Here is a 61,455-nt window from a genome sequence, read left to right as displayed (position 1 = left end):
AAAGGAAATCATTTTGCAGAGTCTATTCCTTCCCCTATTAGGTGCCAAATCCTATCAGGGATGGACGGTGGAGGCTTCACTGCTTGTATTGTTCGCTGCCTGACCTAAAATGACCAGAAAGGGGGATCTGCACTACAGGGGAACTCTAACAGGACATGGCACCATGGAACGGGAGTCTGTCAGTAGAACCGGGCATGCAGGTAGATAGGTTACCAAACGCCGTCTTACCCTTGTGCATCGTTGGCTATAGGATACAAGTAACACGTCAGTTTGGCTGCACAGTGAATGCCGTACAAACCAAGCCCATAAGACTGTTGCACAAACTCCGTTTTTCCCCATTTCCACCCCATTCAGAATGTTTTTCCAGCTTCCCAGTTCATTGTTGGGGATATTAAATGGTGCAAAGTACAACTCGTCCCACAAACACTAAGCCCTCGTATGGCTCTGTGAACTGAAAAATAAGAAGTTATGACATGTGGGAGGTGGGGAGTCAAAGGAGAAGATCGAAAGAAGCCTGTGACAGTAAGGGGTTAATAAGGCTGGGGGCACGCAAGATAAGAGGACAGATACTCCCACTGGGGTCACCTAAAGTGAGTGCCAATCCATAGTCTACCCAGAAAGTACAGATATGGACACTCTGTGACGTAAAAATTTGTATTTGAGTGTGTTCGGTGTCCTCAGCTTTATGAGGTTTATGGCACTTTCCCCGCTTTATGCTGAGTCTAAGGATTGATCAGACATATCTGTGTTGTTCTTGCTATGCTTTTTGCGCAAAGGGAGGGGGCATTGCACTGCATGGAGGACTTTTTTCTCCACCGCTTTCAGTTTTGACAAGGTGGACGCCCGGCAGACCCCGGGGAGATTTTCGTTCCCTAGTATGACAGTAAAGTGTCCTGCCGCAGCACACTAAGCATGAAAAGTGCTGCCTATGACACAGCCAGCCTTTGCATCTTTAGGGTGCATTCAGACTACGTAACGCCGGGCGTGTATGAGAGCCGTACACGCCGGCATTACGGCAGACTGCCGAACACTTCCCATTCACTTCAATGGGAGCGCTCGTAAACGCCGCTGTTACGAGCGCTCCCATTGAAGTGAATGGGAAGTGTTCGGCAGTCTGCCGTAATGCCGGCGTGTACGGCTCTCATACACGCCCGGCGTTACGTAGTCTGAATGCACCCTTAGAGAATCAATATTCTGCCTCCTGTCCAGAAAATGTTAACAAAGGCAGGTTATCCCCTTTCCATATTCGTCCCCTCTTCTAAATGGAGTGATGGTTGAGCAGTGCAGAGATACCACTACATACATAACAAATAGAGTGTCAGAGATAGGCAAATGCTGTACTTCAGCTATCTCTGGGACTATCATTGAAATGAATAGACCACCACTCCATTGCCTGACCACCGCTCCATTGCCTGACCACCACTCCATTGTCCGACCACCACTCCATTGCCTGGCCACCACTCCATTGCCTGACCACCGCTACATTGCCTGACCACCACTCCATTGCCCGACCACAACTCCTATGCCTGACCACCCCTCCATTGTCCGACCACCACTCCATTGCCTGGCCACCACTCCATTGCCTGACCACCGCTACATTGCCTGACCACCACTCCATTGCCCGACCACCGCTCCATTGCCTGACCACCACTCCATTGTCCGACCACCACTCCATTTCCTGGCCACCACTCCATTGCCCGACCACCGCTCCATTGCCTGACCACCACTCCATTGCCCGACCACTGTTTCATTGCCTGACCACCGCTCCATTGCCCGACCACCGCTCCAGTGCCCGACCACCGCTCCATTGCCTGACCACCGCTCCAGTGCCTGACCACTGCTCCTTTGCCTGACCACCGCTCCATTGCCTGACCACCGTTCCATTGCCCGACCACTGTTCCTTTGCCTGACCACCGCTCCAGTGCCCGACCACTGCTCCATTGCCTGACCACTGCTCCATTGCCTGACCACTGCTCCTATGCCTGACCACCACTCCAGTGCCCGACCACCGCTCCTTTGCCCGACCGCCACTCCATTGCCTGACCACCGCTCCAGTGCCCGACCACTGCTCCATTCCCATCACCGTATGAAGGTGGACAGGGATAACCTGCTACTCACTTTGTAGAATGGGGTCGGTTCCACCAGCTTACAATTCTCATCATTCCACGGACACTATTGGAGAGCACTGTAAGGATGCCCGATTTCACGTAATACAACGCATATGGGAGTCTTCTCCGGATTTCTGCTGATCTATGAGATTCTCAGTTATGGGATCGAGCCCTACAGGAAGCCCCGTGCAGATGGCTGCGGTTTATGCTTTTGGCAAGAATATTGTCTCTATGGCTGCAGATGATTCTGGGCTTCAGCGCTGTTTTCCTGTATGACGCACCATGGTCTGAGACTGCGGCACCGCCACAATGGGACAGGCTCATTTCCTTTGAAGTCATTGAGACGTTTCATTTTTTTTGTAAACTAAATCTAGATCTCTCCAGATGAGGGAAACGTTGGCATAGTATGGGGTGCAGTGCTTCGGGGGTAAATGATAATGATTACACAGCACAGACTCTTATATAGTATATAAGTGACACAGGATATATACAGTATAAGTATCGCCCCCTGCAGTCCTGTCAGATAATCCTCGCTGTCCCCCAGATAATGATTACACAGCACAGACTCTTATATAGTATATAAGTGACACAGGGTATATACAGTATAAGTATCGCCCCCTGCAGTCCTGTCAGATAATCCTCGCTGTCCGCAGATAATGATTACACAGCACAGACTCTTATATAGTATATAAGTGACACAGGGTATATACAGTATAAGTATCGCCCCCTGCAGTCCTGTCAGATAATCCTCGCTGTCCCCAGATAATGATTACACAGCACAGACTCTTATATAGTATATAAGTGACACAGAGTATATACAGTATAAGTATCGCCCCCTGCAGTCCTGTCAGATAATCCTCGCTGTCCCCAGATAATGATTACACAGCACAAACTCTTATATAGTATATAAGTGACACAGGGTATATACAGTATAAGTATCGCCCCCTGCAGTCCTGTCAGATAATCCTCGCTGCCCCCCAGATAATGATTACAAGCACAGACTCTTATATAGTATATAAGTGACACAGGGTATATACAGTATAAGTATCGCCCCCTGCAGTCCTGTCAGATAATCCTCGCTGTCCCCCAGATAATGACTACACAGCACAGACTCTTATATAGTATATAAGTGACACAGGGTATATACAGTATAAGTATCGCCCCCTGCAGTCCTGTCAGATAATCCTCGCTGTCCCCAGATAATGATTACACAGCACAGACTCTTATATAGTATATAAGTGACACAGGGTATATACAGTATAAGTATCGCCCCCTGCAGTCCTGTCAGATAATCCTCGCTGTCCCCCAGATAATGATTACAAGCACAGACTCTTCGGTAATATCTTCAGTTATTTTGTTTGCAATGAAAAAACACAAAAGAGAATGAAAAAAAAAGTCACATCATTGATCATTTTACACAAAACTCCAGAACTGGTGCGGACAGAAGTATTGGCGCCCTCAGCCTAATACTTGGTAGCACAACCTTTAGACACAATAACTGCGCACAACCGCTTCCGCTAACCAGCAATGAGTTTCTTACAAGGCTCTGCTGGAATCTTAGACCCTTCTTCTTTGGCAAACTGCTCGCGGTCCCCCTGAGATGTGAAGGGGGCCTTCTCCAAACTGCCACCAAGAGATCTCTCCCCCTCCCCCACAGGTGTTCTATGGGATTCAGGGCTGGACTCATTGCTGCCACTTTACAAGTCTCCAGGGCTTTCTCTCACCACCATTTTCTAGTGCTGACCTGAAGTGTGTTTTGGGTCATTGTCCTGCTGGAAGAGCCCTGACCTCTGAGGGGGGAGACCCGGCTTTCTCACACTGGGCCCTACATGATGCTGCACAATGTGTTGGTCGTCTTCAGACTTCATAATGCCATGCACACGGTCAAGCAGTCCAGTGCCAGAGGCAGCAAAGCAACCCCAAACCATCAGGGAACCTCCGCCATGTCTGACTGTAGGGGGCGTCTTCTTCTCTTTTTTCCTGTAATCTCTATGTTGAGGCCTTCTCCTACTTTTGTCTCCTCTGACCAGAGAACATTCTTCCAGAACGGTTTTGGCTTTCTCAGGTAAGTTTTGGCAAACTCCAGCCTGGCTTATGTCTGTGGGTAAGAAGTGGGGTCTTCCTGGGTCTCCTACCATACAGTCCCTTCTCATTCAGACGCTGACGCTGGATAGTACGGGGTGACACTGTTGTACCCTCGGACTGCAGGGCAGCTTGGACTTGTTTGGATGTTAGTCGAGGTTCTTTATCCGCCATCCGCACAATCTTGCGGTGAAATCTCTGGTCAATGTTTCTTTTGCGTCCACATCTAGGGAGGTTAGCCACAGGGCCATGGGCTTTACACTTCTTGATGACACTGCGCACGGTAGACACAGGAACATTCAGGTCTTTGGAGATGGACTTGTAGCCTTGAGATGGCTCAGGCTTCCTCACAATTTTGCTTCTCAAGTCCTCAGACAGTTCTTTGGTCTTCTTTCTTTTCTCCATGCTCAATGTGGTCACACAAGGACACAGGACAGAGGTGGAGTCAACTTTAATCCATTTCAACTGGCTGCAAGTGTGATTTAGTTATTGCCACCACCTGTTAGGTGCCTCAGGTAAGTAACAGGTGCTGTTAATTACACAAATTAGAGAAGCATCACATGATTTTTCGAACAGTGCCAATACTTTTGTCCACCCCCTTTTTATGTTTGCTGTGGAATTATATCCAATTTGGCTTTTGACAATTCTTTTTGGGGTTTTCCATTGAAGACAAATTAAATGAAGATAATACCAAAGAATTTGTGACTGCAATCATTATCTGGGAGAAACGGAGTATTATCTGACAGAATTGCAGGGGTGCCAATACTTTTGGCCAACACTGTAATTGTACAGTTCTTAATTTTTGATCTCTGTTGCCCATGAATTCCTTCTCAGCAGTCACTGACTTCTCTGCCAAGGCTCCCGGGATGAGCTTTCTTCTATCTTCCATCTTCTTATCTGTCTTCTGTTTTCTCTGTGTCTGTGGAGAGTCTTATCTGATGAGACTCCCACCATCCTTATCACTATCACTACATCATCCCCAATATGGTTCATGTCCCCGGACCCTGAGAATCGGGATTATTCCTGAACACAACCATTATCTATCTTGGCACCAGGAAACGAATTGTTTTGTGGTTAACTCCAGAGAACGAGGGGTTAACGCGCTATTGTCCATTAGCCGACTTATAGTTCCTTCCTCATCACTTTTCCTGTAGGAGGACGGCTGCGTTCCCTGGGAAAACATGTAAGTCATAACTTTTTGTCAGGTTTCCCCTCCCCAAGTTCATTCGCTTTCCTCTCCTTCTCTACATCATGCACAACCTTCAGTCTGACCACAGTGAAGTTGTGTAAATGCCGGAGACTTCACACCTAGTCCAATGTAAGAAGACAAAGAAGACCTTGAGGTCCTCCTGCTGAACCTCACGACTATCTTGAAGCCTTTTGTATCTGTTGACCTGCGGTGGACAACCATGGAAGGGATTCTCAAGGTCTTCAGCCTCATCCTTATTCTTCTTATTATTATTTGTTCCTACCACAAAGCTCATTGCAAGAACTCCTCTTCATTGATGGTGAGGTTTCGTGTGAAGGAAGAAGTCGCCATTGGCACAGTGATTGGACACATATCGGATATACCTGGCTGGATAAAAGACGTGGATGAGGAATACCAGATCATGCAGGAGACAAACTCATTCCCGGTACAAGTGGGCTTGAAAAGTGGATCATTAACCACCACGGGACGTCTGGATAGAGAAGAACTTTGTCATATTCACGGACATTGCATCTTATCTTTTAACGTACTGGCCACCAAGGTCTTGTCCTTAGTCCATGTGGAAATTGAGGTTTTGGATATCAATGACAATGAACCAAAATTCCCCAAACCGGAACTGGATCTGGAGATTTCAGAGAGCGCTTCTCTGCGCACAAGGATTCCTCTGGATAGAGCTTGGGACCCCGATAGTGGCACCAACGCAGTGAAGCTATACACCCTGTCACCCAATGACCACTTCACTTTAAATATGACTTCTGGTTCTGATGGTAATAAGCACCCAGAATTGGTAGTGGTCAAGGAACTGGATAGAGAACAGCAGTCGTCTTTCCACCTAGTCCTAACTGCATTGGATGGAGGACACCCACAAAAATCTGGGACTGTCCAAGTCAGGATTAATGTCTTGGATTCTAACGACAACAGCCCAACTTTTGGAGAAAGTTCTGTCATTCTAGAAGTTTCAGAAGACACATCCCCAGGGACAGTGCTTATAAATCTTACTGCCACCGACCCAGACCAAGGCCAAAATGGTGAGATCGAGTTCTCCTTTAGTAAACACAATTCTCACCATGTCCTCAATATGTTCACCATTGACCCCAAATCTGGTGGAATCGTTCTGACAAAGCCACTTGACCATGAAGAAAGACGTTCTTATGAATTAGACGTCCAGGCCAAGGATTTAGGACCTAACCCTATCCCTACCCATTGCAAAGTAGTCATCAAGGTTGTAGACATCAATGATAATGCTCCGGATATCAGGGTCACTTGGGCTTCCAAAGATTCTTCCGAGATTGTGGTGTCGGAGGCCGTTCCTCTAGGCAGTTTTGTAGCCCTGATCATGCTCAATGACCCAGATTCGGGAGAGAATGGACTGGTCTACTGCCATTTAGTACAAGACCATGAACATTTTAGTCTTCAGAAATCCAATGGCAATAGTTATATCTTAATAACCAACGCGGTCCTGGACAGAGAGAAGTGGGATGAGTACGAGTTGACCATCCAAGCCAAAGACCAAGGTGAGCCTTCATTTTCTGCTACCAAATCCTTAAAGATCCGTGTTAGTGATGCAAATGATAACCCTCCTATGTTTGAGAGACCAAGCTATGATGTCTTCCTAGAAGAGAACAGTGGTCCTCTCCAACCTCTCCTTACCTTGACCGCTCATGATATTGATCTAGGAGATAATGCCGCGGTCACCTATAGTCTTATCGACTCCGTCATTGATGGAATACCAATATCTACGTTAGTTTCTATACACTCCAGGACGGGGGAGATTGCCCTACTCAAGTCCATAGACTATGAAGAAATTCAGGAAATTCAGTTCTTGGTCAGAGCAGAAGACAATGGTCACCCGAGGCTCAGCAGCAATGCCTCAGTCAAAGTATTTGTAAAGGATAAAAATGATAATAGTCCCATCATCGTGCAACCCAAGCTTCGGCGAGGTCAGGCCAGCATCACCGTCCTGGTCAATGCCGAGACGGGGTATTTTCTTTCGGCCATGGAAGTTGCCAACTCCGAAGCGTTTGGATTTACCTCGGATGAGCTGTTATCAGAGACTGCAAAACTCAACACGCACCCGCTATACCAAGTGGTGGCCACTGATGCAGACTCAGAGGAGAACGCCAGACTCATCTACCACCTGGACGGCGACCATCAAGGCTTGTTTGTTATGGAAGCCCATCTAGGACATATATACCTAAATTCAAGCAATGCTAGCCACCTTATTGGACATACATTGGACTTGGGAGTCACCGTTACGGATTGTGGGACCCCCCATCGGGAGGCAAAAGCTCTTCTTCATGTTATGTTCAGTAGCCACTTGGACCATCTTAAAAATTCGGCTAGTGAATCCAATGGAAAGCTCAGCCTATCCATGGTGATTGTTATTTGCCTGGCTGTCCTTCTGGCCGTGTGTCTTCTCATTTTAGCCCTTGTCATGTCCTTCTGTCGAGTAGATAGGAAGGACAACAGAGCTTACAACTGTAGGGAAGAAGAATCGGCTTATAGAAAGCAACCGAAGAGACCCCAAAGGCAAATCCAAAAGACAGATATCCATGTGGTTCCTGTCCTCAGAGGTCGCCAAACACAACAACCGGTCACTCCAATAGAAGAGGCCAAGCCATTTCCGGCCTCCGATGAAGGGGACAACGTTGCAGAAGATGAGGCCCTCCATACTCCGTTTCATCTAACACCCACTCTTTACCGTACATTAAGACACCAACACACCCAAGACACTCTCATAGAGGACACCACTGACTTAGAGCAGTCCTTCTCTTTGCCCCCTTCCGTGTGCCGGACATTACAGTACCAAAGACAGAGAAGCTGCTCCAGAGAAAACCTCCAAGACACGTACGGCACCCTCCCCGCCAGCAATAAGATACTAAAAAACCCAGGAAGTCCCAAAATAAGAGCAAGCGATGACATGGTCTCCTCTGAACCCATAATATTCAATGGAGGGGAGTTTTCTCCGGCCACATCTCCAACTCTGAGACGTCAGAAGAACGTGGAGCAATCTTCTAAGGAGCAGATCATCAGAAGTCTGGTGCGCTTGTCTATGGTGGCCCTGGCGGAGAAGGAAGCGGTGGAGCTCACCATGCAGTCCCCCCATGTGCAGGTAAGTCCTTATTGTGATAATGTCTTTAGGTTATATGGCTTATTTCCCCATCATGTCTTGTCTACCAGTGATGGGTTGGGTATGACTCAACGGCGCCCCCCACTGGGTAATAGAGTGAGGACCTCTCTAGACTGTCCACATGGCCTACAATGGAGGTCTTATTGAGAAAGTGTTTTTGTGACCCCAACTATCTGTGAAGGTCTGACACCCGGACCCTGCGCAGATCAGCTGTTCTGGCAGCCTCCAGGTCCCCCCAGTCTGTTCTTAATTCCATAGAACCCCCGCTATACAGTAGACGGGGCTGAAGTTGCTCCCCATCCACCTGGAGGCATGACAGCTGATCAGTGCAGGGTCCGGATGTCAGACCGCAGAGATCAGATACTAATGGTCTATGTGGTGGACAGGTCCATTGGGGACACTGACTTGACCAACAGCTATTCCTGCCCCGTCATACAATCCACATGCACACTTGGTTCAGCTGAGTGTGCATGTGTTGTCAATAGGGAGAGTGGAAACCCCTTTAAGGTTCCATTTCACATTTTCGCTATATCACTTACTATTTCACTTTCGCAGTCCCGTATGACAAAGCCTTACCCAAAAATAACCGAGGAAGGAAACGCGATAACCAAAAGTGACGTAACTGTGGGCGACTATTGTGAAACGCGCCGGTGCTTTCTGAGGGCGACTCTTTCTATGTTATATGACGGAGTTTTAGGGCGAAACCTCAAGATCATCATTTTACCAAAAGTCCATCTGTTGTGTAGTGATAAGGGATGGCACGGCCTGTGACGTCATCGAGGGGGCGACAATTCTGACATAATCAGGGGTGACATAAAAACATGGCTGCCTTCTTCCTGCAACAGCGAGACTCCAGTCCATAGACTGCGTCGGGTATACCCTCCGTAGTCGCTGTTTCAGAAGTAACCAGACGTGATTTTATATTACGATGAAAATTTTGTCAAAATTTGCATTCGGATTGGAAATCCTACAAATATCATCCACGTGTCAAATCAAAGCAAAGTAATGAAACAAGGGGTTAAAGGCCGGTACGCATGGCCAGGGTCAAGTGGACCCAGTGAAAGGAAACCCGAACGCAGGTGGGAACCTCTCGTAAGTCGTCAAAGTAGGATTGGTGGGGACCAGATGGAAGAGACCAAAGTGTCCCAACGTGCTGTGGCCTCTTCATTGCTTACCAAGCACATCACCGACAAGTCTAGTGGTTGCACTTGGTATTGCAGCTCAGTCCCATCCATTTGAATGGGAAGAGGAGTAGATAATCTGTGACATCATCTACTGGATGCAATGGCGGCTCAGTGGTGTTATCTATAGAGGTTTTAGAAAATAGGACTAGTCATTTCCTAGACCCCGATGGACCCGTCAGACAAGTGCCCTCCGCAGCGTTACGTGTTCCGTCACCGTGTCCGGAGCCAAATGTACTGACAGGACGACAGATGGCCGCGAGCAATATGTCCGCTGTCACTAAACGCTTTCCATTCTGCTTTATCTTTACAGCAAATTTCTCAGCTCCTGTCGCTTCTCCACCAAGGACAAGTTCACCCCAAGACGCTTCACAGAGGGAACAAGTACTCGGCTAAAAGTGGCAGGTAACACGGCACAATGAGCGGCCGCCGGGACGAAGCGACTTGTTCCCAATTAGCAGATAGTGACAGACGCGGCCATTCCTGTCTTCAGATAATAGCCGCAGACACGTCAGGCTGTAGAAATATTTGAAGGCGCCTTGGAAGGCGCTGCGAACGGGGAACATTTATCGTAGACCTGACACTCCATACAAAGTAAAAGCAGCAACTTCAGATTGTAAGAACTGGCAGCAGAGGAAGGTTCCTTAGGGGTGCGGATGGGGCAATTCTTGGGGGATTGGATATTGAATGCAGAAGACGTCGACCTGGTGTAGAATCAATGGGGCACAAGGGCTATTGGGAGTCTAATTGGGAGCAAAATGTATAGATGTATAAATGAATTTCGGGGACTGATGGCGACTCAATGTTTTGTCGTTCAGATCTGCAGGACAAGAAGTTGACTGGCAGAGCACAAAAGACAGCGGCCATGGAGAGAGCGAGGCCGGCGACCTAGACTCTGAACCCGGCGGAGATCTTTCTCCTACCCATCAGATGGTGGAGAACAATCTGGAGGCTCTCTTCGGTCCATGTATAGGTGAGTTGCAGCTTTATTGTCACTATTGTACGTTCCCTGTGTGTCCCATAGTACGGTATATACCACATATATCTCATATCTCACGGTGCCGTAGGGTTGTATACATCCCAACTTTCAGCGTGCCACCGCAGATTTATATGTGATGAGACATACCCATGTGGTCCCCATCTTGTATAACGTCCCCCTTGTGGCCTCTGCACAGTATAATGTGGCCTCTTGCACATCTGCCTGCCTATGTCCAGATCTCCTGGGGCAGCGGGACAGCACCCAAAATGCAGGACTGTCCCTCTGAATTTGGCATGGTGGATAGGGATTGGGTTGGATACAATGATGAAGATAAAGGACACCATTGGCAATTGCAAACAGGGTCCACAGTCTCCCCTCATGGACCTCCCCTCCCCTGTTTGCAATTGCCAATGGTGTCTGTCACGGGATGGTTAGAGTCTATACTATAGGCAATGTGTAATATATATTTCATGTGGAATGTATTCTCTAACCTGTTATATACATCAATGTGTAGTTGGCTGATTGGGGTCTAGTGTGTTAGCACATTGTATGCAAATCCCTCTAACTAGTGAGGACCAGTGAGGACAATGGGTGGAGATAATCTGATCAGTGTCTCCAAGAAGATGTTGGACGGTGCATTGTCCATAGTAGACAGGGAGTCTGCTCTCCTTGGTATAGGTGAGGGGGGAAGGATCTGTGACTCAGCCCTTCCCACCCACAGATATAGGTGTAACAGTCTTAGTATATAGATGTAGCTAGCAGTTAGTATGTGTTAGCCGGCCTGTGCACAGCTCTGCAGAGAGCCAGGATATAGTTACAGGACCAAGGAACCAAAGTTATCATTGGATTGTGACTTCTGTGGACTTATTGTTATTACGGTTGATGTGACCGCCGCTGGCTACTAACTTTGTGGATTACAATAAATTGCTGTTGTCTCCCGACCTCTTGCGTCCGTGTTGATTCAAAAGACCATCCGGAGGAAGACGTATACCTTTGCTCCGTGACAACTGGTGGCAGCGGTGGGATCAACAGCGGACAGCGAGATGGACTACAGCAGCCCAGCGATTAATGGAGCCACAACCTCAGAATACAGGAACTGGACTATGGCAAGTCTACAAGTAAGGGCCCGGGAACTAAACCTGAGTTACCAGGGAAGAACGAAAGAGCAACTGATCGAGGCACTGGAGGAGATGACCCTGCAAAGCGACCATGAGGAGGGCTGCCCCCAGGAGACAGTAGAGATACGGGAGTGGCAGGTACAGACCCAAAAGAGCAGATGGGTTGTTTTGTATGAGGAGGAATTGGCAGTGCTGGGGCTAGGAGCAACTGCAGAGCAAAGGAGTAGAGCATTACAGAGGGCTCAGGAAACGGAGAAGGAGGAACAGAGAATGGCGCATGAAAAGGAAAGAATGGCGCATGAAATGCGAATGGCTGAGATAACTACGCGGAATTATAATCAAACGTCGACCCCCAGCCCAACAGTGAGAGAACCACCATATGTCTCCCATAAACACTTCAAGACCTTTGAGGAAGCGGCTGGGGATGTTGATGGATATTTTCAGGACTTCGAACACCAGTGCCGCCTGATGGAAGTCCCAGAGAAGGATTGGGTCCGGTATCTGGTGGGACACCTACGAGATGGGGCTGCGGAAGCTCTCAGAGCCATGGACCCTAGTGATCAGCGGGACTATGAGGCCATTAAAAGAGCGGTGCAGAAGTATTATGCAGTCACTCCAGAGACCTACCGAGTTCAGTTCCGCTCTTTGTCTTACAATGGGGGAAGCTCCTTCCACATGTTCGCCCACAAGTTGAAGCAAGCATGCAAGCGCTGGCTAGAAGGAGAGGAGGCTGACACAGTCGATAAGATCCTCCAAGTCATACTTAAGGAACAGTTCTTTTCCCAGTGCCCCGCTGAGATCCGTGAGTGGGTGCTGGAACGGAACCCAGCCACAGTGGAGCAAGCTGCTTCCCTTGCAGATGAGGGCCTGACCATCAAGCCGCAGTGGAAGAGGTTGTTTGCAGAGGAGCGGAAAACTACCACAGTCCGCCAGACACCCTTCAGCCAGCCACCCACCTTTCGTGTCCGGCCTCAGGATTACAATTCCCCCTCTACCCCTGCCCCAGCCCATCGGCCTCCAGCTATGAACAACCCTGTCCCTAGACAACGACCCACTGGAAGAATGCTAGAGCGCAGATGTTTTGGGTGCGGGCGGCCTGGACATTTGCAAGCTAGTTGCCCTGCTAACATGGGGGCACGGGCCACCGTGGCATCCCGGCCTATTCACTACCTGGGAACCACCCCTAGGACAGAAAGTTTGGCCCCATTTCCAGATGACTCCATGAATGACCCATCTGTTCCACCTCCAGGGGTCTATGGGATTCAGCCTTCCGCCACACATCCCGCAAACCTTCAGAGGAAGCACTTGCAGGAGGTCCTACTGGATGGCCGAACAGTTGTTGGATTCCGGGACTCGGGAGCTTTCCTAACGGTAGCGGACCCCCGAGTTGTGCGACCCGAGGCCCTAGAGGAGGGCCCTGGCATTTCTATCAAGTTGGCAGGAGGTACTCGGAAACGTATTCCTAAAGCTACCGTGGAACTCGACTATGGTTATGGACCAAAACGATGCACAATTGGTGTGATGAGCGGGCTGCCGGCCGATGTTCTGTTAGGCAACGATGTTGGAAATCTACAGTGCCACTTTGTGGGAGCAGTGACCCGAAGCCAAGCTCAGAGAGAAGCCAACATGGATCCACCGGATTTTCTGACAGATGCCAGCCCTTCAACCCTACAACTTTACCATTCAGTACCGCCGAGGGAACCAACACCAGAACGCAGATGGGTTATCCCGGCAGGAGGACATATGAGCTATAGAGACTGATGTGCATTCCCCAATTTACCTGTGTAGGCCAATTGTGTCATGCACATGTTTTGAGAGGGGGAGGGGTTGTCACGGGATGGTTAGAGTCTATACTATAGGCAATGTGGAATATATATTTCATGTGGAATGTATTCTCTAACCTGTTATATACATCAATGTGTAGTTGGCTGATTGGGGTCTAGTGTGTTAGCACATTGTATGCAAATCCCTCTAACTAGTGAGGACCAGTGAGGACAATGGGTGGAGATAATCTGATCAGTGTCTCCAAGAAGATGTTGGACGGTGCATTGTCCATAGTAGACAGGGAGTCTGCTCTCCTTGGTATAGGTGAGGGGGGAAGGATCTGTGACTCAGCCCTTCCCACCCACAGATATAGGTGTAACAGTCTTAGTATATAGATGTAGCTAGCAGTTAGTATGTGTTAGCCGGCCTGTGCACAGCTCTGCAGAGAGCCAGGATATAGTTACAGGACCAAGGAACCAAAGTTATCATTGGATTGTGACTTCTGTGGACTTATTGTTATTACGGTTGATGTGACCGCCGCTGGCTACTAACTTTGTGGATTACAATAAATTGCTGTTGTCTCCCGACCTCTTGCGTCCGTGTTGATTCAAAAGACCATCCGGAGGAAGACGTATACCTTTGCTCCGTGACAGTGTCCTTTATCTTCATCATTGTATCCAACCCCATACTGACTTTCCCTTTAAGGATCAGGCAGAGTGCTCTTATATTACTCTGCCTAATCATTATGACCTGTGACTCTTTCTCTACGACCAACGCAGGGAGGAAATTAGAAGATACAACAAGAGCAATGTTGAACCCCAGTTATGCAGCCATAAACCCTACACCGTCCTAGACCACTAGGGGTCCCTTATATTGTCCCTACATTGTCCAGGACCACCCAGAACACAAGGGAATCTCATATTAGCCCTTCAATGTCTTCAGAGCTACTTACATTAACCCCTACATTGTCCAGGACCACCCAGAACATTACATTAACCACCATGTATTCTGACATTAACCCCTACACTGCCCTAGACCATCAATGATCCTACATTTACTACTTCACTACCCTAACCCACCAGGAACTCCGACATGAACCCTCTTCTTGTCCTACACTTGAACAGATTCTTACATTTACCCCAAGTATACGATACAATAAGGTATAATGACCCAACATCCTCATCACCCTAGACCACCAATGAGTCCATTATTAACCCCTTATGTCTTTATGTCAGGTACAGAAAGCAATCGGCTGAGTGATCTGGATCCAGGGTGGTTTGCCCGTCTTTCCTTGCCTCTTGCCAACAACTATAAGGAGAATATTTTTACCCCAAATGCCCCAATCACTCCGGAGCCTACAATCACCGCAGCAGACAAAGAAGATCTGAGAACCTTCCTGACCTTCGGCAAAGCTTCTGACGGCTCTCAAGAGAACCGACTGGCCAGCACCTTCCTTTCCGAGATGAGTTCTCTCTTTGAGATGCTCTTGACACAGAAAGCCGAATCTCACGGGAACGCAACGAATGAGGTCCTCATGAGGCTGTCGGCCTGCAGCAAGAGTATGGGGATGGACAGTAATAAAAGTGATAGTCCCAAGTATTAGCAAGAAGGTGGTAAACCAGAAGGACAACAAGGAGGACTGGGCAAGTACTGAATCCATATTGACTGAATGGGACAACTCATGAACATGGCGACAACTCACAAATATGGATCATTGGTGACTATACAGTATGGTCAATAAGAGTGGACTATCTCACTATGTAGGACGGTGACTATACAGTATGGTCATGAAGAGTGGACTATCTCACTATGTAGGATGGTGACTATACAGTATGGTCATGAAGAGTGGACTATCTCACTATGTAGGACGGTGACTATACAGTATGGTCACTAAGAGTGGACTATCTCACTATGTAGGACGTTGACTATACAGTATGGTCAATAAGAGTGGACTATCTCACTTTGTAGGACGTCGACTATACAGTATGGTCATGAAGAGTGGACTATCTCACTTTGTAGGACGTCGACTATACAGTATGGTCATGAAGAGTGGACTATCTCACTACGTAGGACGGTGACTATACAGTATGGTCAATAAGAGTGGACTATCTCACTATGTAGGACGTTGACTATACAGTATGGTCAATAAGAGTGGACTATCTCACTTTGTAGGACGTCGACTATACAGTATGGTCATGAAGAGTGGACTATCTCACTATGTAGGACGGTGACTATACAGTATGGTCAATAAGAGTGGACTATCTCACTATGTAGGACGGTGACTATACAGTATGGTCAATAAGAGTGGACTATCTCACTATGTAGGACATTGACTATACAGTATGGTCAATAAGAGTGGACTATCTCACTATGTAGGACGTTGACTATACAGTATGGTCACTAAGAGTGGACTATCTCACTACGTAGGACGGTGACTATACAGTATGGTCAATAAGAGTGGACTATCTCACTATGTAGGACGGTGACTATACAGTATGGTCATGAAGAGTGGACTATCTCACTATGTAGGACGGTGACTATACAGTATGGTCATGAAGAGTGGACTATCTCACTATGTAGGACGGTGACTATACAGTATGGTCAATAAGAGTGGACTATCTCACTATGTAAGAGGGTGACTATACAGTATGGTCAATAAGAGTGGACTATCTCACTATGTAGGACGTTGACTATACAGTATGGTCAATAAGAGTGGACTATCTCACTACGTAGGACGGTGACTATACAGTATGGTCAATAAGAGTGGACTATCTCACTATGTAGGACGTTGACTATACAGTATGGTCAATAAGAGTGGACTATCTCACTACGTAGGATGTTGACTATACAGTATGGTCACTAAGAGTGGACTATCTCACTATGTAGGACGTTGACTATACAGTATGGTCAATAAGAGTGGACTATCTCACTACGTAGGATGTTGACTATACAGTATGGTCACTAAGAGTGGACTATCTCACTATGTAGGACGGTGACTATACAGTATGGTCAATAAGAGTGGACTATCTCACTACGTAGGACGGTGACTATACAGTATGGTCAATAAGAGTGGACTATCTCACTATGTAGGACGTTGACTATACAGTATGGTCATGAAGAGTGGACTATCTCACTATGTAGGACATTGACTATACAGTATGGTCAATAAGAGTGGACTATCTCACTACGTAGGATGTTGACTATACAGTATGGTCACTAAGAGTGGACTATCTCACTACGTAGGACGTTGACTATACAGTATGGTCAATAAGAGTGGACTATCTCACTATGTAGGACATTGACTATACAGTATGGTCAATAAGAGTGGACTATCTCACTACGTAGGATGTTGACTATACAGTATGGTCACTAAGAGTGGACTATCTCACTACGTAGGACGGTGACTATACAGTATGGTCAATAAGAGTGGACTATCTCACTATGTAGGACGTTGACTATACAGTATGGTCAATAAGAGTGGACTATCTCACTACGTAGGATGTTGACTATACAGTATGGTCACTAAGAGTGGACTATCTCACTACGTAGGATGTTGACTATACAGTATGGTCACTAAGAGTGGACTATCTCACTATGTAGGACGTTGACTATACAGTATGGTCAATAAGAGTGGACTATCTCACTACGTAGGATGTTGACTATACAGTATGGTCACTAAGAGTGGACTATCTCACTATGTAGGACGTTGACTATACAGTATGGTCAATAAGAGTGGACTATCTCACTACGTAGGATGTTGACTATACAGTATGGTCACTAAGAGTGGACTATCTCACTATGTAGGACGTTGACTATACAGTATGGTCACTAAGAGTGGACTATCTCACTATGTAGGACGGTGACTATACAGTATGGTCACTAAGAGTGGACTATCTCACTATGTAGGACGGTGACTATACAGTATGGTCAATAAGAGTGGACTATCTCACTACGTAGGACGGTGACTATACAGTATGGTCAATAAGAGTGGACTATCTCACTATGTAGGACGTTGACTATACAGTATGGTCATGAAGAGTGGACTATCTCACTATGTAGGACATTGACTATACAGTATGGTCAATAAGAGTGGACTATCTCACTACGTAGGATGTTGACTATACAGTATGGTCACTAAGAGTGGACTATCTCACTACGTAGGACGGTGACTATACAGTATGGTCATGAAGAGTGGACTATCTCACTATGTAGGACGGTGACTATACAGTATGGTCAATAAGAGTGGACTATCTCACTACGTAGGATGTTGACTATACAGTATGGTCACTAAGAGTGGACTATCTCACTACGTAGGACGTTGACTATACAGTATGGTCATGAAGAGTGGACTATCTCACTATGTAGGACGTTGACTATACAGTATGGTCATGAAGAGTGGACTATCTCACTATGTAAGAGGGTGACTATACAGTATGGTCAATAAGAGTGGACTATCTCACTACGTAGGACATTGACTATACAGTATGGTCAATAAGAGTGGACTATCTCACTACGTAGGACATTGACTATACAGTATGGTCAATAAGAGTGGACTATCTCACTATGTAGGACATTGACTATACAGTATGGTCAATAAGAGTGGACTATCTCACTATGTAAGAGGGTGACTATACAGTACGGTCAATAAGAGTGGACTATCTCACTACGTAGGACATTGACTATACAGTATGGTCATGAAGAGTGGACTATCTCACTATGTAGGACGTTGACTATACAGTATGGTCAATAAGAGTGGACTATCTCACTATGTAGGACATTGACTATACAGTAACATGATCGGGCATGGACAATATATATCCTACTACTGGTGCTACCAAAGGCAACGAGCGCGTCCCATGACCGGGGTCAACTTGCCGTCCATACAATAGTTGGAGGTTGGTTGGAGAACGGTTCCTTGACATATGAGATTCGTGAACCATCATGTATATAACCCTGATTTGTGAAGTCAATGTAAATGGACAATGACGATTAAGATGGAGGTTAACGGGCCGACAACGAGACCAGACGACTTATCTTAGATACGACCACTTTCTTCTGCGCTTGTTCTATTGTATATCATCCAGACAATTTATTCCAGACTTTGATCTTAATACTCTACAGGCCGACCTCCTTCTTCCATTGGCTCAGTAAGGTGTAAGATACGTCAATATAAAACGATATAAGAGAAGTCTTTTTGAATCTTTTTGCAGAGATTGTACGGTTTTTGGTGGGGGTTAGCCTGACATGTGGGGGTCCCAACAGCAGGCATCACGGGGGCTGGTCACGGGGTACACATAGTCTGACTTTTTGTGGGTAACCCTCCAACGAATTTCTGAATAAATTGGCAACTGGGTGTGTCTCTGCACACTCTAACACTGTCCAATCAGTGCTTTAAGACAGTGCCGGGACACACCCTTAAGGCAATGGTAACGCCCAGTTGACAATTTATTCCTAACATCAGAAGAGCACAATGGAGAGTAATGGGATAGATTTTCCAGAATTGTTATTTCATGGGAAATACAAAAATTTACCAATTTTTATGGTCATAAATGTCTGATCAGTTGGGGCCGACACCTAACTGTATGGAGCCAGTTTGGGCACCCGGCCTGTAAACAATAGGGGGTCGGAGGCTCTATTTGGGGCACCCTTACTGCAGCTCAGCTCCCACTGCATACAGATGGTCGGTCTGGAGCCGGGTGTTGGCTCGCTACCAACCACCATTGGCCATATGTCTGGACACCCTGTTTAAGCACATGGGGGCTGCATGTACCCTGGGGCCGCCATCTTATCAACACTAGGTTTACTATTACTGACCTACTGCTAACCCCAACAAGTTACTCAACATCCAAAAACTTTCTGTTGAACAGAATCCACCATAACGGACCAGGCCGGGCCGAGAACTTGGGTTTGACTTGGAACGTTCTTTATTTAAGTTATTTATCAAGGTTTAGCTGAGTTTTCTAGATTTTTTGTATATTTTTTACGTCTCCTGATATGAACTGTGTTCACTGCAATAAAAATGCTGAAATCTCATCTTGTACTGGGACGTCTTTCCGTACTCGGGCAAAGCCCCCAGCCCTCTGGCCAAGTACGCCATGTTCAGGAAGTTTTCAGAGGCCATTCATCCATGTAATGTTCTGTATTCGCTGCTGAGTGATATCTGTCCACTCCCATCCATCTAGAACTTCCCGTGGTCGGAGAACATCCTCTAAGCTCCCTTTGATGTCAGCAGTCTATGGGGCCGAGCAGATAGGAAATATCACCGCAATACTGCGGAGAAACTATACTCCGTATTAGTCCCCGACCTTCCAGATTGTGGGAACTACCTACCTAGACTCTGAAAGACCAGGTCATCTACAACGGTGGTCCTCAAGGCTCATGACTCTACAACCCTGTCAAAAACACTTACAACCTGCCCAAATTGTCAGCCACTTTGTCTTGCATGCGTCCTGAGTCCTTTCTGTTCCCTCTCCCCTCTCACAGCATACAGGTTCTAGTATAGAGGCTGCAGCTTCATCTCCCCCCTCCTCCCAGTCTAGTGTTTATGGTATGAAATTGGAGGAATATCTTGATAAATGAGGAGAGATTACAGGGAGCCTGCAGACAAGGGAAGGCGTCCCAAAGATGCCAAGTTTCATATAGTGATTTGTCATTTGCCATTTCTGGGGCCCTTTTTCATGTCAGAATATGGGCCCTCGGGAAGTTCCGTTTTCACTCTGGTAGGTCAAGCCTGGCCATCATGATCAGAAGGAAAGTTTCTATAGGGGTTTACAATTTTGGCCATATATAGCAGCTGTAGATCAATGAGAAGGTTATTTTGAGTAAAAAAAAAAAGAGCATTATATACACTAGGTGAAACCGCTGGATTTATCAAAAGCACCATCAGACAAATAAATAGTTCAATCCATTAGACAGTCTTGGTTAAAGGGATTGTCCTGCAGGGTTAGTATATAGGGTATGCCTTTTGTTCCCAAGGACGGTTCCACTTCTTTCCACGGGTTGCAATACTCAACACAACCAAAGAACAAGATGGCTGCCGCTTGTAGACTGGAAAGCCTATTTTTTTTTCTAATCCTTTAAGGCTCCGATCTGTCCGTTCACATCCTTTGGTCATTGCACATATTCCACTTTCAGTAATCCCTTGTAAGAATCCACCATTCTATATTCTTTAGCAGATTCGATGTATTTCACGAGGTCTTTGGTTGTTGGATGGTCGGGGTTGTTAGTTAAGATTACAGTCCCAGGGTGAAGAATTCCAGACTCGGTCAAAGCCAGTAAACCCTCAACATGGCGGTCACATTGATAGTCCATCAGCACGAAATCCACCATCTTCACCCCAAACTGGCTTTTCAGGTCATGAATGGCGTCTACTGGCTGTTGACACAACAGCCGAAACTGGAGGAACAAGGCAGAGGACATTAGTTGACAAAACAAAATTCTCTTGAAGGTGTGGAACGTCACGAGAGATTAGAAATTTTTGCAAGGTAAGTTAGTATTTTCCATGATGGGGTTTGGCAGTAGCCTGGTGGGGTGAAGCTCCACGCCCTAGCAGGTTGCCCTAGACTTTGTGTTATAAATAACATGGTAACTTTTTGGCACCAACTTGCACCAAATTCTGATGCATTTCCAAGAGTAAATATTCCATATAGAAAAATATTCCGGAAATTTTTTTTTTTTTTTTTTACCTGATTATTTTTGAAGCCGGCAACTAAGATCATCTCCTCGGCCGATTCGGCCATGCTCTCCTCTTGTTCCACTGCATACAGCATTGCACTTGAGGGCAGTAGTTGCAGGAGACGTATAGCGGCATATCCACATTGAGTGCCCAGCACCAGGGCGGTTTTGGGATAACATTGTTTGGCTACGTCCTTGAGAAAATTATCTGCGAAAAACAAAGTTAAAAAACCCCCCCAAAGGGTAACAGGGCTGGTTTAGGCCTTCTCGAGGTATCTGGTACTCTCCCGGTGACATCAGGCACCCGGGGTCACAGCTGAGGCCTGTGATTGGGCCACCAGTGGTCACATGGGCATGACACTGTTTATGGCATTCGTTGTGCCCATGTGACCACTGGTGGCTCAATCACAGGCCTCAGTGGTGACCCCGCGGACACGACATCGCCAAGGAGGCCGTCAGAGACCGCTAGACGATGCGAGGAGGACCAATGAGAAGTAAGAAATGGGTCAGATAGGTTCCTAGGAGCCCTGAGAGTTCTCAACATTTTCAGGTGAAGTACCCCAGGTGAGAAAGTGTCCCGAGTACCTCCAAAGTAGTGGTCACATAAATAGCAATACGATAAGGCTTTTTTTGGTGGCTTTGTTAATTATGTAATGACTCCCTCAATGCCCCCACATGTAGTATAATGGTCCTAACACTCAGTAGGATGGCCCCATAGGTAATGTAATGACTCCTACAGTGCCCCCATATGTAGGATAATGGCCGTAACGCTCAGTAGGATGGTCCCATATATAATATGACTCCCTCAATGCCCCCTCATGTAGTATAATGGCCCTAACACCCAGTAGGATGATCCCATATCTAGTATAATGGCTCCCTCAGTGCCCCCATATGTAGTAAAATGGCCCCATATGTAATGTAATGACTCCGTCAGTGCCCATATGTGTAGTATAATGGTCCTAACACTCAGTAGGATGGCCCCATTTGTAATATAATGACTCCTACAGTGTCCCCATATGTAGTATAATGGCCCTAACACCCAGTAGGATGGTCCCATATATAATATGACTCCCTCAATGCCCCCTCATGTAGTATAATGGCCCCATATGTAATATAATGACTCCGTCAGTGCCCATACGTGTAGTATAATGGTCCTAACACTCAGTAGGATGGCCCTATATTTAGTATAATGGCTCCCTCAATGCCCCCTCATGTAGTATAATGGCCCTAACACCCAGTAGGATGGCCACATATGTGATATAATGGCTCCCACAGTGTCCCCCATGTATGGTGTAATACATCCCTGCCCACGTTTCCTTGATGGCACATAGTACTCCTTATGTCCCCAATATTTGGATGCACAATGTATATAAGACTGGGGTAATATATTCCTATTTCGGCCATACCTTGTTCTCTAGTAAATAGCAGCCCCTTCACCGCACGATCCTTCCCGGCGTATTCCTGAAACGCCTGCAGCACGCTGTCCGGTTTACCATGGGTGGACGCAAACAGGACATATCGGCGCAGAGCCTGCTGCGTCTTCACATCTACACTCCGACGTGTGTCCGATGGTCGGAGGTGATATCGGTATAACGCCCAGGCCGCACCGGCCGCCAGCGGCAGTAACACCCCGCTCGCCAGGACGGAAGATTGTGAGGAGATAAAAGACAGGGAACTGAAATAGTTAAAAAAAAAAGTTTTACTTCTATAGCGCCAACATATTCCGCAGCGCAACCGGTGCTGATCCAAATCCTGGGCTAGGGCTCGACGTAGTGAACCGCATTGGAAAATCACCCTTACTAGTAAAGAAGTCCACGAAGTCATGTGACTGCTATATACTACACTATATACTACACTATAGCTACTACCATGTGATACTGCTGTGAAGGTTCCAATGGAATTCTCTGCACAGTAACAATGTCACATGAATATAAGAGGAGTGTCAGTGGAAACTGAGCCTCATGGCATATTCTGTATAGTTTGATTCATTATATACTCTTACCCGGTATATATGCGCTCCATGGAGTCTCGGGCGGGGGAGGTAGTGTCAGATAACCAGGAAGTATACAGCTGATCCTACCTGTGATATATGCAGCGAGTAACCAGGCGGAGGGGGAATACAAGGAGGCAGCTCAAAAAGCAAAGCTTATCCTCAAGGACCCGCCCTGCACCCGCTCTTAGGCCCCTTGCAGACGGCCCAGCTCACTGACTGTTGGCCCTTGCACACGACTTAGGAGTGAAACAAGATCTGTGTGCAAATCCTATATACCAGACACTATACGGAACTGTATACCTCTACGCCCAACCCTATAAGGTCCAATTGCCCAATTTTCCCCAATACTCTTCTCCGTTCTCCTAATCTTCCATTCCAGCACCTTCGTCTTGGTGCGTTACTATTATCATTGTCCATATCTCAATATGAAGAACAGAAATAAATATTACAATATATTTGCCTCTAGGTAGGCCGAGACCAGTCTTAGAGTAACAGCAGAGAGATGGGAAGACAATCCCGGGGATGATAAGATTCAGCCTTGGCACCGTCTTAGGTTTTGTTTCCTACTGTAAGGAAGAAAAACACAAAACCTCAAGAACAGAAGAGCGAGCGACACGTGCGAGAGGGAAGGGAAGAGGCTGCGAGCATCGGCTTCCTGTTGGTTTGCGTCTTGTGGTTAATGGCCATCGGAAGAGCGTAGGATGAGACGTCCGGCACAGGCTGCAAAACAAGCGGCAGAATGGGGCCGACGTCTTGAGACGTCCATCCAGGAATGTTCAGCTTCCTTATTCTGTTACTCAGGAATTCCTAAATTATTTGGGGGCCAGAAGGAATATGAGCGGTCTGCGCAGGGCCCATGTTATTCATTGGAAGAGGATAGTAATGGACCCGCACAATAGATGACTTATTGTAGCCAAGTGAAGACGTTTTCTGGCCGCACAGGTCAAAGTTCAAGGAAACAATTAACCAAGAAGATCGTCTGTGCTGGAGGTAAAGGCAGAATCCACATTGATCATATAACCACAGGATCGGGGATGGGGCTGAGCATGCATGTGGTCATTCCAGGCTACGGGTCTGACTCAGCCATAGACTGTGAATAGCAGAGCAGGATCCCTGACCAGAAGACTTGTCATAGGTCCGAGAAATAGGAAGCCAATAGTAAGAATAAGACATTGCCCAGACTATGGCGGAAACCACTACAGGCCGAGGTCTCACCTTGCAGAATTTGCTGCAGTTCCATCAATTGAAAAATCCCAGAGCGCCCCTTTAACCTAAGTATTGCTTCGGCTTAGATGACACGACTAAAGGTTATAGTGTCCAGGCCACGGTCTTCCTAATATTACACCTACGGCACAATGCAGACTACAGTCATCCATGCAGGTGTAAGAGGACGCCATATTATGGGACTGAACTCGGATGACTATAGACCCCTATTGTAATCTAAGCTCAGTCTGCAAAGTCAGTGGAGACAAAGCCTTAATGGTACCAGACTGGGTCCCCATTACTAGAGGGAACCCCAAAAGCCTCCTGCACACTGAAGGGGGTCCGATGATCCGTTCTGATTATAGAGTCGGTCCTATCCTGATCTGTGACATCAGAACAAAACTCCCAACCATTGAAGTCAATGGGGGATGGAAGGCACCGATGTCATCCATAAAACCAGACCCCTCGGCCTGCACTGTTGTGTCCATGAGGTCTAATAATGGACTCCAGGTCCGCCATGTTTAGAAGCTCCAGGGTCACATATCAGTGTCAGAATGTCATTGCTGTAGCAGAAAGTGCAAAAAGCAGCGAGGAGTGCGAGGAGCGGCAATGGGGGGGCAAGGAGGAGCAACAGGGAGAGGGGCGAGGACAAGCAGTGAGGAGGGGCAACGAAGAGCAGCAGGGAGAGGACGAGCAGTGAGGAGGGGGGCGAGGAGGAGCAGCAGGGAGAGGAGGAGCAGCGGGGAGAGGAGCAGTGGGGAGGGGCGAGGAGGAGCAGTCGGGAGAGGGGTGAGGAGGAGCAGCAGGGAGAGGAGGAGCAGCAGGGAGAGGGGGAGTAGGAGCAGCAGGGAGAGGAGGAGCAGCAGGGAGAGGAGGAGCAGGAGCAGCAGGGAGAGGAGGAGCAGCGGGGAGAGGGGGAGGAGGAGCAGCGGGGAGAGGGGGAGGAGGAGCAGCGGGGAGAGGAAGAGCAGTGGGGAGAGGGGCGAGGAGGAGCAGCAGGGAGAGGAGGAGCAGCGGGGAGAGGGGCGAGGAGCAGTGGGGAGGGGCGAGGAGGAGCAGTCGGGAGAGGGGTGAGGAGGAGCAGCGGGGAGAGGGGGAGCAGGAGCAGCGGGGAGAGGAGGAGCAGGAAGAGGAGGAGCAGGAGCAGCAGGGAGAGGAGGAGCAGGAGCAGCAGGGAGAGGAGGAGCAGCAGGGAGAGGAGGAGGAGGAGCAGCGGGGAGAGGGGCGAGGAGGAGCAGCGGGGAGAGGAAGAGCAGCGGGGAGAGGAAGAGCAGTGGGGAGAGGGGCGAGGAGGAGCAGCGGGGAGAGGAGGAGCAGTGGGGAGAGGAAGAGCAGTGGGGAGAGGGGCGAGGAGGAGCAGCGGGGAGAGGGGCGAGCAGTGGGGAGGGGCGAGGAGGAGCAGTGGGGAGAGGAGGAGCAGCAGGGAGAGGAGGAGCAGCGGGGAGAGGGGGAGTAGGAGCAGCAGGGAGAGGAGGAGCAGGAGGGAGAGGAGGAGCAGCGGGGAGAGGGGGAGGAGGAGCAGCGGGGAGAGGAAGAGCAGTGGGGAGAGGGGCGAGGAGGAGCAGCGGGGAGAGGAAGAGCAGTGGGGAGAGGGGCAAGGAGGAGCAGCGGGGAGAGGAGGAGCAGCGGGGAGAGGAAGAGCAGTGGGGAGAGGGGCGAGGAGGAGCAGCGGGGAGAGGAGCAGCGGGGAGAGGAGGAGCAGTGGGGTGAGGGGGAGCAGTGGGGAGAGGAGGAGCAGCGGGGAGGGGGGTGAGGAGGAACAGCGGAGAGAAGGGCGAGGAGGAGCAGTGGGGAGAGGAGCAGCAGTGGGGAGAGGAGGAGCAGTGGGGAGAGGAGGAGCAGTGGGGAGAGGGGTGAGGAGGAACAGTGGGGAGAGGAGCAGCAGTGGGGAGAGGAGGAGCAGTGGGGAGAGGAGGAGCAGCGGGGAGAGGGGTGAGGAGGAACAGTGGGGAGAGGAGGAGCAGTGGGGAGAGGGGTGAGGAGGAGCAGTGGGGGGGAGGAGCAGCAGTGGGGAGAGGAGGAGCAGTGGGGGGGAGGAGGAGCAGTGGGGGGGAGGAGGAGCAGCGGGGAGAGGGGTGAGGAGGAGCAGCGGGGAGAGGAGGAGCAGCGGGGAGAGGAGGAGCAGCGGGGAGAGGAGGAGCAGCGGGGAGAGGGGTGAGGAGGAACAGTGGGGAGAGGAGGAGCAGTGGGGTGAGGAGGAGCAGTGGGGGGGGAGGAGGAGCAGTGGGGAGGAGGAGGAGCAGTGGGGGGGAGGAGGAGCAGTGGGGGGGAGGAGGAGCAGCAGGGAGAGGAGGAGCAGCGGGGAGAGGAGGAGCAGCGGGGAGAGGAGGAGCAGCGGGGGGAGGAGGAGCAGCGGGGTGAGGAGGAGCAGCGGGGTGAGGAGGAGCAGTGGGGGGGGAGGAGGAGCAGTGGGGGGGAGGAGGAGCAGTGGGGAGAGGAGGAGCAGTGGGGGGAGGAGGAGCAGTGGGGGGAGGAGGAGCAGTGGGGGGGAGGAGGAGCAGTGGGGGGAGGAGGAGCAGCAGTGGGGAGAGGAGGAGCAGTGGGGAAAGGAGGAGCAGTGGGGGGAGGAGGAGCAGTGGGGGAGAGGAGGAGCAGTGGGGGAGAGGAGGAGCAGTGGGGGAGAGGAGGAGCAGTGGGGGGAGGCAAGGAGCAGCAGTAGTTTAACAAAATAAAAATCAAAACACTAGGTTTTTGATGTTTTTTTTTATTATAATAGGACAGGACATGAAAAGGCACAAAAAAAATTAAGTACAAATTAATAAACCACCATAAATGTGGATGAGGTCATGTAATCGGTTCCCCATTATTATAATGGGGTGCATATATTTTGTCTGCATGGTTGTGCGGTTCTTTGACATAAGAGTGCAGAAAGCCGCCCCATCCGAAAGTGACAGCGCAGCCCCAGCACAGGCCATGGGGACGACGTCTGATGGTAAGTGGCTACCAAAGAGATCAGCGGCGTCACCTCATGTACTACGAGGCGGTAAACGCTTATTATAATGGACGGCTGCGGCCTCGCACTGACGTTACAGACTGAATATTCTCATTGTGCGCTTTTGTATCAATAACATGATATAGTGGTGACATGTAGGACGTCGGTCACACCTGCGCTGGGTTCTGACCACGATACAATAACAGACCCTAGTAAAACTCTGTGCGGACAGTCGGGGGTTACTGGGATCCATCATTCAGAAAGCAACCCATGAAAGTAGTGTCATGCCCCTCCCCCATAAGCATGATTTTAGGTGAAGATGCCCAGTATAATACATTACCATTCTCTGGACCCCACAGAACTGTGGGGGAGGGGGCAGATTCTGCCGGGTCGGCCATTAATAAAATCCCTGCTGAAGCTGAATTAAGGCACGTGGGTGACACGGATTACAGGCGACGCAAGACCAGCGCATCTTATTAACACCAGGCAATTATTTCGAGTACATGTTGCAGAGGCTCGTCCTGATACCGCCTGGATATACAGTAATATATAGCTTATCCCTGCTGTATACAACACTCATCCAACCCCAATGGCTCTCAGCGAGGTCATCGGAGGGGCCAGGCTTGTCACATGGATGGGCGGCAGGAGGAAGCCGCTGCTCTCTGCCGGAGATATCAGCAGGTCCCCAGAGCTCAGTGAGTGGGGTAGGCCCGGGTCCCTGGAGCTCAGTGAGTGGGGTAGGCCCGGGTCCCTGGAGCTCAGTGAGTGGGGTAGGCCCGGGTCCCTGGAGCTCAGTGAATGGGGTAGGCCCGGGTCCCTGGAGCTCAGTGAGTGGGGTAGGCCCGGGTCCCTGGAGCTCAGTGAATGGGGTAGGCCCGGGTCCCCGTGGCTCAGGGAGTTGAGTAGGCCCAGGTTCCCAGTGCTCAGTGAATGAGGTAGGCCCAGGTTCCCAATGCTCCAGGTGTGGGGTAGGCCCGGGTTACCGACGCTCTCGGCAGACAAGTGGCTGCTGTTTTCTATCCGGACCTTCACTCGCTCCAAAACAGGAAGACAAGGGCTGGAGGTTGTTGATCGTAGACTTGCCAGAGGAGCAGAGAGTCCTGCGAAGGAAACACAAGAATAACTTCAGTCTCCAGCAGACAACAATGGCTCCGGAGGAGAGGAAGCCAGAGCCACAGGAAAAGCCTGGAAAGCAAGAGGACAAGTCCAAAATATTGCTTTGAAGGTGCAGGGTCACTGGTGGGGGGGGGGGGGGGGGGGGGGGGGCGACTTGTATATCTGAGAATTGTGAATATACCATGCAAGCCGCTGTATACAGCCATATACTGGTGTGTGGGAAAAGATTCAGAATAACCTGCAATGCACTGACTGAAATCCCTGCTCAGTCAATGATGAATAAACTCTATATTTGCTGCATAGGCTTTGACCTGAAGAAACAGCACCACCCCTGTCCATTGGCTGAGTCAGATATTGCAGGTCAGCTTTATTGCAGTAAATGGGGTCAGCTGCAATACCACACATAACCTGCACATAGAAGTGGTGCTATGTATGGAAGAAAGTAGTCATGCTTATCTAAAGGACAATGACAGGGCACGTGGTGGCTGCAGCTACAGATTGGTGCATGTGAATGCTCACAGAGGATAGCTGCAGCAGTCCTGGATTACTGGAGGATGGGCAAGTAATAGACTTTTGTTATTTTAGGCCATTTGCAGTGGTGAAGTCAGGATGTGGAAGTCAGCCCTATATGCTGAAGCGTATGCACCAAGCTCCTGAGCTCCTCCTAGTGGCGGCTGCAGGTAGCCAGAACCTCTCTCTTTAAGGACATCACAACAATGCAGGAGAGCCTTGACTCTGCACAGTCAGTGTAAAGCCGCAGACTACCGATCCTCCTAGAATACAGCCTGCTAAGGAGCCCTGGACCCACCCGACACCCCAACTAAAAAGGCAGGGCTCAATCTGCCCATTGTATTCAATGCGAAGCTGCGACCGCAGCATCGAGTGGCAGCGGGGGAAGGGATTAACATCGGTGTACAGAATTGCAAAAATGTCAATATGAGCTTTTCTGGCCCGGTCATTAAGTGGTTAAAATGTTCCTTCCTGCCATTTCTAGCTAAAATCTGGGGTAAAGTGAAGCTTAAAAATCACCCAACAGAGTTTAATTCTCGTAATCCAGGATCAGGCGGTGTAATCTCTGGGCCAGAAATAAGAAGAATACTCCAAAATCTGGAAGTAGAAAGTTCAGGAGGGTCGGGGCCGAAGTTATACAGAGCGGTGGGTCACATGGTAATATACGGGGTAACATGGTGGTGGCTGGGGGGTTAGTGCACTGGCTTGGAGATTAGCGTGGTGGTTCGGGGGTTAGTTCAGTGGTGCAGGGGGTTACTGTGGAGGCTCGGCGGTTAGCGCGGTGGCGCTGGGGTTAGTGCACTGGCTCGGGGGTTAGCGCGGTGGCGCTGGGGTTAGTGCACTGGCTCGGAGATTAGCGTGGTGGCTCGGGTGTTACCGCGGTGGTGCAGGGGGTTACTGTGGAGGCTCGGCGGTTAGCGCTGGGGTTAGCGCGGTAGTGCAGGGGGTTAGTGCACTGGCTCGGGGATTAGCGCGGGGGTGCAGGGGTTAAGCACGGTTGCTTTGCAGCGCAGGAGTCCTTTGTTCGACCCTACCCCAGTACAACACCTACGAGGAGTTTGTATGTTCCCCCCGTGTTTGGTGGTTTCCTCCGGGTACTCCGGTTTCCTCCCACCCTCCAAAGTCAGGGATTTTAGATTGTGAGCCCCATATAGGGCAGTGTATGATACTATATCTGTAACACTCTGTGGAATACGTTGGCGCTATAAAAGTGACATGTTACCTGTAGTGAGCGGCGGCCGCAGCTCTACCAGTTTCTCCCGAGACGCTTCATGGCCTGATTTTGCGGCTCTTTCAAAATGTCTCAGAGCTTCTTGTCTGCTGGCCGGGACGCCGAATCCTCGTTCGTAACACACGCCCAGATGGAAGCGACTCTGCAGATCCTGAAATAGGGGGGCAGCGATATTGATGAATTAAATAGAAGTGAAACGTTCCATCTGCACATGGTGTCACCTGGTGCGGAGGTTCCAACCAAGTAACCCCAAAATGGCGATCTCTTATAACTGACTTACGTGAAGTATAACGGACCCCGCGTGTGGTAGAAGGCGGCCCCCGCGTGTGGTAGAAGGCGGCCCCCGCGTGTGGTAGAAGGCGGCCCCCGCGTGTGGTAGAAGGCGGCCCCCGCGTGTGGTAGAAGGCGGCCCCCGCGTGTGGTAGAAGGCGGCCCCCGCGTGTGGTAGAAGGCGGCCCCCGCGTGTGGTAGAAGGCGGCCCCCGCGTGTAGTATAATGGCGACCAGCTGTAGTATAATGGCCCCCACATTGTCCCCATGTGTAACCTGTGTATCTGTCCCCCCAGCACAGTGACCCTTATCCCTACCCACAGTGTCTGTAACGGGACAAGCCCCCCGATAACCCAATATAACCCATATACTACACCCCTGCACATACAGTGAGGGCGCCTGCACCAGTTCCTTACCCCATTTTCAGCAGCCATCCAAAAATATCTCGCTGCTTTTTGTGGATCGGAATGGGATTCCTTACTATAGAAGACGCCCAGATAGGCCTGTGCCTGCAGAGAGAGGAAAGATGGGCAAAATTTAAGGAAAGCAAAAATTTGGTTTTGTTGCCATTTTTTTGCATTTGGGAAAGCAAAGTAAATGTCGTCAGTAAAGAAGGCCAAACCACTATAGTGTATGGGGGTGTCCTGACTCAATGTCATGGCATCAGATATCAGAGGAAAGAAATATGGGGAGGGCGTATTGGATTTCATACATGATCCCCCCCCCCCCCCCCCCCCCCCGGAATCAGCCATAACACATGCACACATTAGCTGGGCCAGGCATGCAGGTGTATAGGGAGACTGGTGTGTATATATAGGATATCCAGCTCTTAGGGTGGGGTATTACGGTGACAGATTTGCCCCCAACCATCATGGAGGCCTTTCGTATGACTACACCTTCCTCCGTCACTGACCTCCTTCACCCCCGCCTGAGCAGCTTCTTCCAGCATAGTCACTGCCGGCCGGGCGTCCTCGGGTTTGGCGTTCAGGAGATAGCGTGCGTAGCGATATTTGGCTTGCTGGTGCCCCCCTCTGGCAGCCGAGAGATACAACGCCGCGGCCTGGAGGAGCAAGAACAGACACATAAGAACTCTGGATGGACTTAAAGGGGTTGTCCCGTTAAGTGTCTGATCGCTGTGGGCCTGACCCCTAACAATCAGGAGGACAGGGGACCGAAACTGGGGCTCCATTCACTTCTATGTGGCCACCAGGACTGTAATCCGTGCCCACAAGCCCATAGAACTGACTGGAGTGCCGGCCACACAAACGCAACGACGTTCCATTCACAAGGAGGCCTCTTTGGCAATTGGGCCCCATTCTGTACACTTGAAGCCATTTCTAAGGCTTTAGAGAAGAGAACGTTGCGACCGTGAGCTAAATACAATGTATTGACTCCTTTATAAGTAACACCCCGCGGTGATAATCCTATAAGTGAGGGATTGTGGGTTATAAATCCCCTGCCCTCCCCCTCCCCCGGGGATATGAGCACGTACTTTGGCCATGTCCTTGCCGACACCTTTCCCTTTCTCGTAGCATACGGCCGCGTTGTACTGAGCCTTGCCGTATCCGGCCTCTGCAGACTCCAGGAAGAACTTGAAGGCGGTTTTGTAGTCTCGGCCGTCCCGTGCGCTGATGATACCTGCAGGAGACAAAGCGGATCTCCAATAAGGATCGGCTCCGGTAAGGGGACAGTTGTGTCATAACTCCACGGCCACCGGTCTGGGATATTTACCAAAGATATTGAGCGCGGTCGGCACGCTGCTCTCCGTTACGTCCAATAGTCGCGAGGCGGCGCCCTGAAGAGAGTCTCCAATTTCTTCCTTTGGTTCCAATGGCTAAAAATACAAAATGAAAAATCCCAACATTGCAGCAAGTGCAGGCCCCGCCCCCTCGCCCCGCCTGAGCCCGGACATCCAGATGGATCTGCATTAATAATAAAGCCATCATTCACTATGAAAAAACCGCACCATACGCCCCATATAACCCCGTCATCAGTGCCGTTACCTCTGGAGCCGACGTCTCGGCCTCTCTAGTGTCAAGTTCGCATGAAGAGCTGAGACCAAGGAAGTCGTCAGACTGAGAATCTCCTGGAGGAGGAAGGTCAAGAAGAAGATTTGTGATAAATCTAATAGCCCCAGGGGGCAGATACAGGGGGGGGGCTACCTCCGGGCTTACCTTGTTCAGTCACATGATGGGCTCGACCACTAGAGGACGCTGTAGAGGCGCCTTGTATGGAGGAATCTGCATCCTGCTGGTTGGCCTCACTCTGCAAACGCAGCTCATTCCAGGTACGAGGGGGGACGGTTTTTGGCACAATGTGACTTTTTACGGCTTTACACACAAAAAGAAAAGAATTGTGTAGAATAAATGTAACATTATAACAGATGTATCTATGTGAGATAGATAGGAGATAGATAGATAGGAGATAGATAGATAGGAGATAGATAGATAGGAGATAGATAGATAGATAGATAGGAGATAGATAGATAGATAGGAGATAGATAGATAGATAGATAGGAGATAGATAGATAGATAGATAGATAGATAGATAGATAGATAGATAGATAGGAGATAGATAGATAGATAGGAGATAGATAGATAGATAGATAGATAGGAGATAGATAGATAGATAGATAGATAGATAGATAGATAGATAGATGATAGATGATAGATAGATAGATAGATAGATAGATAGATAGATAGATAGATAGATAGATGATAGATAGATGATAGATAGATGATAGATAGGAGATAGATAGATAGATAGATAGATAGATAGATAGATAGATAGATAGATAGATAGGAGATAGATAGATAGGAGATAGATAGATAGGAGATAGATAGATAGGAGATAGATAGATAGATAGATAGATAGATAGATAGATAGATAGATAGATAGATAGATAGGAGATAGATGATAGATAGATAGATAGGAGATAGATAGATAGATAGATAGAAGATAGATGATAGATAGATAGATAGATAGATAGAAGATAGATGATAGATAGATAGATAGATAGATAGATAGATAGGAGATAGATAGAAGATAGATGATAGATAGATAGATAGATAGATAGATAGGAGATAGATAGATAGATAGATAGGAGATAGATAGATAGATAGATAGATAGATAGATAGATAGATAGATAGATAGATCAGCACAATGGTATATACAGTAGGTACCGGCTCACACTTACAGAGATTGTTGTACGGGGACAGAGTTGTCAGGATCTCCTCTAGGTAAGTGCGCCGGGGACTTCGCTCTTCTCGAGAACTACTGGTGGAGCAATGGAATGAGATCTGTCGGGCCAAATGCAGGAAAAAGACGGCCGCGGCACCCTAAAAGAAGAGATAGTGCAGTATAATATCTGCTATTAGCGGACGCTCCTTCCCCAGGGGGGCGCTGTGATCAGTCGGACTTGCTGCAGCATTATTGTGGAGTTATGTGCTCTCCTCTGGAGCGCTAACCTCTCCTCAGTGTTTTCTGTATGAGCAGCGGGTCAGTCTCACAGGCCTATTGCTTACACGTCCCGGTAACATACTGTGTGTATATATATATATATATATATATATATATATATATATATATATATATACCGTGCACTTACCACCCCAAAGGCATCCAGCATGGAGCACTGCGGCAGCTGACCGGTGCAGAACTGAAAGTTCCCTTTTTTCTTCTGCCTCTGCCCATTCTGGCCGCCATGTTCACCCGCGGACTGGGAGCTGTAACTGGAAAGCAGAAGGAACGTTATCCGACCATTGGGGTGAGACGTCAGAGGCCCCTCAACTGAAAAGATCCCGGGTAGGATAAGACACGTGTGATACTGGAGGCGACCACTTGGGGCGCTGGTGAATAAACCTCACACTATACCCTGAGGATCTGGATGTGACCGGTTACTATAGGACAGAGATAATGACTTTGTATAGAACACATGACTTCTACACCCGATGTTGAAGCCTTCTATACCACGGGCCTACCCTGGTGCAGTTTGCATTCCCATAGAATGATTCCTACAGGTGATCAGCAGGGGTCCCAGGGGTTGGACCGCCACAGATCTGCAATGCAAAAATCCCAGGAAACCCCTTTAATCTGATACTGATTTGCTCCATCCTCATCGGGTGATCAACTCAAGGGAGGGAGGTTAACAATCCTGCTGGCGTACGGCCAACGTTGTCAGGAGGCGGGGGAGGGGCATATTAGCATTAAGGGGACGGGAGTGGAGGAAGTGCAGAGATATGACGTTATTTTCTATGTTTTGTATCCCTTTAAGACCACATAATATTGGTTTACTTTCTTGGGACATTTCTCCCTTCCGCTCGCTTTGGGGCGTTATTTGGGACAAGGCCAGACAGAGCATCAATATCCGATCTGCAGGGGTCCGACCCCCGGGACCCTCACAGATCACTTGTACACAGTCCCATAGACTTCAATACTAGGCCCAGATAATCCCTTTAAGAGTTGTTAAAAAAACAGCAAAACCAATACAACAACCTAATCTATACTATAATAGTAAGGCGGCGTTCACACTACAGTCCGATGCTAAGGCTGCACAAGATTCTGCACAGACATTAGCAGCGGACACTGACGGTAGTGTGAACGCTCCCTAACATGAAATCCACTAGAGAACACGGTGAGTATTGTGCAGGCGGCGGAGTCAGTGTGCGCCGGCTGTAGGGCGATGTCTGGGCGGTGACGCTGCGGTTACACAATGGCAGGTTTATAACCTCAAAAACAAGTACGAAAGTGAGACCGAGCCGAGTGCACGGTGCAGGTAGGACAAGTTGCTAAAGTCAGACATTCCACCTGACCCTGTATACACACATGCATGCTCAGCCAGCCATATACTACAGACAGCTATTCCACCTGACCCTGTATACACACATGCATGCACAGCCCAGCCATACACCACAGACAGCTATTCCACCTGACCCCATATACACACATGCATGCTCAGCCAGCCATATACTACAGACAGCTATTCCACCTGACCCTGTATACACACATGCATGCACAGCCCAGCCATACACCACAGACAGCTATTCCACCTGACCCCATATACACACATGCATGCTCAGCCAGCCATATACTACAGACAGCTATTCCACCTGACCCTGTATACACACATGCATGCACAGCCCAGCCATACACCACAGACAGCTATTCCACCTGACCCCATATACACACATGCATGCTCAGCCAGCCATATACTACAGACAGCTATTCCACCTGACCCTGTATACACACATGCATGCACAGCCCAGCCATACACCACAGACAGCTATTCCACCTGACCCTGTATACACACATGCATGCTCAGCCAGCCATACACCACAGACAGCTATTCCACCTGACCCTGTATACACACATGCATGCTCAGCCAGCCATACACCACAGACAGCTATTCCACCTGACCCCATATACACACATGCATGCACAGCCCAGCCATACACCACAGACAGCTATTCCACCTGACCCCATATACACACATGCATGCTCAGCCAGCCATATACTACAGACAGCTATTCCACCTGACCCTGTATACACACATGCATGCACAGCCCAGCCATACACCACAGACAGCTATTCCACCTGACCCCATATACACACATGCATGCTCAGCCAGCCATATACTACAGACAGCTATTCCACCTGACCCTGTATACACACATGCATGCACAGCCCAGCCATACACCACAGACAGCTATTCCACCTGACCCCATATACACACATGCATGCACAGCCCAGCCATACACCACAGACAGCTATTCCACCTGACCCCATATACACACATGCATGCTCAGCCAGCCATATACTACAGACAGCTATTCCACCTGACCCTGTATACACACATGCATGCACAGCCCAGCCATACACCACAGACAGCTATTCCACCTGACCCTGTATACACACATGCATGCTCAGCCAGCCATACACCACAGACAGCTATTCCACCTGACCCTGTATACACACATGCATGCTCAGCCAGCCATACACCACAGACAGCTATTCCACCTGACCCCATATACACACATGCATGCACAGCCCAGCCATACACCACAGACAGCTATTCCACCTGACCCCATATACACACATGCATGCTCAGCCAGCCATATACTACAGACAGCTATTCCACCTGACCCTGTATACACACATGCATGCACAGCCCAGCCATACACCACAGACAGCTATTCCACCTGACCCCATATACACACATGCATGCTCAGCCAGCCATATACTACAGACAGCTATTCCACCTGACCCCGTATACACACATGCATGCACAGCCCAGCCATATACTACAGACAGCTATTGCACCTGACCCCGTATACACACATGCATGCACAGCCCAGCCATACACCACAGACAGCTATTCCACCTGACCCCATATACACACATGCATGCACAGCCCAGCCATATACTACAGACAGCTATTCCACCTGACCCCATATACACACATGCATGCACAGCCCAGCCATACACCACAGACAGCTATTCCACCTGACCCCATATACACACATGCATGCACAGCCCAGCCATATACTACAGACAGCTATTCCACCTGACCCCGTATACACACATGCATGCTCAGCCAGCCATATACTACAGACAGCTATTCCACCTGACCCCGTATACACACATGCATGCTCAGCCAGCCATATACTACAGACAGCTATTCCACCTGACCCCGTATACACACATGCATGCTCAGCCAGCCATATACTACAGACAGCTATTCCACCTGACCCCATATACACACATGCATGCTCAGCCAGCCAGCTATCCACCCTATACACATGCATGCAGAGCCATACACTGCAGACAGCTATTCCACCTGACTAACAAAGCGAGCGCTGCCAAAGCTCTCACAGGTCACCTGACACATTGCACAATATCCGGAGATTACAACACAGGGGCAATGTCAGCGCCGGCTGCGACATCTGTACAAGAAAATATCACTTTGGAACGTAAAGAACTGACGCGTTTCATAGCCCTGCACAAAGAGTCAAGGACACCGAGGGGAATACGACTTCAATATTGGCACCAAATTCCGCCCAGATTTCACCTCCCTTTGTACTGGATGGGGGTCAGAGATCGGGGAAATAAACAAGGGGCCAGATTGAAGTTGCTGCAAATCCTTCGTATACCGGTGCGCGGGCCGCTCCGCTGGTTGGGATCATCATGGCTGTAGGAACATCCCCTTATACCCCACAGGTATCATGATGTACTAGGCCTCATCCACCTACCTCCTGCCCCCCGCATTCTGCCCCAGAGGAATCAGCGAGGAAGGGTTCAGGGCTTCGGCCTCGCCATGTACACAGCCCTGGACGTTGGCTGCATGGAGGCGGGTCAGGGCTGAAACAGAAGAAAGACATCATAAACTCAGTGTGCGGTATATGGCGACATACGATGGAGGCGGAGACACGGTTATGTATAGAAGATGTTATTAAAGGGTTAATCAATACTAAGGGGCGATATAGTGTCTCCAATATATAGTCCGCAGTATCGGAGCCCCTCGCCGTTACCCTCCCTCTGTCTGACTGCAGGGTCCATGATTGTGGATGACTGTACCGGTGCAATGCAGACACGTATAGGTGAGGACTGTAAATCTACTACCGTCCTGTACATTGTTGTCATCCTGTGACGGATAAGAGCAACGGACATTAATAACAATGATGGGAACCTGCCCTAATTCACTGGAGGGGGGGGGGGGCTCCATACACATGAAGTGGCGGTATTATGTATGGTATAAGTACAATCTATGCTGTGCGTGTCCTCCTGGGATACCCCATACAATCCTCCTTAGAGTGTAAGCTCCTATGGCGAGGACTTTGCTCCTTTTGCACGTCTTATGTTGGCGCTGTATAAGGACGGATTAATCCTGCCACTGGTGCAATGCACTGAAGGCCTGCTGATGGTGTCAGGTGGGTGGAGTCAGAGGCAGGCTAGGGGGTGTGGCCGAGCCCTGACACACCTGATTGGACACGCCCATTTACTTGACACCACCCACTTGCCAATAAAGAGTCAAGCAGCAGTTTCTCAGGAACGGAGGGGACTACAAAAAATAAATAAATAAAAAATGCAAGTGCGCCGGGGTCAGCGGAGGGGCCCCTATTAAAGGGGCGGCCGGGCACCAGATTCTTCATCATGGCCAGATTACCTGAGTGGGAAGAGCTCAGGACATGCTGAGACTTGTAGTTATAGGTTGGTCACTGCTGCCCTATAGAGGCCACAGACAGCCAGACCCATCACTGCCACCGACTAGCAATCAGATCTGTGGCCGATTGGATCTTACTGTCACTCCGTCCATATGTCTGATGCAACGGCCAGAAAAATTGCGCCACCTACAGCCCTCCAATCTCTATGAACAAGGGGTAACAGGGAGTTATCCGTTCATCACGATCAGATCGATGATAGATTGTAAGCAATCGGATCGGTCATCGATCAGTGTCGGCATTCCACCACTAACTCCGCCTCCTCTAAGTTGCATAAAACGACACAACAGCAGGAGAGCAGCGAATACCGGAGCCCGCCATGACCCCCGACAGCTGTGACACTCACCCCTGGACAGGAGCCCCGGGATCCGCCACATCGCCGCCGTCGTCCCGATCACAGGACTTCAGTCCCCACTGCGCATGCGCCGCTCAGCTGCTTACAATAGAGCTTAGAAAGTGAGAGTACAGCGCGCAGAGTGACCTTGAAAGTGGGCGGGGCCGGAGGACTGGGCCGAGTCTCGATGCGGCAGCGGCCATGTTGGAGTCTGGCAATGTCTGGATTTCTTTTATTCATTACTGCTTATTAGTTAGCCATTACAAAGGTGTCATCTACTGAAGACTAAAAAGTTTTTTGTTTTTTTTATATTAGATTTCTTTTAAGAGAGAGTTGAACTTTCTATAGACATGTGGTGTGAACAGATGTTGTAGCATCACCGTGCGGTTTTTTATGACTAAAACAAATTTTTAGTAAATTTTGACTGGGTCAGTGAATATGTCTTTTACCCCCTAGCAACTATTATTTTTGTAAGGAGAAGGCCCGAGCTGTCCCTCACATGTCACCTGTGATGTCAGGCGCCTCTCCTGAGGTTGTTGAGTTCATGTGCGGTGGGGACTTCACATTCGACAAGCCCTGGAGACCAGACAGTGGAGGGAAAAGGGGGGCACCAAATTACCGGGGGACAGGTCACACCTGCGCTCGGGTGTCCACTCTTTGGGTCCACTTGGGGACCCGAAAATGGAAACCCAATAGGCTTAAAAAGCAGTGACACACAGAAACGCGTGCGCGCCATAAACTATACTGACTGTGCACGGTCGTGTGCATGAGGCCTAAGGGTTATTCCATCTCAGTCACGGTGCAGTGCGGATCTCTGTCTGTATCCTGCGCCATTCACGCCATGAAATCTGACATAGAATGGAACCGCAATGTGAACACAGCCGAAACTAGGAGAGTCCTGGAAGGACGGCCTTCACTCTCATACCAGTAAAGATTGCAAAATTGAGAATGACTTATGGACACGGCTGTAGTCATGTGCGGGTACAGATGGTGCAAGGCTAGCATGCGTGTGGAGTCCTTGTTTTCCATGAAATCTATAAATAGATGGGACTGAGCTGAAAAAATGGAACAGGAATGGGACCCGCTCCGTATTCTGCAGCTCAGTCCTACAGTCCCCACATATGAACCACAACTGTGCGGCACTAGGACTGCTGATGGTGAGTCCGAGGACACGTCATGTATCGGTGGTATAGTCTAAGGATATCCAGCCATTAACCCCTAAGTAAGCTCAGGACATTGAAGCCTTCTCCTGCAGACAGGACACTAATGTCACCTTTTTGGGGCTCTGACCCCTTCCCACGTTACCTATCAGTAATGACGATCGGCCCAATTTCACGTCCTGATTTTTCTCGCTACCTTTTGTTGTCTTTTTCTGAATGCTCTTGATAATTTTATTGCACAAAATCTCTGATCTGAATTTAATTTTGCAGAAATCCGCGGTGCAGGGTGGGAGCATGCCATCAGTTCTGTCCCCCAGACTCTCCTCTCCTCCCCAGCCATGTTCTTAGACTTCTCCTCCTCGCTGTCTCTCTCCGCTAATGACCTGAGATTGAGATGTCACCGAGCTGCGGAGAGGGAAGGAGAGGTGGATTGATATCGGCTCTGACAGCAATTATCCTGATTATGGCAATGGAGCGCCATTCTGCCACCAGCAGGGGTCTACATGTCAGGGGAGGGGGCTGCATTCATTCAGCCAGAGATTTCCCTAGGGTGACGAAGAGTAGAGAATGTAGCAAGTGTCACGCTGCCTCGGCTCCCTGGTATCATGTAATGTTCTGTGTAATAAACACGGAGCACTAATGGCCGTCAATGAGGCCGCGGGGTCTTAGTGCTTTCTAATATATATATATATATCCATAGGTCATGAATCACATATACAGTATAACATCAAACTACAAGACTAATAGACAATTTTTGCAAATTTCTGCTTGCGATAGATTTGCACTGAAGGGTTTCCCATAATACATATACTCATACTTGACTTACGAGACTTTGATATCAACCACTGGGAACCTAAATGTTTCTGGATGGGCGGGGGACTGCCTATGAATTCTCCCATATCTCTCTCTTTCTCTTTTGCCTCCCAGGGGGCAAAAATTAGGAAAAGTCCTCTTCCTGTCCATTTTTGTGACTCGAGGCCATCCATGCGATTTATGGGTCCATGCAGGTGCCGTTTTCTCGTGGATCCGTATATACCACGTTTATAGTGATTGACACCTTCCCCGTGTTCAGGGGCATTGCCAGGGTCTTAAAAAATAGAGGACATAAGTTTCCCTCCCACCCCTTTCCCAAAAACAATATTGGAGACATAAGATAGAAGACTTAGATACAGCAGCAGAATTCTATGTATTATAGTATAGCCCTAAATAAAAGCCGCCACCGAGTGACGGTCCGACCCCGGGTCTACACTGTGGACATTGTCACGATTCTATCTGGTGACGTCTTCTGACCCTGCCCAGAGTCGCTGACATTTCCTTTCCTTCTCTATCAGCCCAGACGACCATGACAGCCTCGGCCAGCCATAACTGCGCCTTGTTCTGCTCCCTGCAGGGGACTGTAGCGAGTCTCTATGGGTGTTACATCCGTCCATCGGTTGCAATGGCTCCTACATAGAACTATAGAGGTTTGGAGGACACAGCAATGCATTACTCTATATACATAATACTCCTGTTACCCTCCCGCTGTTTATCGCCTCTCTATTGACACCGTCCAGCCTGTAAGTGCGGATTTCATTGTTCCCATAATAATATATTGCACTTTTGTATAGTAACATTAATATCCCAGATAATATCTATTGGCATTAATCCTACGAGCACCGCTGCGGACGCTTCTTAATCCAATTTAGCTGTAAAAATAGAGAATTGTTTCTTTACTGCTGGAATAAGAAAAACTTGTAAGATGTTATGTTGTGTCTCGGCGATGAATATATGGTGGGGGTAAATCTGTCGTGTCTTCAGCGCACTGCACCTTGTTCCTTCTGCGCCCTGCTCGACACTTTTCATAAGTGAAGACCAAGACGGCTGAAGCAAGGACACATCGACCTGACAGATGGTCTATAAGTCACGCCAAGACTGAGGCCCCACGTTGCAGAAACGCTGCACTTTTTGCTGCAGATCTTGCTGCAGTTTTTTGGAGCCAAGTCAGGAATTGCTTGAAAAGGAATGGAGAATATAAAGGAAGTTCTTAGATGTTTCCCTTCTGCTGAATCCACTCCTGACTATGGCGCAAAATCTGCAACAAAAACGCTGTATTTCTGCAACGTGGAGCCTAAAACGTAGATGTCGGGAAAACACAGAATAGTTGCATTAGGTGGCAGTGTCCATGTCTGTGTCCTGAGAGATTAGAAAGCAAGTTTGCAAAATGATGTTTTATAGTTGCACAGCCCGGAATGACTTAGCTCTGCAAAGGTTGAAAGACCTGAGAAGGCCGGCAGAGGAAGACATTGGTGATTTCCATGAGAATATTCTGCAGTGTTTGTGCACTGTGTGGATTTAGCTAAATATTCAGGGGTGTAGCAATACGGGGTGCCGGGGATATCAATACAAGGCTTTGGTGCTGCAGCCTCCCAGTACAAGTGACTGATCTGCAAGTGTCTTAGCCAGTGATTTGTAGCTTTGCCAATATCTGCTGCTTTATTTATGAGGTTGGACTGGCGCCCCCTCCTGATGAAACTTAAATGCACACAGGGGACACATCCCACAGACCCCCCCCCCCCCCCAGCTGTGCTCCTGTCCTAAGGTGTCACGCTAGAGTATGTACAAGTTTCCACCTCAAGCTGATGTCCAAATTCCACCCTGAATCTGCCTCCATGTACATACCTCCCAGAAAGAGGGACAAAATGTGCGGCACGCATAGCGCGCCATGGTAATTTTAGCTCCTCCCACTTTTATGTTGACTCCGCCCATTTTCATTAATTTTCCATGTGTCTACACACAGTATGATCCTCCTACAGTCACCCATAAATTATATGTCCCCCTCCATCTCTCCCCCAGTTTCATATAACCCCTTCATCTGTACCCAGTTTCATGTCCCCCCTACATCTCTGTCCCCAGTTTCATGTCCCCCCTTCATCTCTGTCCCCAGTTTCATGTCCCCCCTCCATCTCTGTCCCCAGTTTCATGCCATTCCCCCCCTTCATCTGCCCCCCGTTTCATGTCCCCCATATCTGCCCCCAGTTTCATGGGCCCCCTCCATCTCTGTCCCCAGTTTCATGTCCCCCCTCCATCTCTGTCCCCAGTTTCATGCCATTCCCCCCCTTCATCTGCCCCCCGTTTCATGTCCCCCATATCTGCCCCCAGTTTCATGGGCCCCCTCCATCTCTGTCCCCAGTTTCATGTCCCCCCTCCATCTCTGTCCCCAGTTTCATGCCATTCCCCCCTTCATCTGCCCCCAGTTTCATGTCCCCCTCCATCTCTGTCCCCAGTTTCATGCAGTTCCCCCCTTCATCTGCCCCCAGTTTCATGTCCCCCCTCCATCTCTGCCCCTAGTTTCATGTCCCCCCTCCATCTCTGCCCCTAGTTTCATGTCTTCCCTCCATCTCTGTCCCCAGTTTCATGTCCCCCCTTCATCTCTGTCCCCAGTTTCATGTCCCCCCTTCATCTCTGTCCCTAGTTTCATGTCCCCCTCCATCTCTGTCCCCCAGTTTCATGCCGTTCCCCCCCTTCATCTGCCCCCAGTTTCATGGGCCCCCTCCATCTCTGCCCACAGTTTCATGCCATTCCCCCCCCCCCCTTCATCTGCCCCCAGGTGCATAGGCCCCTACATTATGTTCCTCTCAATTTGTAACACAAAAACCCCACTTATACTCACCTTCCAATGCTCCCCCGCCGCTCTCTCCGCAGTCTCACTTGTTCACATAGTTGTAGGCGCTATGTGACGTCATCACATCGCCCCTACACATGCCGGAGCGCAGTGGTAAAGCGGGGACTGAGCTGTGACAGCTTCTGCTTTACTCGCCTATGAGTGGAAACCAGGACATACCTCACACCGACCGGGACCGTGGAACAGGACACCGAATCCGTGCATGTCCCGCGGAATTCAGCACGGTTGGGAGGTGCATGCATTTGTATTCATTGGGTTGCAGAAATTGAAGCAGGACGCTGAAAAATAAGCCTCCTTCTCCTCCTTGAGACGTCACCACATCGTTCAAGTGAAAAACACTTCCTCACCACATCGTGCCTACTGTTCCAAGACCCCAGGAGCAGAGACAGGGTCCGAATAATGAACTAGGGAGTGGATGGCACCTGCTAACCAATGCCTTCAACTCATCTGCGTCTGGAGGACATTGGGGTTGGACAGCCCAGACCCCCTGCCCGAAACAGCAGGACAGCAAGTGAAGGATTATCCCACTAAGGGGTCTCCCGCTACCACAGGGCCCAATGCAAGTATGACACGTCACAGCACCTTCCTATGGTCGCCAGCATTGCCCCCCTAATAAGCCAGACATTATGGGGGTGTCAGTGCGCCCCTATGAGCGTGCATATATCCATAGTGTTTATTCTGACTGCAGGTGACATGCACGTCTTCAGATAATACACAACTGAGGACAGAACTTTATTGCACCGCGGCGCCCGGCCATTGTTTGTTTGTCATGATAAATATTTTATCCAGACCTTCCAAAAGTTAATATTAAGTTGGGATTTTGGGAGCCCTGAAAAATATGGATTATTTCTGGAGCCTTGTGCAGGAAATGTAATCTCGGCGTTGTGCGGACACAATGGGAGCCGCACCGCATTCTGCCCGGCCATTGTCTTTCCCTGTGCAGAGCAAGCACAATGGCGACCATTATACCCCCGAGTTGTCTATTCTGCGGCGGCAGCAGGAGTCGCACAACCATCAGATAATCGCCACCTCGGGGGCCATTCAACCCTCTCGAAATAAGCCAAACCCAGAGCAAAAAAACCTGGAGGAAAGAAATAATCTGTCGCGTTAAATGGGCTTTTCTGATGTGAAAGGTATTAAAGGAAATTGCCGGAGTTTAGCCTGTAAAAACGAGAAGCGAAAATCGATTTTAGACCAAATTTACAGGCCTGTTATTAGCCGGGCGCCCGATCGCCCCAAATGGTGTTCTTTTCTTTTATAGAGAAAAAAACTTCACATTTTAGGTCCGACTTGCAAGGATTGTTTTAAGGCAGGTTATACAGGGATTTGCAAGGATCTTAATCCTGGGGTGACCTGTGGTTAGGAATATTGTGTGTCCTGCACACAGACAGGAATGGCCAAGGTTGCTTGCAAACTTTGCATTGCAAAATCTGCAAGAAGAATTGACAAGGAGAGATCTCGTATACGGCGCTGCGGCGGTGCATTGCAGTGGATTAGTCACCGGAGGCTCCTTGCAGACGACCCAGGTGTGGGTCAGGGTGCTGTCTGTGTATGTCACGTATAGCCCACTGACCCATTCTTATTTATGGGCCCGTACACATGACCATGATTTTGCACGGTCCCATGTTCGGGCCACATCAGACGTTTTTTTCAGGTGTCAATAGACTCTAATTCTGAGACTGCATAATAGGGAATAATAGGCAATCCCTATCCTACGCCATTCACTCTGGTCTCTGCAGCACATTCAGGCCGAGACCCCAAGTTGCAGAAACGTCGCTTTTGCAGATTTGACTGCAGGACTGGATTGTGCAGAAGGAACCTTCCTATATACTGTCCATTATATCCTATATACTACAGTACATATGGAATATCTAGTTGTATATCTGTCACCCACCGCACTTCTCATCCTTTGCATGTGCCTCTTCTCTCCTCCACTAGGGGGCACTGTTGACCCAGCCTTGAATCCTCCTATAAATGAGCCGCTTATTCTTCACTTTCTCCCTTTTCTCTTCTTTTCCATCTTCTAACAATTATTTGCAGCCATATTCCGACTTCGAGGGTGGTCATCCTGAACGTTACATGCTTGGTCGCCGTTCTATAAAGCCCACCTGTTCTTGCTCGCACTAATGATAGGTGAAAAAAAACATCACTAGCGTTAAAAACGCGCTCGGGGATCCATTGCTGTCAGTGCGAGGCCTGATACAATCCTGACTGTAAGCGCTTCACTGACTACAAAGACACATAGAAGTGAGAGACAATGAGATGTAAGAAAGGACTACGATCTGGTATCAGCACGGCTAGGAATCCTGAGGAGATGGCTGGGGTCATTGCAGAGGTGTGAAGGAAGCACAAGATGATACCCAATAGTCATGATTCCTTCATTGTATTCACACGGCTGTGTTTTTTGACCAGCCGTCACGCTGATTCCAGCACAGTTGGATTTTTTTCTCTAGCTCCCGCCGTTCCTGAGCAACCACAAGTGCAGGTAGTTTTGGTGCTTGATGGATTGCAGCCTCCGCCATATACTATTTGGTCCTGCCGTGATCCATTGCTTCACCTAACATTGGGTAAATGTGTTTTTTGTTCAGTGATATCATTTATAAAGATTTGCTTTTCAGTGATTCCAGTATAAGGACTCACAAGTCATGGGGACCCCCGTTGTGGGTTGCAAACATTTGTTTATTAGCTAATTTTTTGCAGCTTGCAGCCAGGCCCTATGATGGTTGATGGTAAATGGGGTGTATTATATAATCTCTGGACAGCCTGCCAGATTTAACCATATGGGTGTCACTTATAGGTTGTGACCCTCACGTTACCCTATGACTGGCACATTATGTAAGCATTAGGATCCTCTCCTGTCATGGATAGATGTGTGAGTGAATGCTTTGCCCCTGCACATTCTCCGTTACATAGTAATACAGTATTCGTGCCTGACTGCATCCTGCCGTGAACCATTGCTTCACCTAATATCAGGTCAATGTGGCCAATTTTTCGATGTGAGACTCCGTCAGGCAAGCTAGACACGTGACTGGGCAGCCTGCCGCCTGGTCTGGGGGCGGGGGGGTGTGTGTGGTAAAAATCGTGACCAAGTAGGGTGCGGCATGAGACTGACAAGAGAGCGTACGGGATACATTGTACAAGTCTAAGAACTTATATGTGGGGTGCAGGGATTCTGGGGACTAAGGCTTGGTCCATATGAATCGGCTCCATTGATGGACACTGGATCCCCGGGGACAGGTATGGGGGTTTCTTTATTATGCTACACCTTCCCCGAGCCCCTCCGAAATTTGTCCAATTCCTGGTCAATTCTGCAAAATGAAAAAACCAGGTAATTGCTATTTTTCACTTTAAATGGTGACATTGCGGTAAAGGTTGCGCTTCACGTCTGACTGCCATGCCGCCATCATCCAGATAATTGTGCCGTAATTTCTTCTAATTGTGCTCTCTCTACAACAATGACGGCGATGAGAACGCACAAGTGGAAACAAGGCATTATGGAGGGCTGTTGCTGTAGTGATATCTCCTATAGGGAGACAAAAGGGCATCTCTACAAATGTGCGTCCGGGGAAAACACGACGCATCTGTGTTTACCGTAAACAGGGCGACCACCCGGCGTCAGCGACTCTATTGGTCTTATCATCCAAAACAAAACAGGTGTCATGTCCCGAAGCTGCTCCCCCTCTAAACGACGCCGGAGTCACGACGAACTGCAAGAGACGAGACATGGCGGTAGAATCAGGCTTTATATAGCGGCGATATTATCCCAGGGAACAAAACGTGCCGTAACTACATCGCCTCACCTGAGAAAGAGGGAAAAATAGATCATTTGGTAAAATTACAGCAAATTGCTGAACGAGGCGCACATCTGCTCCGCTACTGCTGCAAATGCAAATGACACCGCTTTTTTGTTGTTGTACGATTCGCAGCGTGTATAAAATAGCAGAAAGGACGCGTTGCGCTGTGTTATGTAGAGTCGCGGTTGGGTGCCGTGGTCCTGGTTAGGGCTGAGCCGATCTTGAAATTTAAGGATCGATTTTAAAATCCGATCATTTTCCAATCGTGAAATTTGCTCGATTACGGATCGGAATTCAATCTTTTCCGATCTCGATCGCTCAACCCCCGGTCCTGGTTTTTCTGGATGTGTCACCTGGGAGTGGAAGGGTTAACAGGGTTTTCTGCGTTTCCATTGACGTCTTTAGCCGACTGACATGTTGGCTTTAGTAAATATTGTATCCCCCATCCCCCATCACAATCCTGGAGGGTCGGAGGACCCCGAAAGCAGCGGTGACACCCAGAGCCTGGCCGACCCATTGACTAGAATAGAGTCCGCCAGATGACTTTTACCTCTACCGATTTTCGGCGCATTTTGGTGCAGATATGGATATAGACTTACAGAAAAATTCAGAACTGATACCCAATATACCCAATATACATGGTAGCGGCTGCACATGACCATAGCTCATAGATGTGTGAGTGAATGCTTTGCCCCTGCACAGTCTCCAGTACATAGTAATACAGTATTTGGGCCTGACTGCATCCTGCCGTGAACCATTGCTTCACCTAATATCAGGTCAATGTGGCCTATTTTTCCATGTGAGACTCCGTCAGGCAAGCTAGACATGTGACTGGTCCACTGATACCGTGTAACAAACCCTCAGCAATGTGAGTCAGACAGGAGGGGGGAGATATTCAGCGTCCAGTTCAGACATGTCTACCGTGTGCTGTGCTATAGGGCAGACAGGCCTGGAGATCCGTCCTCAGAGATGGCGTCCAATATTTCAGGGACACGTGAGGTTGTACGTACGACATCACTATGTCATTAGTGGAAACTCCCAGAATATCCTAAATGTAACCTGTCAGCAGAGCTGTACGCGCCAACTGGTGGAGCAACTACATTGCTTTGGGTGCAAATATCGTGCCCTATGGCCGCTCATGGTCCGCAGCGTACCGCCAGCATAGGCTATTACCACCGGGGCACAGTCACAATATCATCAGCATTACATTATATTACGGCCATATAGGATTATAATAAGGCGCTCGACGCGTTTTGCACCAATATTTTCTTACCAACGGGCGTCATGGATAGAGACGAGTTCTATCTGACATCGACACCAATTTCTGAGCGGCGATATGATAGACACCTAATATATCGCTCTATCTGTAATCCCTTCAATTCATTCCCATTACACAATGAGTAATACTAACCCCCCCCTCCCCCCCCCCCCCCGCAGCCATAACCTCCACGCGCATGGTCACAACATACAGCAACATGCCAAGTGACACCCCCTCTCGGGTGACATTTATTCATTTGGAAGCCATCACTCATCATCCCGGCATTGGCCTCATTAAACTTTGGAAAGCGTCGCTGTAAAATCAGGGCAATGCTTCATTAGAATGCCATTTTTAGTCTAAATTACCTAAATGTCACTCATATTGGTCCAAGGACCTTGGCAGCGATGGCAAATTTTAGAATCTCAGCAAGCAAAGCGAAATATTTCTCCTGTCGTCGTCAGGTACGGAGCGAATCTCTCCCTGTCCTATATATACCTATATATACACTGGATGTCTCTGCAGACTTGTTTAGTAGTAAGATCACTTCAACATGGAAGGTGACGGACGGATAAGTAACACCGGCTCATCCCCCCGCCACCGCGTCAGCCCGGAGTCCTATAGACGGGATCATTCAGTTTCATTACAATATATTACAGTAGCAAGGGCTTAGACATGTTCTTTTCATAGACACGTGCGGGGGCCCCATAAACCTTCACTCATCTGGAAATAGGAAGTCCTGACACTCCCCCCCCCCCCTACCAATATCCTATCCAATTTACCCAAACTTCCTCCCATTTGCACTCAAAAAATCCCACCTACAGTATAATGTCCTCTTTATTGGCCCCCCCCAGTATATTACCCCTATACTATTCATAATATCACCACCCCCTTTTTGGCTCCACCCATAATCTTGCCCCCCTTTTTGACCCCTCCCCCAGTGGCATGCTAGTCCTGAGTTTATTCGGCTTTAGGACGTCCCGTGCAGGATCCTCCGGAGGAAGAAGCAAAGCGGTACTGGACAAGGACCCGGGATGGGAGAGTAAAATATCAGCCATTGCCTTTTTACAAAAACCCACCACTGCAAAAGCCCCCTTGATCTCCGGGGCAATTGGATAAGTCACTTTATAGCCAAATCTGCCCCAAGGTGAGAGATATAACCTTACAATATCCTCAAGGAACCAAAGCTAGAACCATAAGGCGACCATTGGATCTACGTTCTGTGGCCCTCAATATGTACGTGAGAGGGTCCGACCTTACCGGAATATTTGGCCCTATGGATGTTATGCATCGGCCCTACCCAGCGATGGTGCAAATAATGAAGAGGACAACTGGGGTAATAGTTATAACACAAGACCCGTACTAGGAGTGACTCGCTTATTGGACAACAATGGGGCCCCATGGACCCCACTGACTACAATGGAATCGGTCGGGTGTCCATTCTTTTTTTGGGGGGTGATTTTCGATGTCCACTATAATGGAGACTCCAGACGGAAAGTCCGATGCAGATCTGACCTCAGTCCTACAGAAACTAACGAAAGGCAACTGGCTTGGTGGTTAAGGAATACATGATACAGGAATAAAGGGATAACGTTGCTGACAAGGGTGGACGTCTAGACTGTTGTAATCCACAGAGAGGATGTCCACAATGTCGTGTAATCCACGGGGTAGATGCCTAATGCCGCAGCGCAACCTCTAAGTTATCTCCATTGGGCTGTTGGGCAGCAGAGTTGCAGATGGAGTCACCATGCAGCTCAGCGCCCTGTCAGGACCGTGCACACCCCGGGTGACTCAGCTCAGCCCTATAGGAACACACTACATAATATATATTACATATGCTTCTATACAACACAAGGTAATCCACCTGACTGTGGCCCAGTGTACGAAGCCATGAAGAACTTGACTGGCTCATCCAGACCTCTGACCTCAACCTCTGAATTTGGGGAGGAACTAAAACGGAGGTTGCGAGTCAGACCCGCACATCCAATGAATGGGCAAAATGTTCACACAGTCTAAAATCTTGTATAAAACCTTAAGGGTGAGTTCACACGATGTAATGTTGAGCGTGATCTGGCACGTATACACGTGCCGGCAGATGACGCACTCAAAATGCTCCCATTCATTTCAATGGGAGTTAGGAGCGTATACGCCGCGTTATTTTGCGCCTGGGATTTTTTTAAAAAATGAGAACGTTGGCTAATTGCTCCTGGCTTGGGGTACAAATTAATATGGCCCCTGTATTCTGTAAAAATCCCATTCCATCATCAAAAATTGGGGCAGATAGAGCAATGGAGCAGGTAAGAGGTTAATGAGAGGAATGGGGGAGGGTTTCGCAGCAACGATGGGATGGGGAGGACAATGCAGCCTCTGGTCTTTCCTATGTTCTGTATCGGACCATGGGGTGAGAGGTGTTTTCAGGACATCATGTGTAGTGATGATGATGGTGAAGATGAAGGCCCGGCCTTTCGCAGTCTTTCCGCAGGTTACTCGGTATAGGGGAGTTGGGCATTTGCAGGACGTCATGTGCGATGATGTAACCCAGAAGGGGAAGTTCTGTACGAAGGAGGGAAGACGCCGAAAAGGAAAGTCAAATCTGCTGAGGAAACTAGAGATGACAAACGAAACTGAAACCGCAGAAATAAGAAGAGGGAAGTGGGAACCCCGGCCTGGCAGACATCCAAGCACAGTCCTCCGCAAGACAAAACTGCAGCAGACACTATGGGGTTAACAGGAGAGGCCTCCCTTCCTCTTGTAAGACGAGCTGGAGGGGGGAGTGGCGCACAAGATAAAAAGCTTATTTGGAACATTCATCGAAACCGAAAATCGCACCTCAAATGTTTGCTGCGGGACCCCTGCCACCAGAGAGGCTTCTAATACTAGAGGGGCCCAAACACCAGAGAGACCCCTGCCACCAGAGAGGCTTCTAATACTAGAGGGGCCCAAACACCAGAGAGACCCCTGCCATCAAAGAGGCTTCTAATACTAGAGGGGCCCAAACACCAGAGAGACCCCTGCCACCAGAGAGGCTTCTAATACCAGATAGGCCCAAACACCAGAGAGACCCCTGCCACCAGAGAGGCTTCTAATACCAGATAGGCCCAAACACCAGAGAGACCCCTGCCACCAAAGAGGCTTCTAATACTAGAGGGGCCCAAACACCAGAGGGACCCCGGCCCCTACAGAGGCTTCTAATACCAGATAGGCCCAAACACCAGAGGGACCCCGGCCCCTACAGAGGCTTCTAATACTAGAGGGGCCCAAACACCAGAGAGACCCCTGCCACCAGAGAGGCTTCTAATACTAGAGGGGCCCAAACACCAGAGGGACCCCGGCCCCTACAGAGGCTTCTAATACCAGATAGGCCCAAACACCAGAGAGACCCCTGCCACCAGAGAGGCTTCTAATACTAGAGGGGCCCAAACACCAGAGAGACCCCTGCCACCAGAGAGGCTTCTAATACTAGAGGGGCCCAAACACCAGAGGGACCCCGGCCCCTACAGAGGCTTCTAATACTAGAGGGGCCCAAACACCAGAGAGACCCCTGCCACCAGAGAGGCTTCTAATACTAGATAGGCCCAAACACCAGAGAGACCCCTGCCACCAGAGAGGCTTCTAATACTAGAGAGGTCCAAACACCAGAGAGACCCCTGCCACCAGAGAGGCTTCTAATACTAGAGGGGCCCAAACACCAGAGGGACCCCTGCCACCAGAGAGGCTTCTAATACTAGAGGGGCCCAAACACCAGAGGGACCCCTGCCACCAGAGAGGCTTCTAATACCAGATAGGCCCAAACACCAGAGAGACCCCTGCCACCAGAGAGGCTTCTAATACTAGAGGGGCCCAAACACCACAGGGACCCCTGCCACCAGAGAGGCTTCTAATACTAGAGAGGTCCAAACACCAGAGAGACCCCTGCCACCAGAGAGGCTTCTAATACTAGAGGGGCCCAAACACCAGAGGGACCCCTGCCACCAGAGAGGCTTCTAATACTAGAGAGGCCCAAACACCAGAGAGACCCCTGCCACCAGAGAGGCTTCTAATACTAGAGGGGCCCAAACACCAGAGGGACCCCGGCCCCTACAGAGGCTTCTAATACCAGATAGGCCCAAACACCAGAGAGACCCCTGCCACCAGAGAGGCTTCTAATACTAGAGGGGCCCAAACACCAGAGGGACCCCGGCCCCTACAGAGGCTTCTAATACTAGAGGGGCCCAAACACCAGAGAGACCCCTGCCACCAGAGAGGCTTCTAATACTAGAGGGGCCCAAACACCAGAGGGACCCCGGCCCCTACAGAGGCTTCTAATACCAGATAGGCCCACACACCAGAGGGACCCCTGCCACCAGAGAGGCTTCTAATACTAGAGGGGCCCAAACACCAGAGAGACCCCTGCCACCAGAGAGGCTTCTAATACTAGAGGGGCCCAAACACCAGAGAGACCCCGGCCCCTACAGAGGCTTCTAATACTAGAGGGGCCCAAACACCAGAGAGACCCCTGCCACCAGAGAGGCTTCTAATACTAGATAGGCCCAAACACCAGAGAGACCCCTGCCACCAGAGAGGCTTCTAATACTAGAGGGGCCCAAACACCAGAGAGACCCCTACCACCAGAGAGGCTTCTAATACCAGATAGGCCCAAACACCAGAGAGACCCCTGCCACCAGAGAGGCTTCTAATACTAGAGGGGCCCAAACACCAGAGAGACCCCTGCCACCAGAGAGGCTTCTAATACTAGAGAGGTCCAAACACCAGAGAGACCCCGGCCACCAGAGAGGCTTCTAATACTAGAGGGGCCCAAACACCAGAGAGACCCCTGCCACCAGAGAGGCTTCTAATACTAGAGAGGTCCAAACACCAGAGAGACCCCTACCACCAGAGAGGCTTCTAATACCAGATAGGCCCAAACACCAGAGAGACCCCTGCCACCAGAGAGGCTTCTAATACTAGAGAGGTCCAAACACCAGAGAGACCCCGGCCACCAGAGAGGCTTCTAATACTAGAGAGGCCCAAACACCAGAGAGACCCCTGCCACCAGAGAGGCTTCTAATACTAGAGGGGCCCAAACACCAGAGAGACCCCTGCCACCAAAGAGGCTTCTAATACCAGATAGGCCCAAGCACCAGAGAGACCCCTGCCACCAGAGAGGCTTCTAATACCAGATAGGCCCAAACACCAGAGAGACCCCTGCCACCAAAGAGGCTTCTAATACTAGAGGGGCCCAAACACCAGAGGGACCCCTGCCACCAGAGAGGCTTCTAATACTAGAGAGGTCCAAACACCAGAGAGACCCCTGCCACCAAAGAGGCTTCTAATACCAGATAGGCCCAAGCACCAGAGAGACCCCTGCCACCAGAGAGGCTTCTAATACTAGAGGGGCCCAAACACCAGATAGACCCCTGCCACCAGAGAGGCTTCTAATACTAGAGGGGCCCAAACACCAGAGGGACCCCTGCCACCAGAGAGGCTTCTAATACTAGAGAGGTCCAAACACCAGAGAGACCCCTGCCACCAGAGAGGCTTCTAATACCAGATAGGCCCAAACACCAGAGAGACCCCTGCCACCAGAGAGGCTTCTAATACTAGAGGGGCCCAAACACCAGAGGGACCCCTGCCACCAGAGAGGCTTCTAATACTAGAGGGGCCCAAACACCAGAGGGACCCCTGCCACCAGAGAGGCTTCTAATACTAGAGAGGTCCAAACACCAGAGGGACCCCTGCCACCAGAGAGGCTTCTAATACTAGAGAGACCCAAACACCAGAGAGACCCCTGCCACTATGGAGGCCTCTAAAGAGTTCTGTAATATCAGTGAATCCCCTTCCACCAGAGAGAATACCTCCCAACTTATAAAAGGCTGAAAGACGGACAGAAACTGCGGTGCATTGTGCAAAGTTCTGTGTAGTAATATTACATCCATTCCCACACGTCTTCCTTGGTTCATCTCATTTTCATCCACGCCTCTTTGCGCTCCCTCACAGTGTACAGCACATTATAATGTCCCTCTCTAGTTGGCCCTACAGTCTAATATACCCCTCCAGCAGTATAAAGTCCCCCTCAAGTTGCCCCCACATTATAATTTCTCCCTCCATCTCCCCCCACAGTACAAAGTCCCTCTGCTGGTGCAGTATAGTACAGCTGGTGCAGTATATACAGTATATTGTCAACTTGTGCCTACAGTATAATGGGTCAAATAAAGTAAATAACACAATGCTCGTCTTGCCCCGTTCCCCTGCTGTTCTCTTCTTTGTCTTCTTCCAAGCTAAGAATAAGGTACAACACATGTCTGATGGTGCGTCCATTGCTCCTTACCAAATACGACAACCTTTGGGGTCACAGGTAATTGAAATTGGACTATCACAAAGTGGTTCCTCAGCTTTACACTTGCCACATTACATAGGATGAGGTCTAATCTCTAGGGGACCAACCACTCGGACCCCCATCTATCACGAGCACTCGGCATTGCATGGCCGTCCACTGCTATATTCACTTCTATAGGTTTGCAACTGTGCCATAGAAGAGAATAGAGAGGTGGAAGAACCTACATATGACAGCTCTAGTCACATGATGACCGGGGGTCCCAATGTCAGACCCCTAGAGATCAGATCAGCTTAGATATAGGAGTCATTTGTGAGACGGGTTCAGACTGCAGAAAGTTTCCTTGAACTGTGTAAAGTCTCCACTAGATGTCTCTACAAGAAGAAAAAGTTCAACAGTCAAAAACATCTCTGCTGTAAGGAAAATAAAACCGCTGTGGGAGATCCCGGCTCCTGTATCACATTCACTTCTTTGACATCTAAGTTAGTTTATGGGATAAAAGTGGGAGCTGTGAAGATGGAGCCCAGAACTGAGCCAAGACACAACCAGGACAGAGGAGACCAGATCCTCCTATTCATCTCCACATCTTCTCCTCATTGCATCCTCCAGTCCACCGATAATGTCTCCAGTCAATACCTGGACTTTCCTCCTCGTGCTCTGCATCAATTCCATCGTCTACTCCAAGACGTGCCCATGGCTCCAAGACAGCCACAAGGACCTTCCAAGAAAGATGCTTACCAGCTACAAGCACATGATTCCAGAGAACGAGACATCAGACCACTGTCAGACCAACAGGACCCTCCATGACACTTGTCTTCTCCCCAATACTCGGCAGGTTGAATCTGCAGCCATAATGGTGCGGGAATTCTGCTACCAAACCCTCCAATTCTACACAAAGCACCAGGAGAAACTTGTGAGCGACCAGACGGCCTGGGAGAACTTTCAGGAACATCTGTATGACCAGGCCAGTCAGGTGGAGGGCTGTATCTCCGGGACCACAAGAAAGTGGCCCTATGTCCGGAAAATCCGTGACTGCTTCCGTGAGCTGGAGAAGATGGTGGAAGAGCAGAATGAGGCCGTGTGTGCCCGGGGCATAATCCATGCAAATATCAGTCCTGGTCTCCAGCAGGTCACCAGACTCCCTGCACTCATACAAGGACATCTTATAGAGACACCATAGACGTTGGACGAGAGTCTTGAGCCGATATTGGACACTTATTATTATCTATTTATCTATTTATTTATATATTTATTTATTGATCGTTGTCACATTTTCTATCTGTTTTAATAAATTCTATTCTCTATAAGATATATTGTACGTCTTATTGCTTCTCTCACTGCTTGGCCACAAAGACAGTATTACTTCCAAGACGCGAGCTGTCTGTATGGCTTAGGCCCCACGTTGCAGAAACGCAGCTTTTTTTTGTTGCAGATTTGGCTACAAGAATAGCTACAGAGAGGATGGAGACTACACAGAAAGTTCTTCTACTTCTTCCTTCTGCTCAGGCTTTGGCTCAACAAACTGCAACAAAATCTGGCTGCGTTTCTGCACCGTGGGGCCTCCATTATGGGCTGCTTTGCCTTCTTGGGGCCGAACCTCTCCAGTCTTTGCTGCTGCAGAATAAACCAGCTCTTGGTTCTGGCTCCTCCATGGTCCAGCCCCGGGTACCTGGTGGCTCCTCCGAGCACTGAGATGTCATGAGATCACGATGAGATGACACGTTAGTGATGACGTCATTGGTGCCGGCTGAGTCCACAGTGTCGGTGCACCATGTAAAAAGGTGTAAAGTTTATGGTAGGAATGGAATCTGAATCCCGATCTTCTATTAATGGGTTGTCGTGAATGAGTCGGTTCCAGGTGCCGGCTCTCATGTGAATGACAAGTATCGGCCCTCGGCTGAGAGACGACTGTTTTCGCTGCCTGTCTTGCTCTGCAGACAACTAACCACATCCCTAAACGCTTAGCCTCACCCTCTTAACCCTATGGCTGCTGTCTGCAGAGCACAGAAGGGCAGATTAAATAGGGAGCTGCCTGGGGCCAAAAGAGTCACCTCCGAATGATCCAGCTCACAGGAAAGCACTGACGTCACTATCACTAGTCTCAGGCCTTACCCTGGCACTGACTGCAGAGAACTACAGTCATGGCCAAAAGTTTTGAGAATGATACAAATAGTAATTGTTACAAAGTCTACTGCTTCAGTTTTCCTAATGGCAATTTGCATCTACTCCAGAATGTTATAAAGAGCAGTTATTAACAGCAATTACTTGCAAAGTCAATATTTGCCTAGAAAATGAACTTTATCCCCCAAAACACATTTCAACATCATTGCAGCCCTGCCTTAAAAGGACCAGCTAACATCGTTTCAGTGATTGCTCCAGTAACACAGGTGTGGGTGTTGATGAGGACAGGGCTGGAGATCAATCTGTCATGATTAAGTAAGAATGACACCACTGGACACTGTAAATGGAGGCTGGTGCTTGGCATCATTGTTTCTCTTCTGTTAACCATGGTTATCTCTAAAGAAACACGTGCAGTCATCATTGCACTGCACAAAAATGGCCTAACAGGGAAGAGTATCGCAGCTAGAAAGATTGCACCTCAGTCAACAATCTATCGCATCATCAAGAACTTCAAGGAGAGAGGTTCCATTGTTAGCAAAAAGGCTCCAGGGCGCCCAAGAAAGACCAGCAAGCACCAGGACCGTCTCTTAAAAGTGTTTCAGCTGCGGGATCGGGCTACCAGCAGTGCAGAGCTTGCTCAGGAATGGCAGCAGGCAGGTGTGAGTGCATCTGCACGCACTGTATGGCGGAGACTCTTGGAGCAAGGCCTGGTCTCAAGGAGGGCAGCAAAGAAGCCACTTCTCTCCAGAAAAAACATCAGGGACAGACTGATATTCTGCAAAAGGTACAGGGAGTGACTGCTGAGGACTGGGGGAAAGTCAGTTTCTCTGATGAATCCCCTTTTCGATTGTTTGGGACATCTGGAAAACAGCTTATTGGGAGGCGACGAGGTTGGCGCTACCACCAGTCTTGTCTCATGCCAACTGTAAAGCATCCTGAAACCATTCATGTGTGGGGTCGCTTCTCAGCCAAGGGAATCGGCTCTCTCACAGTCTTGCCTAAAAACACAGCCATGAATAAAGAATGGGACCAGAATGTCCTCCAAGACCAACTTCTCCCAACCGTCCAAGGGCAGTTTGGCCATCAACAATGCCTTTTCCAGCATGATGGAGCACCTTGCCATAAAGCAAAGGGGAGAACTAAATGGCTCAGGGAACAAAACAGAGAGATTTTGGGTCCATGGCCTGGAAAGTCCCCAGATCTTAATCCCATTGAGAACTTGTGGTCAATCATCAAGAGACGGGTGGACAAACAAAAACCTACAAATTCTGACAAAATGCAAACATTGATTGTGCAAGAATGGACGGCTATCAGTCAGGATTTGGTCCAGGAGTTGATTGAGAGCTGACAGGGAGAATTGCAGAGTCCTGAAGAAGAAGAAGGGTCAACACTGCAAATATTACACCGCTGCAGTAACTCATTCTAACTGTCACTATAAGCTTTTATTACTCAGAATATGATTGCAATTCTATTTCTGTATGTGATAAAACATCTGACAAACACACATAAACCAGAGGGAGCAGATCATGTGACAAGAGGAGATTTGTGGCATTCTCAAAACTTTTGGCCATGACTGTATGATGGAGGAACTGAAGACAATGGCCAGAAGGTTTCCTGAATGCAACATGTATCCTGGAAGGAGAGAAGATACAGATACAAGACAAATGGCAAAAAGCGATATAGTAATGTAGGGAGAGAGTAAAGCTAGAATGGCGGGTTCATGGACGGATGTTTGCTGGTGTGATGTGTGTTATGGGTCTGACCTTAGTCTGGGCTCCTCCATTATCCTGAGATCTTCAGGGTTACAGATTGTATATTAATAAGTTATAATCCAGCTACAGCGATCATGTGTTTCCAGTGGTTTGCAAGGCACATTGTATATACTATATCCCCTGACCAGTGCCCGAGTGGAGGAATGTCTGCAATCTCGGCCGTGTCCTTGGCTTGGTTCCTCATTGTAAGGTCTTTAATAAACGACACAAAACTGATCTCATCATCGTTAGGTTTATATCACAGCAATATAAAAAGTGGAGAGAAGATGAAGACACCTACGTCCCGCCTCACCTACTTACTATATACCTGCTTTATCTCCCTCAATGGGGGTGAATTTGTTTAACCCTTTGTTAAGCCGTTTTTGGCTTTGGCTCAAAAAACTGCAGCAAAATCTGCAACGTGCGACCCCAGCCTAATGTTCTTGCAGGTGGTGATGTCCAAGCAGGGACAACATAAAAGAAGTCTTAGCATTACTTATGAAGACACTGAAGACTTCCATACCCCTGCCACCACCATGTAAGCAGCATGTACCCTCACATATGGTCTCACGTAGTGTCCTGACTCCAGATCTCTGTAAGCCCGACCCAAGTGGACGCTCCTTAGAAAACATGTAATTCCTTAATCTAAGTTTTATCTATCAAACTATATCATGATTGACCATGGACTCCTGTGTGGATCCCCAGGGTTATTGATTTTTGCTTTATTTATATAGCGCCATCATGTTCCCAATCCCGACACTCAGACCCCTATCAGACACTGATTCCTTATCCTGTGCACAGAGCTTAAGTGTCCTTGTTAGGAAAACCCCTTTAAGGAGGAGCGGTCAGACTAAAAAAAGTTCCCCTTGAGCTGTGTCAGGTCTCCACTAGATGTCTCTACAATCAGAAAACGCTCAACAGCCGAAAAGTTCTCCAAAAGAAGGAAAATAAAACTGAAGATACAGAAGATCCCGGCTCAGGGGTCACATTCACTTTTTTGACATCTAGATTAGATTTTTGGGATAAAACTTGAAGATGGAGCCTAGAACTGAGCAAAGACACAACCAGGACAGAGGAGACCAGATCCTCCTATTCATCTCCACATCTTCTCCTCATTGCATCCTCCAGTCCACCGATAATGTCTCCAGTCAATACCTGGACTTTCCTCCTCGTGCTCTGCATCAATTCCATCGTCTACTCCAAGACGTGCCCATGGCTCCAAGACAGCCACAAGGACCTTCCAAGAAAGATGCTTACCAGCTACAAGCACATGATTCCAGAGAACGAGACGTCAGACCACTGTCAGACCAACAGGACCCTCCATGACACTTGTCTTCTCCCCAATACTCGGCAGGTTGAATCTGCAGCCATAATGGTGCGGGACTTCTTGCACAAAACCCTCCAATTCTACACAAAGCACCAGGAGAAACTTGTGAGCGACCAGACGGCGTGGAAGGACCTTCAGGAACATCTGAGAGCCCAGGCCAGTCTGGCGGAGGGCTGTATCTCCGGGACCACAAGAAAGTGGCCCTATGTCCGGAAAATACAAGACTGCTTCCATGAGCTGGAGAAGATGGTGGAAGAGCAGAATGAGGCCGTGTGTGCCCGGGGCATAATCCATGCAAATATCAGTCCTGGTCTCCAGCAGGTCACCAGACTCCCTGCACTCATACAAGGACATCTTATACAGACACCTTAGACGTTGGACAAGAGTCTTGAGCCGTGTCCACACCTGAGATATCGGACACTTATTATTATTATTATTATTATAATATTTATCTATTTATTTATTTATTTGTTACATTTTCTCTCTCTTTTAATAATAAGGAATAAAATCTCTTCTGTATAAGAACATCTCCCTGGTTATTACCGCACCGACCTCATCCCTTTCCTGCAGCCTCTTGCTGAATATTTCATCCTGACACTGAACAATGTCGGCACGCAACGTAGACGGAGATTGTTCAGCGTCAGGATATAACGGGGCAGAGAATATAAAGCTAATATAAAGATAGACTAGACAGAGCGAATGCTGTTTGGAGATCTGGGAGACTTGTAGACTTTCTCCTGTAACTTTGCACTTATTACTTGGCTTAGTTTACCCCAGAATTGGTCCAGGTTCTGAAATTTTGCCAAAATTTCTTGGTCACAGTTTTGTATATTCATACCAGAAGAGTGGTGTAAGTTATACGGAATATATTGGGCCAAGGCGTTCCTGCTCCTACCCGGCACCTATTTGCACAATGTGGTGGGTGAAAGGGATTTGCACCAAATTTGACACCATATCCTCCTTCTACACCAGTTTTCCGGGTATCTTGAGTCTACCATGAACTTCTCTGTGTTTCCAATGTATTC

The 61,455-nt window shown here is 48.9% G+C and overlaps 3 protein-coding genes across 3 annotated transcripts; 1 reads left to right on the top strand and 2 right to left on the bottom strand.

The window, feature by feature from the left end:
• Nucleotides 1-5,411: 5,411 nt before the first annotated feature.
• On the top strand, nucleotides 5,412-15,374 carry PCDH12 (protocadherin 12). Its single transcript, XM_075276487.1, has 4 exons — nucleotides 5,412-8,509; nucleotides 10,022-10,113; nucleotides 10,527-10,681; nucleotides 14,805-15,374. The coding sequence occupies exons 1-4, from the start codon at nucleotides 5,600-5,602 to the stop codon at nucleotides 15,170-15,172; spliced, it is 3,525 nt and encodes a 1,174-aa protein (XP_075132588.1). The 5' UTR covers nucleotides 5,412-5,599; the 3' UTR covers nucleotides 15,173-15,374.
• A 5,292-nt stretch (nucleotides 15,375-20,666) lies between these two features.
• On the bottom strand, nucleotides 20,667-23,653 carry LOC142204626 (catechol O-methyltransferase-like). Its single transcript, XM_075275934.1, has 4 exons — nucleotides 23,619-23,653; nucleotides 22,650-22,918; nucleotides 21,255-21,451; nucleotides 20,667-20,964 (listed from the first exon to the last, which is right to left on the bottom strand). Exons 1-4 carry the CDS (start codon nucleotides 23,651-23,653, stop codon nucleotides 20,680-20,682), a joined length of 786 nt encoding a protein of 261 aa, XP_075132035.1. The 3' UTR covers nucleotides 20,667-20,679.
• Nucleotides 23,654-27,160: 3,507 nt separating this feature from the next.
• Nucleotides 27,161-39,135, bottom strand: DELE1 (DAP3 binding cell death enhancer 1). The gene is made up of 12 exons (XM_075275427.1): nucleotides 39,061-39,135; nucleotides 37,746-37,854; nucleotides 34,106-34,229; nucleotides 33,695-33,836; nucleotides 32,672-32,827; nucleotides 32,501-32,583; nucleotides 32,229-32,331; nucleotides 31,990-32,135; nucleotides 31,411-31,557; nucleotides 30,914-31,006; nucleotides 30,220-30,379; nucleotides 27,161-28,471 (listed from the first exon to the last, which is right to left on the bottom strand). The coding sequence occupies exons 1-12, from the start codon at nucleotides 39,089-39,091 to the stop codon at nucleotides 27,948-27,950; spliced, it is 1,818 nt and encodes a 605-aa protein (XP_075131528.1). The 5' UTR covers nucleotides 39,092-39,135; the 3' UTR covers nucleotides 27,161-27,947.
• Between the last annotated feature and the right edge of the window lie 22,320 nt (nucleotides 39,136-61,455).

This window comes from Leptodactylus fuscus, chromosome 5, assembly GCF_031893055.1.
Source record: "Leptodactylus fuscus isolate aLepFus1 chromosome 5, aLepFus1.hap2, whole genome shotgun sequence".
Lineage (NCBI taxonomy): Eukaryota > Metazoa > Chordata > Amphibia > Anura > Leptodactylidae > Leptodactylus > Leptodactylus fuscus.
The sequence above is the reverse complement of the archived record's forward strand: the minus strand, read 5'-3'. Positions and strand labels throughout refer to the sequence as shown.

What these genes read in the sequence shown, in the direction of transcription:
- PCDH12 (XM_075276487.1), top strand. Translation starts at nt 5,600, where the DNA reads ATGGAAGGGATTCTCAAGGTCTTCAGCCTCATCCTTATTCTTCTTATT. An exon ending in TACTCGGCTAAAAGTGGCAG is followed by an intron (nt 10,114 to 10,526) that starts GTAACACGGCAC and finishes TTTGTCGTTCAG; the next exon opens with ATCTGCAGGACAAGAAGTTG. An exon ending in TCTCTTCGGTCCATGTATAG is followed by an intron (nt 10,682 to 14,804) that starts GTGAGTTGCAGC and finishes TCTTTATGTCAG; the next exon opens with GTACAGAAAGCAATCGGCTG.
- DELE1 (XM_075275427.1), bottom strand. Translation starts at nt 39,091, where the DNA reads ATGTGGCGGATCCCGGGGCTCCTGTCCAGGG. An exon ending in GTCCCCGTACAACAATCTCT is followed by an intron (nt 32,828 to 33,694) that starts GTAAGTGTGAGC and finishes TTGTGTGTAAAG; the next exon opens with CCGTAAAAAGTCACATTGTG. An exon ending in GACCGCGCTCAATATCTTTG is followed by an intron (nt 32,136 to 32,228) that starts GTAAATATCCCA and finishes TGTCTCCTGCAG; the next exon opens with GTATCATCAGCGCACGGGAC.
- LOC142204626 (XM_075275934.1), bottom strand. Translation starts at nt 23,653, where the DNA reads ATGGACAATGATAATAGTAACGCACCAAGACGAAG. An exon ending in GCTATTTACTAGAGAACAAG is followed by an intron (nt 21,452 to 22,649) that starts GTATGGCCGAAA and finishes TGTTTTTCGCAG; the next exon opens with ATAATTTTCTCAAGGACGTA. An exon ending in CCGGCTTCAAAAATAATCAG is followed by an intron (nt 20,965 to 21,254) that starts GTAAAAAAAAAA and finishes TTGTTCCTCCAG; the next exon opens with TTTCGGCTGTTGTGTCAACA.